This window comes from Syngnathus scovelli, chromosome 19 (assembly GCF_024217435.2).
Source record: "Syngnathus scovelli strain Florida chromosome 19, RoL_Ssco_1.2, whole genome shotgun sequence".
Classification (NCBI taxonomy): Eukaryota; Metazoa; Chordata; class Actinopteri; order Syngnathiformes; family Syngnathidae; genus Syngnathus; species Syngnathus scovelli.
Genome location: NC_090865.1, coordinates 7,963,332 through 8,032,902, shown reverse-complemented (window position 1 = coordinate 8,032,902; position 69,571 = coordinate 7,963,332). Strand labels below are relative to the sequence as shown.

Below are 69,571 nucleotides of genomic sequence, written 5' to 3'. Positions count from 1 at the left end.
TCAATGAAGTTACATTTTTATGTACATCCAGTGTTGTCTATTACAATAATAATCATAATAATAACAACAACAACAATAATAATGATAATAATATTAATAATAACAATATCAAAAACAGAAATAATAATACATTTCTTCTTATTTCAGGCATATTGACACAAACCACAAATTAAATCCATGGGGATTTGTCTATCATGGTGCAGTTGATGGCTACAGTCGCTGCATTACCTTTCTGAGATGTTGCACAGACAACCGAGCATCGACTGCCTTGCATCTTTTCCAGGGTGCTGTGAATGTATTTGGACTGCCACACCATGTCAGGGGTGATGCTGGTAGCGAGAACATTGATGTTGCACGGTTCATGATTGCAAATCGAGGAACAAACAGAGGAAGTTTCATAGTTGGACGTAGTGTGCATAATCAAAGGATCGAAAGACTGTGGGCAGAAGTAAACAGGGTTGTGTCAGCATACTATAAAGACCTTTTCCTCTTCATGGAATATGTCAGAGTTTTAGACAGCACTGACCCTCTTCACATTACAGCTCTTCAACATGTTTATCTTCCTAGAATAAACAGATCTGTGGATGAGTTTGTGATCCAGTGGAACAACCACAGCTTGAGGACAATGGCGAGTCGGTCCCCACTGCAGCTGTGGACAATGGGAATGCTCCAACTTCCTCAGGATCAAAGGCCACTCAATCGTGTGCCTGTGCAACCCCCTTATGATCACCAGTGGGATGTGGAGTTAAGGCCCATCAACCCCTTCACTGATGATGGAAATCATGGAATTGAACTTTTTGTCAGAGCATGTGACCTACTTGAGAGATAGTCTACTAGCATTAGTAATTCAGTTGTTCCACTACTGTGATATAATATATTGTCACAGACCTGGATATAAATAAGTAATTTGAGTTTTAATCGTTTAAGGGATAATGGACAAAAGGAGTGTACAGGTCAAAGGACCTAAGATTTTCTCATAACATACTATTCTTTCATATGATGTATCACCATATAGATATTCTTTCTCCAGGCTGTTAGGGCCCTGAACTCGCTACCCCCTTCTGCGTAGCATGCGGCACTGTTGCGCTATTTTCGGGAATGTCTGCTGTACGCGCACTTGCTCCTTTTTTTTTTTTTTTTGCTCCTCTTATTTATTTATTTGTTGTGTTATTTATTCATTATTTATTCAGCACGCTTTTGTTATACTTGTTTACTTGTTTGTCTGTTGTGAGCCATGTCTTGTCACCGTGGGATAGGGGGGAACGAAATTTTGGTTTCTTTGTGTGTCTTTGGCATGTGGAGAAATTGACAATAAAGCTGACTTTGACTTTGATACTGTAAGTTTCATATGATGTATCGCCATATAGATACTGTAAGTGCCATGCATTTTATATTCAATTGTGGATGAAGTATTCAGTTCTTTTCAAATAAAAGTATATACAGTAAGAGTTTGACTCTTTCAGTTGTACTGTTAAAAGCATAGGGTTCTCAAACTTTTCCACTTCCGGACCCCTAAACTGACACAAACTGAGATGTAGTGAAGTAGAATTATAAAGTATCATGCAATGCAAATGCTCAAGTAAAGGCCTGGCAAAGACCTGAAATCTTTATTTAAGAACAATTGGGTACATGTACTAGTTACTGCCCACGACATGACAAGTCAGGTATGTACATTTCCCAGTGATACTAAATTGACAATGAACCAGTCCACACAAAATAGGAACACAAAACCATCCATCAGAAGGCCTCACACATAAAATACAGGCATCTTGAAAGAGAGTTTTTTTTTCTAAAAGTAATTTTCTTTGGGCTGACTTTAACTTTTACAGTATACAGTCAGAGTTCTGACTTTTTTTGTAGAATGAATTTAAAAAAAAAAGTTCCCCATTAAAAAAAATATTCAGTGGCCCTAATACTCTTCCATATTTACAGTACTGGTAAAGGAAAGGTAAAAACTGCACTGTATGCATTATGAAAATAATTAACCATGGAATACTGTAAACAAAAATTAGTTCCATAGCAATAATCTCCGCCAGGCATAATCTCACATACATTTGTCTGTATGTCCGCAGTCCGCTGTGTGAGCAACGTGACAATGTGTCGCCGTCCATCAAATAGCCTGCGTTCAATACTAAATTAAATATTCAGCCTGCATGGTTGTGGGTGATTCTAATGATATCTATATGAACAGCTTCTCTTTTAGTTCATGCAACCCATGCAACCGCTGCAGCTTTCCATTCTCTAACCTCTACAAGTGCCGCGCCGGAGCGCAGTGCCATAACGCAGCAGTCCACAACCTTTTTTGCACCACGGACCGGTTTAATGTCAGACAATATTTTCACGGACCACGCTCAACGTGCGGTTTAAATTAACCCTACCTATTCTTACCTCTTCTGTCTTGGGCCCTTTCTAGTGAATGGGCGTAGATTGTACAGGGGGGCTGTTGTGGGGCACTGCTGTGAGGTCGATGGCAAACTGAGGTTGCGATGATTAACAGAAGCCTGGTCTGTTGTGCGCCCAGGTCTGCCCCGATTAAAAGCAGCCTGGACTTCTTCGTCCAAAGCATGATATTGCTGGGCATGTGTCTTCGGGGGATTTTGGGTGGTACAAGCACTCGCCAGTGCATTGACAATTTCATCATTGCTAAGAATAGCTGACACGATATTGCGAGCTGACTGGTTCATAATTGCGGCAGCAACAAAATGCATGTACAAGATGGCGGCAATGATGACGTCAGTCAAGTTTCATTCAATATATTCCGAAGTTCATTCAATATATTCCGAAGTTCATTCAATATATTCCGAAGTTCATTCAATATATTCCGAAGTTCATTCAATATATTCCGAAATTCATTCAATATATTCCGAAATTCATTCAATATATTCAAGGTTCATTCAATATATTCCGAAATTCATCCATCCATCCATCCATCTTCTTCCGCTTATCCGGGGTCGGGTCGCGGGGGCAGCAGCTTTAGGAGGGACTCCCAAACTTCCCTCTCCCCAGCCACTTCATCCAGCTCATCCCGGGGGATCCCAAGGCGTTCCCAGGCCAGCTGAGAGACATAGTCTCTCCAGCGCGTCCTGGGTCGTCCCCGGGGTCTCCTACCGGTGGGACATGCCCGGAACACCTCCCCAGGGAGGCGTCCAGGAGGCATCCTGATAAGATGACCGAGCCACCTCATCTGGCTCCTCTCAACGTGGAGGAGTAGCGACTCTACTCCGAGTCTCTCCCGGATGACCGAGCTTCTCACCCTATCTCTAAGGGAGAGCCCGGACATCCTGCGGAGAAAACTCATTTCGGCCGCTTGTATCCGAGATCTCGTTCTTTCGGTCACGACCCATAGCTCGTGACCATAGGTGAGGGTAGGAGCGTAAATCGACCGGTAAATTGAGAGCTTTGCCTTTTGGCTCAGCTCTCTCTTCACCACAACGGACCGGTACAGGGTCCGCATTACTGCCGACGCTGCACCGATCCGCCTGTCGATCTCACGCTCCATCCTCCCCTCACTCGTGAACAAGACTCCAAGATACTTGAACTCCTCCACTTGGGGCAGGATCTCATCCCCGATCCGGAGAGGGCATTCCACCCTTTTCCGATCGAGGACCATGGACTCGGATTTGGAGGTGCTGACCCTCATCCCGACCGCTTCACACTCGGCTGCGAACCGTTCCAGCGAGAGCTGGAGATCACGGCCTGAAGAAGCCAACAGCACCACGTCATCTGCAAAAAGCAGAGACGCGATGCTGAGGTCCCCAAACCGGACCCCCTCAACGCCTCGGCTGCGCCTAGAAATTCTGTCCATAAAAATTATGAACAGAATCGGTGACAAAGGGCAGCCTTGGCGGAGTCCAACCCTCACTGGGAACGAATCCGACTTACTGCCGGAAATGCGGACCAGACTCTGGCATCGGTGATACAGGGACCGAACCGCCCTTATCGGTTGGCTCGGCACCCCGTACTCCCAAAGCACCCTCCACAGAAGCTCCCGAGGGACACGGTCGAACGCCTTCTCCAAGTCCACAAAACACATGTGGACTGGTTGGGCGAACTCCCATGCACCCTCGAGGATCCTGCCGAGGGTGTAGAGCTGGTCCACTGTTCCACGGCCAGGACGAAAGCCACACTGCTCCTCCTGAATCCGAGGTTCGACCTCCCGACGGACCCTCCTCTCCAGCACCCCTGAATAGACCCTTACCAGGGAGGCTGAGGAGTGTGATTCCCCTGTAATTGGAACACACCCTCCGGTCCCCCTTCTTAAAGAGGGGAACCACCACCCCAGTCTGCCAATCCAGAGGCACTGTCCCCGATGTCCACGCAACGTTGTAGAGGCGTGTCAGCCATGACAGCCCCACAACATCCAGAGCCTTTAAGAACTCCGGGCGGATCTCATCCACCCCCGGGGCCTTGCCACCGAGGAGTTTTTTAACTACCTCAGTGACTTCGACCCCAGAGATTGGAGAATCCGCCTCAGAGTCTCCAGGCCCTGCTTCCTCAATGGAAGGCGTGTAGGTGGAATTGAGGAGGTCTTCGAAGTATTCTCCCCACCGACTCACGACGTCCCGAGTCGAGGTCAGCAGCACACCATCCCCACTGTAAACAGTGTTGACGTTGCACTGCTTCCCCCTCCTGAGACGCCGGATGGTGGACCAGAATTTCCTCGAAGCCGTCCGAAAGTCATTCTCCATGGCCTCACCGAACTCCTCCCACGCCCGGGTTTTTGCCTCAGCAACGGCCGAAGCCGCGTTCCGCTTGGCCATCCGGTACCTGTCAGCTGCCTCCGGAGTCCCGCAGGCCAAAACGGCCTGATAGGACTCCTTCTTCAGCTTGACGGCATCCCTTACCGCCGGTGTCCACCAGCGGGTTCGGGGATTGCCGCCACGACAGGCACCAACGACCTTACGGCCACAGCTCCGGTCGGCCGCCTCAACAATGGAGGCGCGGAACATGGTCCACTCAGACTCAATGTCCCCCGCCTCCCCCGGGACGTGGGAAAAGCTCTGCCGGAGGTGGGAGTTGAACCTCTTCCTGACAGGAGATTCTGCCAGACGTTCCCAGCAGACCCTCACAGAGCGTTTGGGTCTGCCAGGTCGGACCGGCATCTTCCCCCACCATCGGAGCCAACCCACCACCAGGTGCTGATCAGTTGACAGCTCCGCCCCTCTCTTCACCCGAGTGTCCAAAACATGCGGCCGCAAATCCGATGACACGACTACAAAGTCGATCATCGAACTGCGGCCTAGAGTGTCCTGGTGCCTAGTGCACACATGGACACCCTTATGTTTGAACATGGTGTTCATTATTGAAAATCCGTGTCGAGCACAGAAGTCCAACAATAGAACACCGCTCGGGTTCAGATCAGGGGGGCCGTTCCTCCCAATCACGCCCTTCCAGGTCTCACTGTCATTGCCCACGTGAGCATTGAAGTCACCCAGTAGAACGATGGAGTCCCCAGAAGGAGCGCTCTCCAGCACTTCCTCCAGGGACCCCAAGAAGGGTGGGTACTCTGAGCTGCCGTTTGGTGCATAGACACAAACAACAGTCAGGACCCGTCCCCCCACCCGAAGGCGGAGGGAGGCTACCCTCTCGTTCACCGGGGTGAACCCCAATGTGCAGGCGCCCAGCCGGGGGGCAATAAGTATACCCACACCTGCTCGACGCCTCCCTCCGTGGGCAACTCCAGAGTGGAAGAGAGTCCAGCCCCTCTCGAGAGGGCTTGAACCGGAACCCAAACTGTGCGTGGAGGCTAGTCCGACTATATCTAGTCGGAATCTTTCTGCCTCGCACACCAGCTCGGGCTCCTTTCCAGCCAGAGAGGTGACATTCCATGTCCCAAGACCCAGCTTCTGCAGCCGGGGATCAGACCGCCAAGGTCCCCCGGCTTTGGCTGCCGCCCAGCTCACATTGCACCCGACCCCTTCGGCCCCTCCCACAGGTGGTGAGCCCATGGGAAGGGGGACCCACGTTTCCATTTCGGGCTATGCCCGGCCGGGCCCCATGGGCGAAGGCCCGGCCACCAGACGCTCGCCTTCGAGCCCCACCTCCAGGCCTGGCTCCAGAAGGAGGCCCCGGTGACCCGCGTCCGGGCGAGGGAAAACAAAGTCCATTTATGTTTTTCATCACAAGGGGCTTAGGTGAGCCGTGCTTTGTCTGACCCCTCACCTAGGACCCGTTTGCCATGGGTGACCCTACCAGGGGCATGAAGCCCCCGACAACATGGCTCCTAGGATCATAGGGGCACGCAAACCCCTCCACCACGATAAGGTGACGACTGGGGTATATATATATATATATGTAAAAAAAATAATAAAAAATTATATATATATATATATATATATATATATATATATATATATATATATATATATATATATATAATTTTTTATTATTTTTTTTTACAGTAATGCTTGACTACTGTATTTTTCACTGTAATACTTATCCTACTGTGATTTTGTCATATTTACAAAGTTTAACTGTAACAATTACAGCAGGCTAATGTAAAAATCATACACAATAAGGTCACTGTGTTTAATACAGTAAGTAACTGTAGATTTCACAGCCATTTTTAACAGTCGACATTGACAAAATTACAGTAAGTGTACTTTTCTATTTACAGTACTATACTGGCTATTATGATTCTTTTACAGTAATGCTTCGACTACTGTGTTTTTCACTGTAATACTTATCCTACTGTGATTTTGTCATGTTTACGAGGTGTAACTGTAACAATTACAGCATTCTACTGTAATAATCATACACAGTAAGGTTACTGTGTTTAATACAGTAATTAACTGTAGATTTCAAAGCCATTTTTAACAGTGAACCCGCGGGCTCACAATGCGAGGCCAAGCGTGTGAACCAAAGGTTGGAGAGCCCACAGCTTTGAAATGCCGCCAGCTCGCCAGCGGTGACGGCCCACCTGCTTTTCACGCTCGAGGAAATCTGCACGGCAGAGGTTGAGCAAAACCTGAATTGAAAAATTTAACTATAAATTTTTGTATTGTTACGTAATTACGCAATGATTTATGATAAATAAGTGAAAGGCAGTAAAATGGCCGACTATATCTAAATGAACGTGTTTCCCTCCAATTGAGTAGATTGCCCTGCAGTATTTTTCATCGGGAGCGGCGAGGACTCCCCACTTCCGTCATGTGGGCCAACACTGACTCAGCGCTAGACGTGCCAAACTTGGCAAGCCAAAGCGGTTCGCAAATCTCCACGGCCCGGAAGGTTGCCAGGTCCCGCGCGCGCTTGCCAGGTCAGGCAGAAAGCGCGCGCGCGAGAGAGAGAGACGCGGCGCCGACAAAAGCGGAGCGCTCGGCCGGGGGATTAGCAAGACAGCCTTTCTCCAAGCCGCCCCCTAATACCTCGGCAATATGGTTGGACCCGTGCTGGCGTTTGCTGCCATTTGCTCGCTTCGCAGATGTCGCGGCATATTTGCGGTCCCGCCCGCACTAAAAAGACGCATTACAAGCACCTCGGGGAGCCGCCGCCGGTAATGATTGGAGATGCTTTCCGAGAGCGTTAAACATGCCGAGTTTTGGGGGAGAGTCCAGATTTACTTTTACGATGTCGCCGCTGAAATTAGGAGCCAGAACTAAATCTAAAATGTTGAATGTGCCATTAAGAATGCCATCCATCCATCCATCCATCCATCCATCCATCCATCCATCCATCCATCCATCCATCCATCCATCCATCCATCTTCTTCCGCTTATCCGGGGTCGGGTCGCGGGGGCAGCAGCTTTAGGAGGGACTCCCAGACTTCCCTCTCCCCAGCCACTTCATCCAGCTCATCCTGGGGGATCCCAAGGCGTTCCCAGGCCAGCTGAGAGACATAGTCTCTCCAGCGCGTCCTGGGTCGTCCCCGGGGTCTCCTACCGGTGGGACATGCCCGGAACACCTCCCCAGGGAGGCGTCCAGGAGGCATCCTGATAAGATGACCGAGCCACCTCATCTGGCTCCTCTCAACGTGGAGGAGTAGCGACTCTACTCCGAGTCTCTCCCGGATGACCGAGCTTCTCACCCTATCTCTAAGGGAGAGCCCGGACATCCTGCGGAGAAAACTCATTTCGGCCGCTTGTATCCGAGATCTCGTTCTTTCGGTCACGACCCATAGCTCGTGACCATAGGTGAGGGTAGGAGCGTAAATCGACCGGTAAATTGAGAGCTTTGCCTTTTGGCTCAGCTCTCTCTTCACCACAACGGACCGGTACAGGGTCCGCATTACTGTTGACGCTGCATCCGCCTGTCGATCTCACGCTCCATCCTCCCCTCACTCGTGAACAAGACTCCAAGATACTTGAACTCCTCCACTTGGGGCAGGATCTCATCCCTGATCCGGAGAGGGCATTCCACCCTTTTCCGATCGAGGACCATGGACTCGGATTTGGAGGTGCTGACCCTCATCCCGACCGCTTCACACTCGGCTGCGAACCGTTCCAGCGAGAGCTGGAGATCACGGCCTGAAGAAGCCAACAGCACCACGCCATCTGCAAAAAGCAGAGACGCGATGCTGAGGTCCCCAAACCGGACCCCCTCAACGCCTCGGCTGCGCCTAGAAATTCTGTCCATAAAAATTATGAACAGAATCGGTGACAAAGGGCAGCCTTGGCGGAGTCCAACCCTCACTGGGAACGAATCCGACTTACTGCCGGAAATGCGGACCAGACTCTGGCATCGGTGATACAGGGACCGAACCGCCCTTATCAGTTGGCTCGGCACCCCGTACTCCCGAAGCACCCTCCACAGAAGCTCCCGAGGGACACGGTCGAACGCCTTCTCCAAGTCCACAAAACACATGTGGACTGGTTGGGCGAACTCCCATGCACCCTCGAGGATCCTGCCGAGGGTGTAGAGCTGGTCCACTGTTCCACGGCCAGGACGAAAGCCACACTGCTCCTCCTGAATCCGAGGTTCGACCTCCCGACGGACCCTCCTCTCCAGCACCCCTGAATAGACCCTTACCAGGGAGGCTGAGGAGTGTGATTCCCCTGTAATTGGAACACACCCTCCGGTCCCCCTTCTTAAAGAGGGGAACCACCACCCCAGTCTGCCAATCCAGAGGCACTGTCCCCGATGTCCACGCAACGTTGTAGAGGCGTGTCAGCCATGACAGCCCCACAACATCCAGAGCCTTTAAGAACTCCGGGCGGATCTCATCCACCCCCGGGGCCTTGCCACCGAGGAGTTTTTTAACTACCTCAGTGACTTCGACCCCAGAGATTGGAGAATCCGCCTCAGAGTCTCCAGGCCCTGCTTCCTCAATGGAAGGCGTGTAGGTGGAACTGAGGAGGTCTTCGAAGTATTCTCCCCACCGACTCACGACGTCCCGAGTCGAGGTCAGCAGCACGCCATCCCCACTGTAAACAGTGTTGACGTTGCACTGCTTCCCCCTCCTGAGACGCCGGATGGTGGACCAGAATTTCCTCGAAGCCGTCCGAAAGTCATTCTCCATGGCCTCACCGAACTCCTCCCACGCCCGGGTTTTTGCCTCAGCAACCGCCGAAGCCGCGTTCCGCTTGGCCATCCGGTACCTGTCAGCTGCCTCCGGAGTCCCGCAGGCCAAAACGGCCCGATAGGACTCCTTCTTCAGCTTGACGGCATCCCTTACCGCCGGTGTCCACCAGCGGGTTCGGGGATTGCCGCCACGACAGGCACCAACGACCTTACGGCCACAGCTCCGGTCAGCCGCCTCAACAATGGAGGCGCGGAACATGGTCCACTCAGACTCAATGTCCCCCGCCTCCCCCGGGACGTAGGAAAAGCTCTGCCGGAGGTGGGAGTTGAAGCTCTTCCTGACAGGAGATTCTGCCAGACGTTCCCAGCAGACCCTCACAGAGCGTTTGGGTCTGCCAGGTCGGACCGGCATCTTCCCCCACCATCGGAGCCAACCCACCACCAGGTGGTGATCAGTTGACAGCTCCGCCCCTCTCTTCACCCGAGTGTCCAAAACATGCGGCCGCAAATCCGATGACACGACTACAAAATCGATCATCGAACTGCGGCCTAGGGTGTCCTGGTGCCAAGTGCACACATGGACACCCTTATGTTTGAACATGGTGTTCATTATTGAAAATCCGTGTCGAGCACAGAAGTCCAACAATAGAACACCGCTCGGGTTCAGATCAGGGGGGCCGTTCCTCCCAATCACGCCCTTCCAGGTCTCACTGTCATTGCCCACGTGAGCATTGAAGTCACCCAGTAGAACGATAGAGTCCCCAGAAGGAGCGCTCTCCAGCACTTCCTCCAGGGACCCCAAGAAGGGTGGGTACTCTGAGCTGCCGTTTGGTGCATAGACACAAACAACAGTCAGGACCCGTCCCCCCACCTGAAGGCGGAGGGAGGCTACCCTCTCGTTCACCGGGGTGAACCCCAATGTGCAGGCGCCCAGCCGGGGGGCAATAAGTATACCCACACCTGCTCGACGCCTCTCACCGTGGGCAACTCCAGAGTGGAAGAGAGTCCAGCCCCTCTCGAGAGGGCTTGTACCGGAACCCAAACTGTGCGTGGAGGCTAGTCCGACTATATCTAGTCGGAATCTTTCTGCCTCGCACACCAGCTCGGGCTCCTTTCCAGCCAGAGAGGTGACATTCCATGTCCCAAGAGCCAGCTTCTGCAGCCGGGGATCAGACCGCCAAGGTCCCTGCCTTTGGCTGCCGCCCAGCTCACATTGCACCCGACCCCTTCGGCCCCTCCCAGAGGTGGTGAGCCCATGGGAAGGGGGACCCACGTTTCCATTTTGGGCTATGCCCGGCCGGGCCCCATGGGCGAAGGCCCGGCCACCAGACGCTCGCCTTCGAGCCCCGCCTCCAGGCCTGGCTCCAGAGGGAGGCCCCGGTGACCCGCGTCCGGGCGAGGGAAAACAAAGTCCATTTATGTTTTTCATCATAAGGGGCTTGGGTGAGCCGTGCTTTGTCTGACCCCTCACCTAGGACCCGTTTGCCATGGGTGACCCTACCAGGGGCATGAAGCCCCCGACAACATGGCTCCTAGGATCATAGGAGCACGCAAACCCCTCCACCACGATAAGGTGACGACTCGCGGAGGGGGCCATTAAGAATGAATGGGGGGGAAAAAAAACGACCACATGAGTTAACATAACTATTTGAGATGACTTCTTTAAATAAACCATCTTGAACTTTCTATGCAAAAGTTATTATCTGAACCTCACCTGTACCTAGTCAGTTAGCCAATCAAACTCCATAAAGTCCCTGATGAAGGAGATCACATGGGGGTTCATGTATGAAGTCTTCCGGCTCATCTGCTCCTTGGCACTGCAGTTGGTGGAGTCAGGATTAGTTCTGACCAAAAACCTATGAAATGAGTATAGGAGTTAGAGGTTGAGACATTATATACATGTCAACGAGTAATCAATTAGCAAATCACAACTGTGATTGCGGGGGTATTAATTAAAAGAATCGATAAAAATAAATTGTTTCAATTAAATAAATAAAATATTGCAGTATTTTATACTTGCATTACATTTATTTTAATATTAAGGGGTGATAATACTGCCTGAATAACTTATAGAAGAGAGATATAGAAGATTCCAGTGGGAATAAAGTTAGGTATATAATTTCATCAGTTAATACCTCTGAATAAACTCCAATGTTGTGCAGGCTTCCACCTGATACTCTAGGTTGAAAACAGTAACAGGCGAAGAGAGTGGCCAAGGCAGTGGTGAAGTCAGCCAGGTGAGCAGCAGGTGGGATTATGACCCTCCCCTCGATCGACAGCATCCACTTTTTTGCAGTCAGGATTGTCTCTCCTTAAAGTCAGACATTACAAAAATCATATTTCACAGCAATCGATTTTATAAATGATCTGCTTCAGATGAATGACTGTAAAAACAGGGCAGGGAGTAGACATATCTTCCAAGCAGTACATATAACAGATAGAAGGAGCAGTTGGTGAAAGATGAACAAAAAGTGACACATATATAGCAAGGCTGGCGGCTCGGTGACGCACTGGGTAGCACGTCCGCCTCACAGTTAGGAGGGTGCGGGTTCGATTCCACCTCCGGCCCTCCCTGTGCGGAGTTTGCATGTTCTCCCCGAGCGTGGGTTTTCTCCGGGCACTCCGGTTTCCTCCCACATCCCAAAAACATGCTTGGTAGGCCGATTGATCACTCCAAATTGTCCCTAGGTGTGAGTGCGAGTGTGAATGGTTGTTTGTCTCTGTGTGCCCTGCGATTGGCTGGCAACCGGTTCAGGGTGTCCCCCGCCTACTGCCCGATGACGGCTGGGATAGGCTCCAGCACGCCCGCGACCCCCGTGGGGACTAAGCGGTTCAGAAAATGGATGGATGTATAGCAAGCAAGCTGAATTAGCAGCAATGACAAACGAGTTGGCTACTAGGGATGAGTGAGTACACCATTATCTGTATCTGTTCAATCAATTAGATTATCAACATCCGTACTCTGAATGGGGCTTAACCCGGAAGTGGGTGTGGTTCAACCCAGAAATAGGCTGATCCTGCCCCACAAATTGTCTTTTTCGCCGGAAATGTGTAAGAGTTGACCGAGCTGACATAAAGCTACAACCTTCAACAGTGGAAGCCAAGTCAACTCCATCAATTTGCTTTTCAAGTCCGGGTTGAGCTGTCCTCTTGTGAGAGCGGTGCATGTGAACTTGAAGGGCGCCACGTGTGTAAAAAGTGGCAAAGCATTCTGCTACCCCACATGGAAATCTGAAGTTAGCTACATTTCTGTGAATCCTCAAATGACGAACAAATGCAGGGATTGAAGCTGTGGTGAAATTACAGTACTTGCATGAGTAATTAATTTTGATGGCAAGCAAACTGATTACTTCTTGTGTATTACTATTTTATTTTATTACTTTTAGTGATAGTAGGCCTACTTACCGATTTTCTTGACGTCACGACGTGTGCTTGGTGGTGGAGCCGCCAGGAGGAAAACCAACACGGAGGCAGAAGGTGGAGAAAAAAAACAGGCGGGAAAATAATCTTCTCCCGCGCGCAGCAGAAAAATATAAAATAACGACACAGTAACGACCGTCGTACTGTCGCTAGTGCTTCAGTAAGTTTTAAAAAAAGAGAATCTGGTCAGTTAAAGAAAAACAGCGCTCTCTCGGAGTCGTTTTCGCTGCCAAACTGAAACAAATGAACATAGACGACGCAAACACATAGAAACACAACAAAAAACACAGCACAATAGTGTAAGAAATGTTGTTGTGGGAGCCAGAGGTGCAATCGCCGTGATCGCGATTTGTCCCGTTTACTTTGACGTGATTGGCCATTCGAAGCAAGACCGTTGAACTTTCTTGATCCTCATTGGATAAATCACGTCAGCCCATGTCAGCCCGTGTCCGCCAGTGAAAAAGAAAAGGGAAAGGGAAAAAACTTAATGTTGGGAATAAAAAAATGCCATGGTAAGTCATTATGAGTTAAAACTCATAATGATTATGTGATAATTATATGATAATCATTGATTTTATTATGAGATATTTTATATCTAATATGCATCTGTATACATATAAAATAACTTTTCCTCACCCCCCGTGGGTGGTCTCTTTTTCCCTTCAAGCTCGGGTCCTCTACCAGAGGCCTGGGAGCTTGAGGGTTCTACGCAGTATCTTTGCTGTTCCTAGTACTGCACTTTTCTGGACTGAGATGTCAGATGTTTTTCCTGGGATCTGTTTCAGCCACTCCTCCAGTTTGGGGGTTACTGCCCCTAGTGCTCCAATGACCACAGGTACCACTGAAGTCTTAACTCTCCAGGTCTTCTCCAGCTCTTCTCTGAGCCCTTGATATTTCTCAAGTTTCTCATGTTCCTTTTTCCTAATGTTACCATCATTTGGGATGGCTATGTCAACCACAACGGCTTTCCTCTGCTCTTTGTCCACCACCACAATATCCGGTTGGTTCGCCATTACCATTCTGTCTGTCTGGATCTGGAAGTCCCAGAGGATCTTGGCTTGGTCATTCTCTACCACCTTTGGAGGTGTTTCCCACTTGGATCTTGGGACTTCCAGTCCATACTCTGCACAGATGTTCCTGTACACTATTCCAGCTACTTGGTTATGGCGCTCCATGTATGCTTTACCTGCCAGCATCTTACACCCTGCAGTTATGTGCTGGATTGTCTCAGGACCTTCTTTGCACAATCTACACCTGGGGTCTTGTCTGGTGTGGTAGATTTGGGCCTCTATTGCTCTGGTGCTCAAGGCCTGTTCTTGTGCAGCCAGGATCAGTGCCTCTGTGCTGTCCTTCAGACCAGCTCTTTCTAGCCATTGGTAGGATTTCTGGATATCAGCTACTTCAGCTATGTTTCGGTGGTACATCCCATGTAGGGGCTTGTCCTCCCATGATGGTCCCTCCAGCACCTCATCTTCCTTTGATGCCCATTGTCTGAGACATTCACTGAGCACGTCATCCGTTGGGGCCTTATCCCTGATGTACTTATGGATCTTGGATGTTTCATCTTGGATCGTGGCTCTCACGCTCGCTAGTCCGGCCTCCTTCTTACGGCTATACATACATATATATGTATATATATATATATATATATATATATATATATATATATATATATATATATATATATATATATATATATATATATATATATATATATATACCGTAATTTCCGGACTATAAGCCGCACCGGACTATAAGCCGCACCAGCTAAAATTCAGGGATATTTTAGTTTTTTTCTTACATAAGCCGCACCGGACTATAAGCCGCACGTGCACATGAGTTTTTTACAAAGAAAGACAGTACACAGAAAGCCGTAAAAATCCATAAATACGCCGCGCCGCCATTTAAGCCTCAGGGTTCAAAGTAACCTTCTGAATGAAATGCATTAAAAGTTCACATTCATTACAACTTGTTTTTGGTGAGCAAAATGTCAGAAGAATTGAATTTAAATGCTGATTGATTGGGTTTTAATACAATGCAGATGGTCCAAACAGCGCCACTCTGAGTCACATGGCAGAGTAAGAGAAAGGGTTTAGAGCCCTTTGACGCAGGTAACCTAGTGTGCATTCCTACTAAAGCTCATAATAGTCACAAACAACACAGCCAGAATAAGCAGCAGCCATAGTAGTATTTTAAAATAGTATTTTTGTTGTTTTTTTCTTCAAGATACCGCACAACAGTGGTCCACAGCCTTTTTACGAGTGTATAAAAGTGATCAAGTCATCACAAAAATCATGAAAAAAATCTTATATAAGCCGCACCTGACTATAAGCCGCAGGGTTCAAAATTTTGGAAAAAAGCCGCGGCTTATAGTCCGGAAATTACGGTATATATATATATATATATATATATATATATATATATATATATACGTGTGTGTGTATATCTAATATATATATGTATGTATTAGATATAAAATATCTCATAATAAAATCAATGATTATCATATAATTATCACATAATCATTATGAATAAAGTACATAAGCAGACAAATATATTCACATATTAAATAAATAAAAGAAACATTTTAAGCATATAATTATACCTACACACCAAATCAATAAAGAAGACATAACTAGACATTTTTGATAAGTGGTGATGAGAAAGGTTTTTATAACTTTATGATCTGATATATTTCTGAGAACTTTGAAAAAACAAATGACTTTTGATATATTGCCTAAATAGCTTAATGACCCTTAAGGAACTGTGGAATGCATGCCTGATGTTTTTTCTCTGAATCATGGACACGGCCAGAGTCGTCTTGACCGTTCAGTACTTGATTGTATCTTATGTTTTGACTAATGCTAGACGGCAGTTTTTGATTACTACTGAACGCTCTGCACTGAGGGAAATAGTTTGCCTAACAAAGAAAAGATACGGTTGAATGAGGTACGACAGTGTATGTCCAAGATTGGAGAAGAATGTTCACAGGAAGGTCACGTGGAGATAAAACCAGCAGGTGCCAGAAGGAGCCACCCAAAGACTCGGCCAAAGATGACCGCCAAGGCCGAAAGACGGGACGGAAGACAACAGCCCCCCTCAAACACACATACCAACAGCCCCCCACCTACACACCGAATCGCCCATAACCAGCACCACTCCCATGGAAGCAGACTCTCCTTCGAACTTGCCCCACCCCGAAGACTCATCGCCCATCAATCCCGGCCCACAATGTGCTACTGAATATAAAACTGATCTAACAACCTTGGACTTTGCCTTTTCTGAATGGAGACTTTCCACTCTTGAAGGGCCCAGCGCTGTATTGTACTTTCCTGAAAACAGAGCTTTTTGAACAAGAATTGCGATTGAACTCAACCAATCTGTCTAAGTCTAATTTCTGCTTCAGTGTCTTTGCATTTTCCTAAATCTGAAGAAATCAAACGAGCACGCAGTGAGTAAATTGGATAACAGGTGTTTATATATATATGTATATATATATATATATATATATATATATATATATATATATATATATATATATATATATATATATATATATATATATAAAAATAGGAATTTTCAATGTTCATTCATCAATGACATTGACAATAAAAATACAGTAGTTTACTTTTCTATTTACAGTACTATATAAACTATTGTAATTTTTTTTACAGTAATGCTTCGACTACTGTGTTTTTCACTGTAATACTTATCCTACTGTGATTTTGTCATATTTACGAAGTTTAACTGTAACAATTACAGCAGGCTAATGTAAAAATCATACACAATAAGGTCACTGTGTTTAATACAGTAAGTAACTGTAGATTTCACAGCCATTTTTAAGTCGACATTGACAATAAAATTACAGTAAGTGTACTTTTCTATTTACAGTACTATACTGGCTATCGTAATTCTTTTACAGTAATGTTTCGACTACTGTGTTTTTCACTGTAATACTTATCCGACTGTGATTTTGTCATGTTTACGAGGTGTAAATGTAACAATTACAGCATTCTGCTGTAATAATCATACATAGTAAGGTTACTGTGTTTAATACAGTAAGTAACTGTAGATTTCACAGCCATTTTTAAGTCGACATTGACAATAAAATTACAGTAAGTGTACTTTTCTATTTACAGTACTATACTGGCTATCGTGATTCTTTTACAGTAATGCTTCGACTACTGTGTTTTTCACTGTAATACTTATCCTACTGTGATTTTGTCATGTTTACGAGGTGTAACTGTAACAATTACAGCATTCTACTGTAATAATCATACACAGTAAGGTTACTGTGTTTAATACAGTAAGTAACTGTAGCTTTCACAGCCATTTTTAACAGTGTTGGGCTTGATGGGAGAAGCAGCCCTTGGCTTAGGGGATGATTGATTTTGAAGGACGATATCAGATTGTGGAATTTTGTTCCTGACATGTGTGATGACAATGTCGTCTTGTCGGAGGCGTGTTTCACTCGACGTTTACATCTTAGCTTACCGACACAATGTTGCTTGCGGCCAAATCTGCTGACTATGTCAACAAAAGCGACTTAATTGCAGGCCATTTTGGTGCCATTTTTGGGCAGCTTCCAGTTGTTCTCAGCCAAGCGCTCCCTGGGAACGCATCCAAATGGAAGCAAGTCTACTAAACAGACTCACTTGTCAGCATTGTGAGAATTCTCCATGGAGCGCCCTGTGGAACGCTTTGCCGTGAGAGTGTCCCGGTTGTTTCCCTTGTTTGTTTTTGCTCGCGGGCTGCCAGTAGACGCGCCGCAGCTGTCACTCTTACAGTGAGAGCAAGACCTTGACTGTAAAATGCCCCTGACCCCAAAACAATGACAGTCTGTGACACAGCTGGTAAAGATCAAATGTTTGGCCCCGAGCACTCTTGACCTCCGGCCCCGCGACTGAAAGACTCTCCGTGCCCGCCGAGCACTCATCGGCGGCGCCGGAAAAGAAAAAGCAGTGTGTGTCGCGTACTTGAAAATGGACCGAGGGCTTCAGGCGGCTCATTGGCCAGCGCCCGACAGAAAGCAGATGGCGTCTGGCGGTGAAAGGTGGCAAGAGAGGCAGATGACATGCATGCCGAGAAGCCGGGCGGCCACTGCAAAGTGCTCTCGATAACGACGACTGCAGACGTGACATCACAGTGGACATGCACAACTGGACTCCATCGTTATGAACCCAACTGTTCCAAATGAAACCGAAATGAAACACCTCGGACTGGTTCGCCATGTTTTCTCTAGTTCTAGCCCCCCTCCCAGAAATATGGCTGGACCCTCAAGGACCCTCAAGATGCATACACCCAGGTAAACACTTCCTGGTTTTACGTTCTCTCTCATACCATCACAACTGTCTCTTTTCTCTGAATCTTGATCTCTTGTTAAAAAAAAATAAAAATAATCGTACAATTGTGACATTACAGCTGTCCTCACAATATTTTTCCTAACAATTTGATGATACCATTCTTGTGAGACTTCCGTTGACTTTTTCTATTTTTGGAAGGCGGCATCCTAAAAGATGACGGCGGCGGTGGCGGCAGCTGTTTATCCAGACGGCGTTGGCACGCTGTTATTTTTTGCACGCCGCCATACGGGATGCAGCGTGACCGCCACAATAAGCAAGCGCTAAGTAACAGTCGTCGGGCGTGTGGCGGCACGGCTGGCCAACTTCCACCAGGAGGGAAGGCGCACCCCCGTCGATTGAGACGTAATGGCTTCCGGCTTGGCAACCTAAGATGGCTTTTTTTTCTGGCCGTTTCTTCTTTTAGATGCCATTGTGTCGCGCTTTTGGCCACTTGCGTATTGAAACAGCGTTAGCGTTAATTCTAAATGTTCTTCATTATTCATATGAATATAGCTGTTCGCATTCAAAATTTGCGACTGTAAGAAGACGTGTTCGCCCTTCTAGCTGAGTGCAAGAAGATGGCCGCCATCACCTCCCTTGACTATTTTCTTTCTTTTGCATCTCCTGGCGTGCCATCTTCTTTTGTCTATTTGGTGCGGGAAGCAGAATGCTAATTCTGCATTGGTGAACATAAATTCATTCACATGTCGACCCGGCGGCTAATGAGCTCCTGCAGACGCTCCGGGTGGCAAACGGGGAGAAAAAAAAGCGAGAGTGGAGGATGAGGAGCGGGAAGGGCTGAAACAATCTCCTGACCTATGTCACCCCGCTAAGCTGTCACATCGATCACACACCGAGAATGAGAACGGTGGGTGGGGGGTAGGCGCACAGGTGAATGAGCACCTGCTTGCAGGCAACATTGAGCTTTTTGTTCAAAGGCGCCTCAATGGCACCACAGTCCATATTTATCAGTTCTGTACCACAAAATGCCACTGAGGTCCAAACCGCAAACTTAAAAGCAAAAAGAGGCAAAAGGAGAGAGATGGATTATTACAAGGTGGTGTGAGCATTTCAATGCTTACGAGTTTAATTCTATACTTTTTCTTTTGTGTCAGTTTTCCAGCAAACCAACTGTGAGGCACCAAATCAACAGCTTGAAGCAAGCAAGCTGAGAACATTTTCATGACAACTGCGTGAGTCTTCTTTAGTCTCCCATTTCTTGACTGCAAAAAAAACGTGAAAATGGCTACCAAGAAATATTTTTAAAATTTGATGAGGTCCATGAAATGTCTTTTGCTATGTTTAAAATTTGTTTTTTAAAACGTCTTATGTGCCAAGCCCTCTAAAAAGCTTTCTCATTGCCTTCATTATTTTAAACCCTCCAAAATAAATGTATGATCGCCAAACACTTCAAACTCACTTTTACTATTTATTCAATTATTCAATTCTACTTTGTTTTTTTATTACATTTTTGAAAATACACAAATACTACAGTACGTACAATAATTTGACGGTAAAACCATTTTATTTCTACGTATTCTCTTTTTATAAAAGATTTTCTGGATTGCAGAGACAGAGAAAATGACAGTGATTGAAGGAGGCTGGAATAACTTTTCAATTCCTTTCAATGGGGAAAATGGATTTGATTTACTCTCTATTGATCGGACCTATTTGCTGCGCTTTTGGGGGTTCGTTACCAAGCCGGCGACCCCTGAGGCTTGCCGCCACTAAAGCGCGCCGCCATCTTGGCTTAATACACTCAATAATCGTAATGGCGTGATCAGTGTGCCAGGCCCCCGTAAAATGGCTTCACAGCTGCCAGGTGGGTGGGCTCGGCCCAGGGTGGGCTGGGTGGGGGGCGCGCCGATGAATTAGACGACGTAACAGAAGAAAGTGTGGAAAGTAGAAAGGTGGAGGCTTTACGGCAAGGCAGATGGGACGATTGACGGTGTCAGAAGAAAAAAGGTGGGGGGAGTCTTAAAAGTGTAATAGCGGCGTCCCCCAAGGAGGAGATTAATGGTGCGCGCCTCTCGGGCACGCTGGCACCGCCTCGTAAAGCAGGGCCGCCGCGCATCTGGCACGAGCGGGAAGGGGCTGTCAGGTAGGCACACTTTGTTCTAACACGTGGACGGAATCTAGTGGCTATTTTTGACTTCCGACTTGCACTGACCACGCGCTTGTGGTTGAAATTCGGAAGCGGACGCCTTTGCAACGACACCTGACCAAAACGGCCACTTTAACCCTAAGTGGTAGACTTGCCGTCTTGCCATGCACTTGTAGCCAGAAGCGAAGCCAGCGGCCGCCATCTTGTACGCACGGATTAGCCCGCGCCATTCTCACATTGATTTCTGTCTCTCGGACCTAAACGCCACAGTTGGTGTGGCAGAAGAGCTCGAAATAGGATTTCCAATCTTCTCTTTTGATCCCAGAGTGCAGCTCTACAGCTACACTCGTTTAAGAGGCACCCTCCCTCCCCCGTTCCCGCTGCGTTCCGACACAGATGGCGTAATTAAGGGGAGGTGAGGCGGGGAGGGAAATTTATCTTTGATCAGCACCTTCCGCCTCCAGATTGTCATCCGCGTTGCATCCCAGCCGGGATGGATGGCGGCTGGGCAGGGTTGCGAGTGCGCTGTCTCCTTTTGTTGGCGTGTGCTCCTGCCACCTCCCGCTGGGTCGCGGCGAGCCGCAAAGATCTTTGCCAAGCTCTTCACAGGGAATCATGCATGCTCAAGCGCATCATGCAGCCGACGAGCGCCCGTTGACTGCAGCTCACTCAGTCTTTGTTCATTTTGGCAACCAAAAGCCCTTTGATCTTTTCACATTAGCGCCCTTTTGTATCTTTGGTTTTTTTTCCGTTGATGTTATCATCGTATTGCTGAAAGGATTTGCCGTGTTGCTCGCAGTTTGTTATTCGGTCATCAAAATCGATTCAATTTTGCGTCGAGGTCCTTGAGACCTTTTCATGCATTTTGACTTTGCAGAAATGTCCGACAAATTTCAGGTTGCTTTATGCAAGTGCTGACAGGAGCACATTTGTCCGACTTTCCAAATCTCCAAAATGATGATCAAACTTTGGAATTTAGCTAAGATGGCTTTTTAAAGCAGTCATCTGCAGCGGCATCCACCTTTGCGTCACTATTTGCATTCTCCTCTCCTTGTCCTTGCAGGAAGCGTCTCCTCCATATGCAGTGCAGCCACTTTGTTAGTATGCGGAGAATTTATCACTTCATTAAGATGCACGGAGGCACTAATGCTAAATGGCCCCCGCACAGCTCATCTGTGTCATGCATGGCTAAACTCTTCACAATTAGCAAAAATGCGACTTTGTTGCTGTGAAAAGATGAAAATAAAATCAATTTTGATGCTCATAAATACACTGTGCCATCTTTAACTCTCTCGTTTCATCCTGCTTCATATTTTGCCTTCATCCTGGCCGTTACCTAGCTAGCCGCATCAGCTTGTCTTCTCCTGTAGTACTATGCGAGCGCTAAATTGGCCCCCAGGTGTGTTAGCCTCAATGACGACACTATGCTAGCATGAAAAATGGCCAAGGTGTCTAAATGACTGGGAAGCCCCTGAAGAAATGTCAGTGACTTGCCCTTTAGACTGCGCGTTTTTCAAAGTGAGTGTGAAAATTCTGATCATTTACTCCTCATTTAAAACGTTGTTTAAAAAATAAACAATTAAACAAATACTAAACCAAAAGACTGTTCACAAAGTTTAGTCTCAATTGAACTTACCATGCTAATTCTAACGTTGGTTGTGATTTCAGTGTAGGTCGTAAAATTTAAAATAAAACATTCAGCAGGTGATGTTGAAGGATAAAAAACAGACTTGAAAAAGGCGACTAATTTCTTCAGTTTGCGAAAAAGCAAAGGAAAGCAAATAAAATTTTGCCTTCCTATCCGATAGTCGTTTGGCAGCATCCATAAAAAAAGATAGATGACGCCTGTTAGCTGAGGCTGAAGGCATTAGCATGAGGTGCTCTTTATGAATGTGTGCAACATGGGAATTGAGGAGAGAATATTCACGCATCCCGCCCTCCTCGCTGTCCACTGCCCCCCACTGCCGGCCGCATCCCTGCACTCTCTAAACAGCTGGAAGAAGGTCGCAGAGGGGGCAGGGAAGTTGTCGCTGCGAGTGGCGTCACGCTTGTGTGAAATTGCCAAGCCATCAGCTAGATGTCAGGGCATCTGGCAGCAGTAAAAAAACACATCTAGTTCATATTTTATCAAGTGCATGATGAATGTGTGTGTGAGTGAGATGAGGGGGAGGGGCCGTGCTGATGCGGATGTAGCCCCGCCCACCCCTCGATGGTAAAATGTTGCTGACGGTTATGAGGGGAAGACAACATTGTCCCATTTATTTTTAAAGCTTCATCAACCGTGGGATTTAAAAATCATTTCAATTGTTAGTTTCGTTGCTTTTGGATGCCGATGTAGAGTTGATGGCGGCTTTTGCTGGTGTGACGTCTTCTTGCACCTTTTGTCATGTCGGTCATCTGGCAGCTCCCGAACGGCACCTCCTATTAGGCCCTTAATTGAGCAAATCCAAATTCAACCCTGAATGACCGACCGCACGACGCGCGAGCGCTGAATGCGGCAATCAGACTGAAAAGTTTTTGTGATTGGAGTGCAGCTCCCAGCCGAGGCTTTGAAGCCGCCCGCTATCCCCCGGCAAAGAAGGAAACGTTAGGCGCTGCTGCTCTCCCTCTCAAGTGCCTCTATTCGTCATAATTATGTGCTTGTAAAGAAGAGGGGAGGGGGGAGAAAAAGACTGAAAAGGCTCTAATCAATCTGATTTAATTAAGTGCAGTCAGTCACATGAAACGGGCAGAATGGAATTAATAAGCACATTGTGGATTTGCATTTGAAGCCGTGTAATTATGCCAATCCCGAGTGACTCGCCTCGCATGCACACCTTTGCCACCACTGGGACAAAAGAGAATTCCTTTCGCAGTCGAGACGTGAGCCAAAGGACGAGATGGAAGCGACTATGGCGGTCGGTGTTGATGTTTGGCAAAGCCTCCGCTCTCCTTCCTGAAACCGAGCCTTAACCAAGTCGAGCTGCATTTCTGCCCCACAGTTGGTTGTATTGCAAGTATGGAAGGCCGCCTGACGCCTTTGTGGTGATGCTGCCCGTGCTCTGCCAGCGCGCGCAAGCACAGCGGCGGCGTAGCATATGGGTCAGATTTCATCGGCATCATTTCATTTCCCCCTTCATCAGCTCCATGCCAGATAGTCCCTTTTGCAAGCACTGGCCGGCCAGGAAATATGACAGATAAGAAGACTCGTGTAATAAGACCAACCCTTTTTTTTCGATAAACTGCAAAGCTTTGCAGTGGCACAGAAAGAAACAAATTAACTGCATTGATTAGCGGCGAGATGCTTGTCGGTGACGTCTGACGAGAGCGAGCGAGCGAGCGAGGCTAATGCACGAGCAGTCCAATATTTGAGCGCCGTTGCCCATCAAATGACACTTGAAAGCGTGAGTTCAGCCATAAAACAAATGTGCAACAGTAGTCACAAGATGGGGCCTTCCTATTGCTATACACACACAGGCGCATGCGCACACACACACAAGGGTGCTCACGACCTAATGGCTTTTCAAATGCTTTCAAACGGGAAGGTTTCTAGTGCCTCTCGGGCCCCTTGCTTACCCGGTGGGCCATTATTGCCCAAAGCGGCCGCGTCACTTGCGGTCCAAGGATGGCGGCTGCTGATGTAGCACAGCCCCCCCCTTAGGCCCCCTTGCATTAAAAGCCGTCACGGTAGCAAACATCCCAAAGATTAGCCGCGTATCAGAGGCTCCATTGGGCTTCGAAAAGGAAATCGGCACTTTGGATGTTATCCAAGTGGGATGCGCGTTAATTTAGCCAGCAGTTGTTTGTCTCCTGTGTAAGGACAGAGGACACATTTTGATGTCCCGCCCATAGAACAACATACTGCGGTCACTCAACGACAAAGTAAGGCTTCAAATCGGCTCTGTGATGATGGAGGGTGGTACCGTTGCTCAAGCAATGTCATACGACAGTATTAATATAACGCAGGTTCGCCTTTCATTTTGTTTTGCTCGTCATCGTGTCCTCCGCGCAATTGTTTTGTGACAGGTTAATTCTTCATGCCAGCAGAATTTTTTTTTTAATCCCTTACTGGCTTTCTTGCCAATTAACCTCACCAGGCCTTTCAATTACGACGGTCGTCTCTCTTTTGTGTTCCTGCTTGTTTTTCATCAATCATTTAAGTCAGGCTGAATGACTTGAGGACAATTGCAAAAAAAAAAAAAATTGTCATCACCTTGGCCGCAAATTGCCATCTCCAAAAGGATTTACTTACCCGCCTGCAAAATAATTTTCTCTTGTCAAGCCGTGTCACTTTGTGCTGCCGCTGCCGCTGCGCAGGAATTTGGCCTTCCAACACTGAATGTCATCCGTTGAAATAAATAACTCGGCATTTAGGCGGAAAGAAAACATAACTTGTTGTAAAATATCATGACTTGTTGGAATCATGCTGTCGGAATCTCAAGGTCCAAAGCAAACTTCTTATTGCTGGAGATGGGGGGGGGGGGGGGGGGGCTGTGATTAAAAGTTCAGCCAGCATTAGATTGAAGTCAATGCAACGTCACAAAACTTTGACTTTTCACGTTTTTTAATTAGAAGGAGCATACAAAAAAAATTACAGAATTTTCTGTAAATTAATTGGATAGTTTAAAAACGTAAAAACTGGAAAAAACACAAAAGAAAATAACTAAAAATAAATCAAGAACTTGCGCTGGCTCCGTTTCTCTCCGGACAATCGCAGTGAAACATCTTGACGGCCAGAGGCGCGAAGAGGATAGGCGCTGAGGAAACCTATAAGGGAAGAGCCGTGAGTTTGTGCGTGCGTGCCTGCGTGTGTGTGCATGTTTGTGTGTATTTGTGTGTGTGTCCTTGCGATAACGGTGCAGGGGCAGCAGGAAACACACACAGCGCCTGTTTCTTCTGCTGGGGGGGGGTTCCTGGAAGTCAAGTACCCGGTGTGATCGGATACATGCGCGCACACACATAGGCACAGGCACGTGCACAGGCACAGGATAGCTAGCTTTTGAAAGGGGCAAAACATGCTGCATGCGATACACAGACAAGCAGACTTCCTGCATTTTGCCACCTACCGGGCAGCCACCTGTGTCACAAAGCTGTCGGACCCCACGGGGAAGGAAAACAAATGCTCCACACACACACACACGCACACACACAATATGAAACGCTAGTCTCTAAAAAATGGACAATACGTCCAATTTGTATCTCATTTTACAAAGCACCTTAGCTAGCAGGTGCTAATGTACTTTCTCAGTGTTGGCCCCCAGAGGCTCCTGTAAGTAGCCTTTGACTGCCTCTGCGAGCCAGATGACTTCCAGATGGTGCGGCCAACGTGTTTGCCTGAGGTCACTCGCCCGCCGCATGGCGATACACGAACGCAAGTGTGCCTGTGCATGTATGTGTGCCTGTGCATGTATGTGCGCTCGCAACGGATGGACACACACCAGTCAAACAAGCCCTCAAGCTTGCGGCTTCTTCTTGTCCATGCCACAGCTTGGGCGTAATGAGTAATAATTCCCCACTTAGAGTTCCAATGTGATTCTTGAGCAGATGATCCGTGACGTCGCACTTGGGCTCAAATTTTTTTTATGTTATTCCAGGGGCGGGCAATCCCTGTTGCAACACACCTGATTCAAATGATCAGAGTTGTTAACCAGCTTCTGCGGACCTTGCTAATTATCTGACCATTTGATATAGGTGTGTTGCAACAGGGTGACATAGAAAACATGCAGGAGGACACCGGCCCTCCAGGACTGAGATTGCCCAACCTGCGTTATTCCCATTGCAAAGGTAGCTCCTTGTTGTCATTGTCGTCTTCTAAATCAGCAAATACTGGATGATACAGTTCCACTTCAGCCCTTACAAAGTGATTAAAAGGCACATTGATAAATTAATGCTTCAATGATTTCACCAAAAATGGTACTTGATGACAAATCAAGAAAAATATTTTTCAATTCAAAAAAATATGTAGAAAAAGCATGTGGATGTTTAGTTTTGAAAAATATCACATTTATCGTATATTATTATATCTTATATAATTTTTTGTTAATGTATATTTATTTACTTTATTGAAGAAGAAGCGCGGTCCAATGAGACAGCTCGTCGCTGCTCTTGGCCCCGCCCCCCTCTACCTGGCTTTGCGCACGCAGTCTGCAGGCGTCAGAGCGCCGCTGCTCCTCCACAAGCGCAGCGTCTGTGCGCCAAAATTGCCCAAAACACCACCAACGGTCCTCTGCACCCACTTCACCTTCTTCATCGACCTTTCCACGGATTTCACCAGCCTGCTGGCCTGCCGCCCTTCCCTTTCTTGCTAACTACCTCCGCCCCTCCCTCTTTCCCTCCATCCAGCATCCGGACATTTTTTGGGAAATACGCGCCGTGGGGAGACAGCCTCGTTCCGGACGCCGAGCTCCGGCGTGGCCGCGGTGGCTTTCCCGAGCACCGCCCCGCAAATCCCACCCCGACGTGCCGCATGGTGGGAATCTCTGACTCCTTTCAGTGTAAGTCAATTTTTATTTATTCACTATTGGATTCTTTTGTCTTCACTTGCCACAAAATGATGACAATTGGGTGTGCAAAAACGATTTGGGGAAGACGTGCAAGGATTTGATGTGTGCGTTTGCCAAGAAGTAGACAGCACCTGGCTTGCTTTTGCTGGTGCACATCAGCTCGGTGAAACGTATATTTGCTTGCATTTTGAAACTGATAATTCACGTAAATGCCATTTTTACAAGATGCTTTCTTGTGTGTCATTGCGTGGGCAGCCTCTCTCCGCTTCTGTCTCTGTGCTTGTGCGTGCGCGCCCGCGCGCGTGCATTTGTGTGTAACGCGTTCCTGGCCGTGTTTGGACTCCGGTGGGAAAATTGTTTGCACACATGCACATGGCGTTGGTGTGATGGTGCCTTGATGAACCAGACAGAAGAAGAATACTTTATGGGGCCGCTTTTATTTTATTTGCGCTATTGTTTGTATTTTTTTTTAATTATGCAAATTTATTCATTGGTGATACAGAGATTTTTTTATTTAGCAAGCCGGCCGTGTTTAGGAAGGGGGAATAACTGAAAGTAAACAAATAATGCACGTTGGTCATTGTGTGTATGTGTGTGTGTGTGTGGGGGGGGTGCGTGCGTGTGTGTAGGTGTGTGTGTGTGTTGCGTTCACACACATACACACAAAGTGACTGTGTATAAACAAGGCGGTGTTGGCTGCTCTGGCTCGCGGCGCTCTCGTGCCCTTGCAACATCCGCCAGTGGTGCTTCCAAGCGGCCATCTGCCTGGACGCCAGCCCACTGCACACCTGGCACACACCGCCACCCCACCCCATGCAAGCCCCCTCTCCCTTTTGGGCCACGAGGTCAACCGCATCAGGCTGCCTGCCGCACATGCATGCACGCACGTGGCCTTGCAATCATGTTGTGGCTTCAACTGATTCCTTTCTATTATTTCCTGGGGGAAGATTGGCATATTCCGCAGTTTGAATTGTCAAACATACTACAAAATGTGCTGGAAAGTCTCCAAATTGCTCCCCAAAGTACTAATGCACACCTCAAAAGGCATCACTTTTCAGGAGCATTTGATTTTTTTAGAGAAAAAAGAAAAAAAAATCAAATTTTATACAAATGAAATTCGAACATGCTAATTGTAAATAAAGTTAAAGTCCCAATGATCATCGTCACACACACATCTGGGTGTGGTGAAATTTGTCCTCTGCATTTAACCCATCCCCATGTGATTTTGATCCATCCCCTGGGGGAGAGGGGAGCAGTGAGCAGCAGCGGTGCCGCGCTCGGGAATCATTTAGATCACTAAATGATTCCCGAGCGCGGCACCCCAATTCCAACCCTTAATGTTGAGTGCCAAGCAGGGAGGCAATGGGTCCCATTTTTATAGTCTTTGGTATGACCCGGCCGGGGTTTGAACCCACAACCTTCCAGTCTCAGGGCGGACACTCTACTACTAGGCCACTGAGCTAGCAGTATTATTTAAATGTGCCCACAACAATGTGCTGACAAGTTTTTCCATCAGTATTTATTATATTTAAAACTGACCAAATTATGTTCTGTTAAAAATGTTGAATTTTATTTTTTGGGGGGCTGCGTGTTTGTGATTGATTTGATTTTTGTTGTACCTTGCGCACGTATGGATCGGCCGAGCTTCACTAAGTCTCACAGTGTGTGCTATTGACAGAATCAAGTGTGTGCGCGTGCGCGAGTGACGTTGTCGATCAATAGGCCCATCGATGGTTATCAGCGAGAGGGTGGTACTCGTCGCCACTTATTGAATTTCATCAGCCGTGAAAGATGGTGTTAAGGGACTGAACGTTCGTGTGTGCGCACAAGTTGTGTGTGTGTGTGTGTGTGTGTGTGTGTGTGTGTGTGTGTGTGTGCGTTTGTGCGTGTGTGTGTGCGTGCGCGTGTGTTTTATTGTGTGCCTACCTGACGAGAGTCTTAATGTCAAGAGAGAGCACTACGACACCATTTTATCTGTGGCTGTTGGGAATGTAGCTGCTCAGTGCTAACAGCTTAGTCGCAATTTCCTGTAACAAAAATCACGCCAGTTTATTCGGATCTTGCAAATCGTAAAGAGAGTCAAATCATCTCCCTCAGTCGCAACTTACATTTGCATTTGTGTGTTTGCTTTTCGTGGCCAACAGAGGGCAGTACAGTACGAATATCAGCCATGTCCAAAGTCCAGCCCGCGGGCCAAATACGGCCCGCGTCTAAATTTAAGCTGGCCCGAAGCATTGTGTCAAAAAAACAACTATAAATGGCCCGCTGGCACTGTCGCTGGGACCTGCATGCCCCAGAGCGAACCACAGAAATAAAATTCGTCCTAACAGGAACGCGCATATGAACAACCGCTCATGATCGGTTGCGAGCGTGTCCTCTGTCCGTCCCTTCCCGATCACCCGCACATAAGTATCCGTTTGCAAGATAATCAGTGACACAGACACTTCCTCATTCAAATGTCTAAACACCAAGGACTAAGGCAGGGGTGTCAAAACGTTTTGCAAGGAGGGCCAGATTTGATAAAGTGAAGGGGCCCGGGGGCCAATAGTTTTTTCAGACATTTTTTAACTACAAAAATTTCATGCAAATACACACTGTTATAAAACAAATTTCATTCTCCCAATTGTCTTTATTTTTTTAATGACAGAATAACCAAATATAAGCCGCTCAGGCAGATGTGAACAACTAAAAACACAAATTTTGCCTTTCATTCATATCTGAAGAGTCCGATAACATTGAACAAACTGTATGAAATACCTTAAATTTGCATGAGTTGAAAATTATTTTTGCCTCATTAACATTTTAAACAGGAGTTATAAGTAATGCAAAGTTGTCTGTTATAATTAAAACTTAAAACAAATGAATTTTGCGCTTGTCATTTACAATATCTTTCAGAAAGTAATAGTTTGTGTCACGTCTACAGGTTCATAACATCAACAGTATTAATATGGCCACTTCGCAATATTTAATATTAAGTAATATTTACTTTTGATTTACTTTTGACTCACAGCCCCGCGTGAAGAATCGCCGTTGTGATGCCAGTTCAGCTTGGAGCTGCTTCACTTTATGAGTGCGGTCACTCCCTGTTAGCTTGTCGTATGTGTTTGCATGTTTAGTCTGATAGTGTCTCTTTGGGTTGAAATCCTTAAACAAGGCAACCGTCTCTTTAGAAATTAGACAAACACAATTGCCTTGATTTTCAGTGAAGTATTGTAATTCCCATTTCTCTTGAAAGTGACGGCCCTCAAAGTGAAATTTCCTCGTTTTCTTTGCAGTCGCCAAAGCAGAAATGAGTGGAGTGGTGCTGCCACCTTTTGGTAATAGGAAGAATTACAGTTTCAAGTTTCATGATTTTTTTTTTTTAATTCATAAATAATACATTATAAGACCAAAGCTGCGGGCTGTATGAAATCTGACTGGCGGCCGGATTTGGCCCGCGGGCCGGACTTGGTTGGACTAAGGCGACGCTAAAATCAGAGACGCTGCAAGTAATGCGCAACAGGGAAAGGCAAAAAAATAAAAAATAAAACACGGACTACTGGTGACAGCTGTCTTCTTCTTACTAACTCTACACACTATTATGTGTCTGCGCTGTCCACTCACAGTGATTGCAAAGAACAAAAAGACTATGGATTATTATTTTGTGATTATGAAGTAATTTGTTGCCTATGAAGTTGAAATAAAAAAGATAAAATGGAAAATGATTTAATTTGGATCCAAAACCTGACATGATGCAACCTGGCCTGTTTACTGCAGTTACAGAAATATCACCCTTCTTATTAATACAACAATAACAATAATGAAACAAACTTAATACATCTATTAAAAAAATCGACAACAGATTTTCATTTGTAATATCAACTTATCTGCAGACAGCAAAGGTTATAGTTACATAATTACAAGTTCACTTACAATGGAAATGGTTCAAGGAATGTTGGTGCGAATGGTCGGCCCCCATACATTTTCATCAAACCAAATCTGGCCGCCTTGCCAAAAGTTTGGACACCCCTGGAAAAGAACAAAGATTTACCCATTACGCCCGTCTGTGTTTAGAACGACCTCAATGTTGATGCTAATTCTGTTTTCCTGTCTATGGCACTTGTTAGCATTAAGCTTGTTCTGGCTTCATTTCTTTGAAGTGTTTTTTTTTTTTGCTCTGCCGCGTGTTAAGTTTGCTGCTGCCGCCGACTGCTCGTCTTTCAAATTTGCTCTCGCAACTCAAGACAAAATCGCCTGACGATGGTTTGTGTTTTGGTTCGATTTGCCAGAATGCTCGAGAAATTATGCAACAGATTATTTTTTCCATCTTCCTCCGGGGAAAAGTGCCACTTGAATTTTGCAAGACCCAAAAGACATGCGCAGCTCCCTCGAGGCTTTCTATACTCTGCGATTGAGTCGCTAATTAACTGTACTTTCTCGGACGCGCGCACACACAGATGTCTGTCCTGTCTTTCTCTCGCGCTGTTTATTTTCCAGCCTCCATCTGGAGTCTGCTGATATTGTAATCGCCCAAATGCATATTGCCTTCCCCTCACGCACGCACAGTGTGCCCGTCGTGACGAGCCCCCTTTCTTATTCTTTTCTTATTCCAAAAAGATAAGCCTCTCTTCTGGATGTGATTGTGTCGGCGTGCAAATACGCAGGGCGAATCCTTAAAAAGGCGAGCCGCGGCGGCAAAGTGAAGACGTTGCCTGCTATCACCTCCGTTCTGCACTCAAAAAGATGGAGTGCGCCAATGTGTGTGTCTGCGGGATTTTGAGACCATTAAGAGCCCAATACACTCACATTTGTCAGAAGGACATTTAAATTTTTTTATACGAGCTGCTGCATTCGGTAGACTTACTTTGAACTCAGGAAAGCGAGTACCATAGGAAATTAAATACAGTATCAAAAATAATCAAATAAGATCGAGATGTCAATTTCACGTCAACACGCTGCCAGAACTGAATCCAGTTTTGCTTTTGATGCGTTTTACGAGTGTCTTGTTGACGCGGCCGACAAACTGCCCGCCGTTGTGAAAAAGTGCCATTTATTTTGTTTGCCGATACAGAAAGTGCTCGACAGTAAAAGCGGTGTCGACGCTCTGGGCAAGAAGAAGAAGACGACGGTCAATTTTCTTTCCATGCGGTCGATAACTAAAACACCTCATTTAGTTTAACTTGTTCTAAACTAGGCTCAATTACGCACGATGGCAATGTCGAGGAAAGCGGCGCAAAAATTGGACAAAATTCTTGACTCCCTCCACGTGATTATTATTTACTTCCCAATATTTGAAGGCAAGTGCAACTTTATCATGGTATTATTTTAAAAGCCCAGGATCATAGAGCGAGAGAGAACAACGTCTTGACCAAAGCAATCTCGCAGACACGCAATAAAAAATTGGGGGTAAACTCATCCCACCTTGTCAGTCCGAGGAATATTTTTGCAGATGTTGCGAGATTGTTTGGCTTTGCGCGGCGATGATTTCTTGGCCATCTGTTTCCTGCAACACCGTCCGTCACCTATGTGTCTTTATCAACATCTGCTTTTGGCTACAGCTCGCACCCCCTGCCGCCGCATGTGCTATTAGCATGTCATAGCATTGAGAAAGTTAAATACGTTTCGGTCTTTGACTCCTTTTTTGCCTTGTTTCCATAACTGCAAACGATTTAGTAGTTTCACGCGTCCCAGTGGTGTGTTAGCCGTTTGCAACCTGAAAACCCAATTTTCGGATGCCGTGTTTTTAAAACGTGTTTTGCTGGTGAGTGCATTTCCTCCATTTCAAAAATTAAAAAGAGTTCTGAGTGAAAGTGATGTATTCCCTTTTCTCTGCATATTTGGCTGAAATTCACACGTGACAGGTCTCCCGAAAAGGCCAGCGGTACCATGGCGGGCTCAGAGCATCGAGCAAGCGAGAAAGCAGGCCGGTCTTAGTGACCGCATGGAATGTTTCCACCAAAATAGCCTCCACAATCGCAACGTGGCTGACGGAGACTTGATGGAAAACAGCGGCCGACCGGCCGGGCAACAGGAACCGGGCTGGGCCAGCCAGACAATGGGCCTTCAGAATGAGAAGAACCCAGATAGCCCTGCCGCTCAGGAACCAGAAGAGGAACCTGCAATGACAGAGGATGGGAACGCCGGGCTGCTCAGGATATGAGCAGACGCACAGTGCTCAGGATGTTTGTTTTTGCTTTTTTTTTTTTTGTTGATTGGGGCCGCGGATGCAGGAGGCTTGACGGCACCGGGAAGTGCGACCCTGGCTCGTCCTGGCTGTCCTATCAGACTTCCTCTGAGGCCTGGTGGGAAGCCCATGTATGCCAAGTAAGAAGACTAATCCACTTGTGGACTCCTCTGCAGCTCTTTCCGGCAGAATTTACGGAAAAGCTGAGGCGAGCATGAAAAGAGCAACAGATTTGTCTCAAATGTTACGATGCGCCATGAATAGCTTAGCATCCGTCTGCAGAAGAGGAACAGTGTGAAGGTGGGCCCAGATGGTTGGGGACCTGCCGCACGCACCCCGAGTGTGCGAGGCTTCACGCATCTGCTCTCCTTGCGCCATTTCGGCTGTTTTGGTGCACCTCCCCAGAGATCGCCCCTCCCCCCCCCTCAGAAAATATGCGCCGTACACCTCGGAGTCGCTGTTTTGCTTTCAGCAGCACGACTCGCTACCATCTGCAGCAGTCGGGGGTCTGGCTGCCACTCTTCTCCTCTTCGCTCCTCGCTTTATTGATTATTGGCCACCCGGGGAGGCAGCCAGCCCGAGCTAACAGCTAGCGGCAGCCCCTCGCGCAGATCCTAAAAGCCTCGGATTGTGGAATGCAGAATTGGACACATAGAGAAGAAAAAGGTTTATGTGCCTTTTCCTTCCAAATGCTGCTCGTGTGTTAAGGCAATAAACAAGCCAATACGGATGAGCCCATGTTGTTGTTGTTGTGCAAACATGTCAAGCTGACATTAAACGTGCTGTCTGCATTGAGCACGCTTGTTTCTCAAAGCGAGTCTTTTTATTAGCAAGCGGAGTGTTTCTTGGATCCAAGCGTGGAGCTCCTCTGGCAATTTCACTGCCAAGAATCTCATTTTGTCATCCTCGCTTTTTTCTTTGTGTCTGCGTTATTGTTGTGATGACATTTGTGGCAGCTCGCCTCCATTACTGGCGGTGGAAGAGCGTGTCGGCCTCGTTGGCTCGCAATCATCTCCGCACGCTTTTTCTCTCGCAGAAATAAAGTGTTTTGTTGCCTTTTCTTGCGCCCTCGTGTGTGATGAGGACTAAACACGACGACATATGTTAATCAAACGTCTGGATGGCAGCAGACTGCTGCGAGGGTGGGGGCGCCAATGACACCACAGAAGAAGCAGAGGGGGTGACAGGAAGTGGTTGGGGACCAATATCGGCATCCATTAGTTGAACCTAGTGTGGCCTACACGATGCACATGACACGCTGGAAGTGCTCGGAAGAAGCAGTTATTGTATGTCACATGGAGTAGTGTTTCCATTGCGACCAGGGTTGTTTTCCTCCCAGTTTTGGTGTTACTGTGTCATCTGAAATGTTTTTGTGGTGAAATGGAGCAAGCGTATTTCTAGCAAAATGTTGTCGAGCGCCAGAAGGGCCTATCTTGCCAGCCGTGGTTTTAGAAAATCTTCCGCTTTTTCGAAAACAGCGCCTCTAGTGGCAAGCGGGGAAAGTTCGGGTATTGGCTGTTGTCAAGCAGCGTGGTACATGGGGGAAAAAATGACCATGACAAAATGGGGTCAAGCGTCGATAGAAACATGCTCCAATAGATGTGAAACCATTGCAAAGAGTAAAAGTGAGCAGTGTTTTTAATTTTTTTTCCTTCTTTTTCTTGTGTGACATGTGATTTGGTGGGGGCCCGTGGAAGCTGGAGCAAGGACAAGCCAACGCCAGCGGAGCGTGAAGTCGCTGGCGGTGCACAGATGGTGAGCTGTCAGCGCCCGCCCGCCCACGCATCTACGCGTGTGCACGTCTGCGCCCTCCGAGCCGCAGATGGCGCGGCCTCTGCGCTTTCGGCTGGAGGCAAATCATTGACTTTGAGCTTTAAACGTCAATGCAAACGGCTCCTTTCGTCGACTTGTCCACTCGGGCCGTTGCGGCTCCGACCGTACCGCAGCACATCTTTTTGCTCTGGGAGGGTGCGAGGGAGGTGTTTTGGCCGCCCATCTGTGCACGGCGAGCTTGCCACTGTTTCCACACACACACGCATGTACCCAGCGCAAGGGGCTCTGTGCCAGACAAGCTGTTCGCTGGCTGGTGCTGGCGCGGCGCCAGAGCGAGTGGTGGCATCCATCTGTAGCTCTGCGGCAGTCGGGCGGGACGCCGCAGCGGAGCCACAAAGCCACGCGCGTGCTTCTCCCAAACTTCTTTGGTCAGCAAAGTGGCCTGGCGTGACCCCGGCAGGTGGTGCTGGTCCGCAAAATGGGGGCAGGCCTTTGGTTGGCGTTAGGGGTGCGCGACCTCAAGGCCGGAGGATTTGACCCCGTTGCTACAACGTATTCTTGAGGCTCGTCTGTGCGTCTCATGCCAAGGAGCCGGGTTGACGTTGTTCACTCGAGAAGACAATTAGTGCAACGTGGGTCCGAGACGACAAGGCAACGTCTCATCGTCATCTCCTAACAGTTTTTAAACAAGGTTTTTTTGCTCCAGGGCGGTGACAGATGGCAATGACAGACATCACATTTTGGCAATTTATTGATTTAGACAAACACAGCAAAGGACACAACTGATGTTCGACACTACATATGTTTTGTTGGCCATTGCGCACATCTGTGTGTGTGTGTGTGTGTGCGCGCGTGTGTCTGTTTGCGCGTGCGTGTGTGTGATGCGTGCATGTCATGCGTGCGTGTGTGCGTGTGAGTGAAGGCTTTGGCAGCCATGTTTGTGTGTGTGTTAATATTTGTGTGATGGACCAGATGGTATTCAGACCTTCAGCGTGCCATTGATGAATCTCCTTCTGTCCTTTTGCTGGCTCGGCACAGTGTAAACACTGCAGCAGAATTCACATGATTCTGTGGTTTATTACGCGCTCTTGCCTTGTTGTTTGTTTTTTTTCCCCGCTTAACGTCAAAATGTAGATAACGCCCTCATATTGTGTTGCTTGTTGCTAACCCGCCACAGTGGTGTCATCCCTTAAAGGCCCAGAGACACCGGTATATGTATAAATCGGTTTTAGTTAGCTTATGGGCTTATAAATATAAATTGACGATCAAAACAACGAAAAGGAAGCTGTTGCTCTGAAAAATATAATTTAAATTTGCCGCGCAGACGAGTTTGACTGCACCGAGCCGCCAGCCGGAAGTGACGTCTCATGACGTCTCAAGTTGTATGCGTTTTATCTTCAGTGAATGTAAACAAAAAGAGAAGAGGGGCCAGCGCGGAGACCATCGGGCCAGGTTTGCGGCCAACCCAGCTCGCCTAGCCGTGCCTTCCATTCTTCTGGCGTACGTTCGTTCGCGGGACGACAAGATGGGTTACGTTCGCCTGATAGGATCCACGAACCGGACAGTGCGTGCCTGCTGTGTGCTCGTGTTCACAGTGGCCTGGTTGACTGTCATCTTTCCGGACTCTGCTGTGCATCGGGAGCGGCTAGCGTGCTATCACTCTTATTGTTCATCTTCTTGTTTTAATTTTCCTGTGTTGTTTACTTGTATGTGCATTGTGAACTCTGTCTTGTCACCCTGGGATAGTGAGAAACGTAATTTCGATCTCTTTGTGTGTCTTGACATGCGGAGGAATTGACAAGAAAGGAGACTTTGAGACTTTGACTTTGAAAAGTATGTCGAAGCGTGACGGGAGGGGCACAATTCAGAAAACGTGCTCAGCTCGTCGAGAAAATGCGATTTAAGCAATAAAATTAAAAATGCTTATAAAACCTAAACCAAACGTTACAGGTGGTCATGTCTTCATGTGCCGAGATCAACTCGGCACTCTAAAGCCCCCAAGAGCACTTTTTACTATGCCAACCTAACCAGAGTGACGGGAGGGGCACAATTCAGAAAATGTGCTCAGCTCAGCCCAAGTGAACTGCTAGATTCATCTCATTCTGCATCAAAAGAGGTTTCTGAATCGGATAAAATGATGCTAATATATCCGCTAGAAACGAAGCTGTCGCTATCATCTGCCATGTTGTTTGGGTTTGTTGACATCCAGATGTACAACTTGTGACGTCACAGTAATGGCGCCGCCAGTGTGGCTTCGTGTGGGACCCGATCGATAAACTGGCATTTCATTTTAGCTTTATTCTTAGTAATCGGTGTCCATTTTTAATTTCCAATGCGGCAAATGTGTTCACTTTATACATTCTATCAAATTCCGTTCTAATTGAAAAAAAAGGGATGTCTCTAGGCCTTTAGGACGTGTTAAAATGCCCTCAGAAGAAAATGAATAATTTTGACAAAAACCCAAAACATAGATGAGAAATTGCCAATAGATACAATAAATGAATTGCATGAATTTCAAGTTAGGTTGTTTGAAGTTGTTGTTCACTAACTAGCAGATGATGTCACAAGGTTTTATTGTTTGTTAGCAGATGAAAATAAATGATGTGGCAAGGCTATGTTGGGTGTGACACGTTCACGTGAGTTTGTGATGAAAGAGCTCATCATCCTGCCAAACGCTGTCGCCGTTGTCGCTGCTTGCAAAATTCCAGACCAACGCCAACAAAATGTTCGGTGCAAATGTGAAAAGGTTTTGGTGTGTTTTTCGGAGGTGCACCATTTTGCAATGTTGTGTTAGAGGCAGCCCTTTACATTTCTGCGTATTTGTTTGTTTGTTTGTTTGTTTGTCTTTCTGTCCGTCCGTCCGTCCGTCCGTTTGTTTTTTCCAAATTGCTGTTGCTGCTTTCAGAGTGATTGTCTTGTTGGCGGTGAGGCAGTTGGCACGCCCTCTTGCCCAGGCTCTTCATTGCAGCAGCGGCACTTTTGTTTGGTCGGCCGAGTGATGCAACCTGCGTGTAACCACGGCAACGCGCGTGGCGAGCCGCCTGGGCATAGAACCGCCTTTCTTTGGCCGGGGGAATGATTTGGTAAACACGGGTGATCATGTTCTAGCGCGGTGCATGCGAAGGGGCCGAGCGGCTGATGTAAGGCCACCAACATCCTGGTGGGGAGCGGCGGGTGCCTACGTGATGCGCTCAACCTTCGCTTTTTAATCAATGTCCTAATGGTGGACCTGAAAGAGACTCTGCTGGTTCTACTTCACTCAAAGGTCGCTGTAGTTTAGGGATTCTGTGGTGCGCACATCTATGTGAAAATGTAAAATTTGTGCAATGATCACATTATTCATTTATTTATTATTTGTTTGTTTATTTATGTATTTGTTTGTTTATTCATATATTCATATTCATTGCCTCACAGTACGTGCAACAAAAAGCATGGCTTGCATGTCCAGCAACAATTCAGTAAGTGCATTTAATGAAGAGCCGTAAGAGTCCCGCGGGATTGCACGGCAAACACTCGCGGCCTCCATCAATAATTTGAAGTGGCCGCTCTCGTCCATAATGGTGCGCCTTTCTTCCTCCGCGTCCATCAATTCCCCAGGCCACAGCACTTCGGAGAAGTCGTAAAGCTACTTGGGGAAAGTCAAAGCCTTTCCCATTAAGGCTGCCCGTGCTCGTCGATAGGCGGCCGGTTGGTCGGGGAGGGTCCCACGCCCCCTCTCACGCACGCAGATCGCCCGGCCCGGCCGCCCGTATTAAATGGACGAGAGACGCGCGTTCAGCGCACTCGTTAAGTCTTAACATGCCGAGCGTGCTGTCTGTATGCCGTGCCAGCTTTGTTTTCAAGGTTGTTTAAGGTGGACTTGTGAATTATGCATGGCACGCCTCCGTGCGGATGAGCTGTCAGGAATATTCATCTCGGCGTCAGCGATGAAAATCAAATGTAATTGTTTTGGGCGGAGTACGGCGGCCATACGACTTTAGAAGACGAGCCCAAGCTAGCAATGCGAGGCTAACCTTGACTCGCAAAGACACGCGACAATTGTAACATTTCAAAATGAATGGCAAAAATGACATTTTCCCATGTGTGTTTTTACCAATATTTCTTTGGGGTTCAAAGGCGCTTCTTTTGCTTGCTAATTGTCGTGAGCGACTGAGCGAGCACACTGTACGTGCACTTTATTTGTCTTGGCCTCACGCTGACGTGTTTTTATGCCCGAGTAAGAACTTTTGCCTCCTACGGCAGCTCAGTGATTAATCACTTTGGCTTCTCGTATGTTTTTCATCATTTTTCACGTTGCCGGCAGCCGGGCAAAACGAAAAGTACGAGTGAACTTTCCGAAGTCTGCGCTGTAAATCATCCGCACGCGTGCGTTCTGTCGGAATGGGCGCAATTAGATGACGACTAGCTGTCGGACGCGCGTCTTTTCAACGTCAAGCTAATGAATTCAAGTGTGAAAAATGGGCAGCAAGGCGCTTGCCAAAAGCGCCTCAGTTTTGCGCACTAAACGTTTTGGTCACGCTAACGGGCTTAAACACTTTGCACAAATATAAAGAGAAAGTATCAAAAGCTATTCAAGAAAAGCCCAGAAGGGAAAATATGGGCTTAAAAAAAACTTTTTCATCAAAACCACAACCAAACCGTCTTATCAATTGCCCCTCCGTGTAACAATTGTCAAATGGCAATAGCGGACGACATACCAGCGGGCACAGATGGCGCTGGAATGGGCGCAATTTCGCTCTTGCTCACATGACGACGCCGGCATGTGCAGCAGTGTCACCCCGCCGTCTGTGAAAAAGGCGCTCGCTACTCTGCCTTGGCCTTGATGCGCTTCCATCTTCCTACAGGTCGCCCTGGGAAGCGCTCCACCATGCCCGACTCACCTGCGGACGTCAAGACGCAGTCCAGGTTAACCCCACCCGCCATGCCTCCCCCGCCCAGCACGCAAGGACCTCCCCGAAACAGCTCCTACACCCCGACCACCCGTGAGTACATCCCACTTTTCCGCATGGATTAATTTTGTACCGCGGACCATGAATGTGTGTTGCCTTGCCTGTTGAGTGACGTCACCTTAAACTTGGGATGCCAATGAAGACTTTCAAACTGCCAAACGCCGGATGCAATTTGTTACACATTGGTCTGTGGTTATATTTCAACACTTATTAATCCACTTTTTTCGCAGTCTGCTGTTTTTGGGGTGACAACTTTGGGGCTAATTCTGGCAATGTCATGCCTACTCCAAGGTAGTCACAGGATAGTACTGACATTCCTGGAGCCAATGAAAACATTAACATGGCAACATGGCAACATGGCAACATGGCGGAGGGAGAGGGGAAATGGGGGGGGGGGGAGCGGGGGGGGGGGGGGTTCTTATTTAGGAACTTTCTTTCCTTCTTTCATTGATTTGCAGCTTGACTTGAACTGTTAGCAGATGTGTCGCATGTTTGGATGGCAGCTAGAGGAGGAGGCGTCATTTCATCTCACTAAACACACACACGCACACACACACAAAATCTTCTCCGTGGTATTTAAAAGAAGGGATGAGAATGCAATTTTTATGTAAAAAATTATTTTGAAATTCTAAATTTTAATGTCATATTTTTGTCGTAGTTAAGTTAGTTTGGTTCAGACGTTTATTATATTTTTATGCATGCCAAAATGTCTATTAATTACTATGTTTATGATAAACTAGTTTGGCTCTGTCAAGTGTCCAATTGTTGTTGGGTTTTTTCAAGGTTTCTCCCCTCCCCCGGTGACGAACGGCAGTAGTAGCCACTCGCCCACGGCGCTGAACGGGGCGCCATCGCCACCCAACGGGTACGGCAACGGGCCGGGCTCATCCTCGTTGTCGCTGGCCAATCAGCAGCTGCCACCAGCGTGCGGCGCCCGGCAGCTGAGCAAGCTCAAGCGCTTTCTCACCACGCTGCAGCAGTTCGGCAACGACATCTCGCCCGAGATTGGGGAACGCGTGCGCACACTCGTCCTCGGATTGGTGGTGAGTCGCGCCCGCTTCATGAGGCACTTTGCCACCCCACCCCTACTCTACCCCTGCCCTAACCCCAGCCTGACAGCCATGATTCCGATTTAAAACCCCATTGAGTGCGAGGAAGGGATCGAACGTCGGGATGCTATTTTTGGAAACTCCTGTTTGAGCCGTCCGCCCGCTTGGCTCGGCCGTCTCCCATCCTCCCTCCCTCCCTCTCTCCCTCCCTCCCTCCCTCCCTCCCTCCCTCCACCGCCGCTAATGAGGCGCTTTGGCGGCTCCGGGGAGGCGAGGCGAGGCGCAATCTGTGCCGACAGATGCGACAAAATTCAGTGGTGGGAAATGACGGCGCCAAAGGAGGAGGAGGCAATGCGAATCTGTGTTTTGTTCCGTTTTCTCTTTTTTTTCTTCTCGCCTCAGCGCGCGCTGTCAATCATCTTCTGGTCGTGTCACCGAGGGAGGCCCACATGAGCTCAGAAATTGGCTTTGTTTGTCGAGCAGAATGAACCATAAAGTTTGATCTGTGTTAGCAATTCCAACATCGGCGCATCCTCTTGCAGTAAATGCCTTGAGCGACCTCTGGCCGACTTTGAAGGGCTCGCTGTGGCTTCGAGTGCTCATTTCAAACTCCGAGTTGCCATCATTTGAAACCTTGTTCAAGACCCCGCTTTGAAATGCCGTCCCTGATTTCTAGCGTACTTTGAAACCCCGAGTGACGATTTTACAAAACTAATTGTGAGTACAAGTTGTGATTGTTTAATGAGGATCATAAACATCGACTTGTAAACAAAAGAAAGCGACTGATGTCAAACAAGCTCGCCGGTGTCTTGTTCTCTTGTGCTGCGACTCTAATTACTTGATTTATTTGTTTTTGTCAAAGAAAAGCAGATATTTGTTCCTCTCAACCCGTGCGCCCATGTGCTTCCTGTTAGCGCGCACATGCGCTCTCCCAGCGAGGACGATTCTCACTTAATGTCTTCCACATGGATGTGTGTGTGTGTGTGTGTGTGTGTGTGTGTGTGTGTGTGTGTGTGTGTGTGTGTGTGTGTGTGTGTGTGTGTGTGTGTGTGTGTGTGTGTGTGTGTGTGTGCGCGCGCGCGCGCGTGTGCGTGTGTGTGTGCGTGTGCATGTGTGCGTGTATACAGAATTCCACACTAACCATTGAGGAGTTCCACTGCAAATTGCATGAAGCCACCAACTTCCCCCTGCGACCTTTTGTCATCCCCTTCCTCAAGGTAACACCTTTGTCATCGTCTTAAGATGTACTTGAGCTTTGTTTTATTTATTTTTTTAGGTCATTCCTTTAATCCAAGTCTTTCTCAAGACTCGTTTTAGTAAGTTACGTTTCCGTCAACTCTAATAATTTGGTTGACGTCATTGGCAAGCAATCACGAAAATAGCTTTTGCTGCTTATTCTTTTTTTTTTTTCTCCTTCTTCTCCATCGCTAGTTTTCCTCCTCTCTTACTTCCCCCAAGTCTAAATTTAGTGTCTCCCCGCTGTGGGACCTTGAATGCCACTGAGCATATGGCAGGCGAGTGTGCCCGTGCGTGTGCTCGTGCATGTGCGTGTTTATAGGTGCGTGGAAGCCCAGCTGCAGCAATGGCTGTATTTCACCATGCATGCTAATGTTATCGCGCGCGGCAGGCTAAGCGAGCCTTTGCGTGGAACCCGAAGATTGCTCGGCACTTTACATTGGTGGGGGGAAACACCATTCGGCCCGCTGACAAAGTGGAAGCAGATGAGGACTGGTCAACATCTGTCAAGACTTAATTAGCGCTTAGCATGCACTTTGATGCCCCTTTTTAGATGGATCGAGAGATAAATACTTTATTGATCCCGAGTCAGGCGACCTGAGATGGCACTCTCGGAATGCTTCTTTTTGCCACTGCAGGCCAACCTGCCGCTCCTGCAGCGTGAGCTCTTGCACTGCGCCCGTCTGGCCAAGCAGAACCCGGCGCAGTACCTGGCACAGCACGAGCAGCTGCTGTTGGACACCAGCACCTCGTCGCCCGTCGACTCAGCAGACCTGTTGCTCGACGTCAATGACAACGGCAAGAGGCGCACACCTGACAGGTGGGCCTCCCTCCGTCCGCTCAAATAACACTCGATACCGCTCTCCTTCGTACAAATGAGACATTTCCGTCGTACAAATTAATGCGTGAAAACCTAAAATGCTGCACGTTGTATGTCAGTTGAGTCATGCATCGCAGGATCTCAACCATTATGCAGACATCTCTGTGGGCGCATTGTTGCTACGGAGAGGGGGAAGTGAGCATGGGGGGAAGGGGGTGGGGCAGAGAGGGAGGCTGGGGATGACAGAGGAGGGACGGAGGGGAAAGGAGCATATGGAGGGTTGTGGATGAGCATTAGGAGCCCATAAAAACAGCTCATTAACAAGTTCAATCTGTTCATGGGGGGGCGGGGGAGGGATTTAACTGTCAACACACACGCACTCACACACGCACAAGCACCTGGCTACATTCATCTACTGCAACAAAATCAGATGAAAGCGACTTGTGGGAATATACTGCACGTACACATGTGCATCTTTATACATGTTAGTAACACCAACAAACGGCATTTTGTTGTTAGTGGACTTGCGTGAGCATCATTAGCGAATTGAATTCACTGACACGCAACAAAATGTGACCATGCTTTACGACAAAGTAACACTACTGACACAATGCAGGTCATCTCTGAACGCAAAGCAAGCGTGTTTGAAGTACACAATGTGTTCATGTCCAGAAGCAAAGAGAACGGCTTCGAGCGCGACGGCGCCTTGCACGGTCCTGACGTACATTCGAGCAAGCGGCCGTGCACCGTCAGCCCCGGCCAGCGCTTCAGCCCGTCCAACGGCGTGGCGTACCCGCCCAACGGGCTGGGCCACCCGGGGGGCCCGCTGCCCCCGCCGCCGCACTACCGGCTGGATGACATGGCCGCCGCCCATCACCACTACCGCCACCCGCCCACCAGTCACAGGGAGATCCGCGAGAGGGCCCGAGCCATCGGTACGTGGGTCCGCTTCGTGTCACGTGTCCAATTGCTTTTCATGTGTGCTTTTCACTCACACACACACACACACACACACGCACACACACGCACACACACCCACACACACGCGCACACACACACACACACACACACACACACACACACACACACACTTCTGAAGACTGAGTAAGCTGCTGCAAAGGTCTTTGAAGCTGCAAAAAAAAAAAAAAAAAAAACAAGCCCGTCACTAATATGAATAACCCCTTTTCAACTTTTTGATTCTGCTGTAGCAGCAAGGAGAAGAGCCGGGCGCATTTCCCATCCACAGGTTCCAAGCGTTGCGCGGCGTTTGCATCACTTCTTGTCAGAGCCCAACGACTGAATCATGTTTTAATCACGGGCCGCCTGCCGGACCTTCAGCTTACCTTTGTGCGTGGGTCTCTTTGCAGGCATCCACGGTGCAGGGGGCCGTCAGGACGAGGTGATCGACCACCGGCTGACGGACAGGGAGTGGGCTGAGGAGTGGAAGCACCTTGACCATGTAAGAAAAGTAATAACATTTTTTTTTCTATTTTCTCACTGCATCCTCTGCTCATTATCGCAATAGCCAACCACTTTGTTTTGTCCCTTTTGCTCCGGATTTGCTGCAACAATTTTATATTCACTTTGAATTATTTCATCATCATCATTCATTGTCTCATGTCTTGATTTGAAAAACTAAAAATGAGTGGAACTCTTCAATAGGTTTAAAATATTTTAATGAATAGCTGAATTGGATATTGATATTGGCCATGTTGATGAAGGCAACCTTTTTTGCTGGCCACGTCAACCTGGCGTCTTGTGGTGTCCCGCAGCTGCTCAACTGCATCATGGACATGGTGGAGAAGACGCGGCGCTCACTGACGGTGCTGCGACGGTGCCAGGAGGCCGACCGCGAGGAGCTCAACTACTGGATCCGGCGCTACAGCGACGCCGAGGAGCTCAAGAAAAGCGCCGCCTCTGCCGCCGCTTCCAGTGGCCAGTCCAGGCAGCAGAGCCCTGTTGCGCAGGACAACACCACAACAGGTTGCTTAACAATTTTATTTGTCTTCAATATTTGAAAGTGGCATTCTATAAGGCGCACATCTTAGCCCCTTGTCATTTATTGCTATGCTATGTTGTCCAGTGCAATGCAGAGTAGACCTTCAATAAGCTTTACCAAATATGTACACTAACGTCATCTTTGTATGTGTGTGGCTTGGGAAGAGGCTCTCATGTCCTTGTGTTGTTTTCTGCGCTAGCTGACCAGATTGTTGTGTCTTCATGTGCACGTAGCAGGGAGTGGCTAATGACAGTACGTGTTTGTCAGACATTCACAGGGAGCTTCTGCATCGGCCTGTTTCTGGCTACGTCCCTGAGGAAATCTGGAAGAAAGCGGGTGAGCTACACACAAATGCACGCACACACACACGCAAACACTTTCGTATTGCCTCTCGGCGGGTGTGCCAGCCATCTTGCCTGGTAGAAAGCGCAGGTGATTCTAACTCAGAGTTGAGGGAGGAGGAGGAAATGTCTTTTTGAATCCCCCTATTCTTGTGATCATGTGAGATTGCTTGTTTTTTTATTTGCTTATAAAAATTTTACCCAATTTTTGTAATTTTGACCATTTTCCCTTGGTCTTTTTTTGCTTTAACATGCAACTATAATCATATTTTTTCTCCTACTTTATTCTTGTTAATTGATGATTTTTTTTTTCTTTTCACTTTTTATCTTGAAAAATTTCCCATTATACTGTGCAATTTTTTATGTTTACTTTTTTCTCCTTTGTCATATGACATTATTCCTCATACACTGACGCATTTGTATTTTATATTTTTCTACACGAAGGCAATTGTGGGAGTTGCCGATCACGACTGCGTCCGAGACGCAGACGAGCGCTTTTCCATTTGCTGAAAAGATGAACGCAAACGGTGTGGCCGAGTAATATGCATTTAAATTGAATCTGGTGTCACTTCCATCGGCGTAATCGCAATTGCACGCACGACAAACACTTCAGCCGCCAGCGCTGGCAGGGAAGAAAAGAGCCTCCATTTTGATGAGCCCTCGTTAGACACGCAAAACAAACGTGTTGGAATTGGAAAAACAAGTGTAAGGCCATTAAGTTAAGTGAGAGGAAGGTTTCCGCACAGAATTATGTCGTTATCTTCTTTTTTTCGTAAACCGCCGTTTCACGCCGGGCTTTTGGTTTTGCCCTACGGGGAGATTGCAAAATATATTTTGTTTTTGTTTGACAACAATGGCAAGCGAGTGAGTGAAGAGACGAAGGATCTGCTGGGAAAACGTTTACAGTTGGTGATAAATATTCAAGCGCCTTTCATTGCTCGCCGGCCAGCCGGGCCTCGGGGACGTCGCGATGGAAATGCATCATTTAAATAGAAATTGCCTCATTTGCATATGCAATTAGTTTAGTTGCGGGCTTGGTGGGAGCGACAGCAAGGCACAATTAGCACAATTAGTTGCATTCTTTGCTTTTGGCAAAACAAAATATTTTGGACGCAGAAATGGATGCATAAAGATCCAATGCGACACACTTAAAGGCAAAATTAATGATAGCTTTTTGTGTTGCTATTTCATCAAACATTGCTTTTCTCGTATGATACGTTTTTTCCCCTCGTACGTTAGGACTTTTTTCACATTTTCAAATTTTGTAATGTAACGGTTGCGGGTGCGTACGGACTGACTTTGTGTGTGTGTGTGTGTGTGTGTGTGTGTGTGTGTGTGTGTGTGTGTGTGTGTGTGTGTGTGTGTGTGTGTGTCTGCATACGTGTGTGCGTGCGCTCCTTCCAGAGGAGGCAGTGAACGAGGTGAAGCGTCAGGCGGTGTCGGAGCTGCAGAAGGCCGTGTCGGAGGCCGAGCGCAAGGCCCACGAGATGATCAGCGGCGAGCGCGCCAAGATGGAGCAGACGGTCGCCGAGGTCAAGCGACAGGCAGCCGAGGACGCGCTCTCTATCATCAACCAGCAGGAGGACTCCAGCGAGGTCAGAAAAAACGTTGCCACAAAAGTTGCGTAACAAAAATTAGGATGTAATTGGAGACAAAACTTTGAATAAACATGTCATATTATTTCACTGGAAAGTCAGCTAAGTGAGCTAACAAATGTCATATCAGTACAAATGCTACAGTTCCATGCATCTATTCTTTATCCTCTGTGAAGAACCATGTCTGTATAAAGCACCATTTTACATCATAACATGATGATGTTCTGAATGTTGCTATTTTGTTTGTGCAGAGCTGCTGGAACTGCGGGCGCAAAGCCAGCGAGACGTGCAGTGGCTGCAACACGGCTCGCTACTGCGGCTCCTTCTGCCAACACAAAGACTGGGAGAAGCACCACCACGTCTGCGGGCAAACCCTGCAAGCCCAGCCGCCGGCTCCGCAGCAGCAGCACGGGGGCGCTGCCGCCGCCCTCCCCACCCCCGAGACCCCCGCCCCCCTCAGCTCATCGGCCTGCACCCCCAGCAGCTGTGCCAGCAGTCCGGCCCCCATGCCACCCGCCGCCCCTCGCTCTGCCACCCCGAGCACGCCGTCGTCATCCTCCGCCCCGGACGGCCACTAGAGGGAGCCACGTACCTCGCAGTGTGATGTGGGTCATATTGACCCGCCTTGACTTTAACAGCAAAGATATTCTTTGCTGCCAGTGAATTAATGTAAATAGATGCTTGCTTTTGGCTCCTCGTCGTCTCGCTCGTTCTCGTCGCCGCTTTTCTTGTTGTGTTTTTCTTGTATAGTAGACGGAGCAGAGACAGCGAGCGGCGTTGTCCCGCCCCACTAAAAGTCGGATCTGAGTCAACCACCGACGATCCAACTTTCACATTGTTGCAAAGGCAAAGATTCTGTATTGTCTTGATGCATTTCCAGCCAAGGTGAAGCGTCTTTTGAAAAGGCACTTGTGGTCTTTCTCGCCGTCGTGCGTAGAGTTCACATTTGGAGTCTGTGGTTGTCTCAGATGGGCTGCTGGAGTTTTGATTCTCCATTCCTGATCGGATTACTCGTGCCCTCCCTGGATTATGAGTCTTTTTTCCCACCAATGAGCAAAGATGCGGAATATTCTACTTTCCCTTTTTTTTCTCACTTATAACACCTACAATGGAATACAGAGGAATTTGCAAGAACCTTCCAAAACGGTCCAAAATCCGAGTTGGCAAACGACGGAATACAAAATCACAAGAACGCAATAAAAGACATTTTGGATGCGACGAAGGAATGAAATGTTTGGAAACTCGTCACATTTCAAATTGGTGCTCTTTGCTTCCCCCTACGTTCGTATGAGTCTCGAGTCTTGGCCCAAAAGATTTGTACAATTTTGACAATAGACCACACGACGTCTTTACCCCGGTTGGCCGTCACCATGACGATGACACTTTCGTTTCTTGGCGTGCTTTCTTGTGACGCGTATGTACGAGCTGACTTTCCTCCTTCATGCGAATAATTGCTTGCGACATCTCAGAGCCAGATTTTTTTTTTTCTGTGAATTAGCGCAGGAATGCAAACTGTTATTATTTATATTTGTTTTTTGAAAACCGAAATGTATTTGCACTGTGGTGGGTGTTCCTTATAGAGCATGCTAAAAAAAAAATTCCTGTATGTTAGCATCAACGCGTTTTGACATTGCAGAACGTGAACAACTCCCCCCCCCTCCATTTTTCAATGTGATAGCTACGCTTGGCTCTTCTCACAATAGACAATGGCGCATGTTGGTCGATATTTTGGATTTTGTAGAAAAACGACAAAACTGGAGAACAACAAAAACAAGTCATTTTAACAAACTAATTTTCCAAATGGCATATACTCCGATTGAGAGCTTTACCACTGCAATACACCAGGTTACGCACCCGCCCACACACCCACGCGTGCACACATGCACGCACACACACGCACACGCACACACACACACATTAAAAACAGCCAAAGATTAACACCGAGCATCAAATCATTATTTTTCCTCCCCCAATGAAACTGGTGACGGGTTGCCAAGCGTCTTGAGTGACTTTTAACTGAATGATTTAAGCAATAATCATAAAAACTGCGGCAACTTCTTTTTTTTCTATTTGCAGGCATTTTCTCATTCCGCACCCAATATTTGCTTTAAGTGGCTTGATGGATTTCTTCCCGTCTTTGCTCTTTTTCATTTGACAATGCCAGTTAGCAGTTGCCAGTGCTTTGCCGCCAGTCGCCACCGTACCTGACACACACAAACGCTTGGTGCCGCACACAAATGCACACGTGCACACACAGCCCATGCATGCACGTGCAACAAAATGTGACCTCAGATGAACATTGTTCCAGTGCATTGCTAAAGGCTTAAAAGTGTCCAAAAAGGTGTCTGACACCTCCGAAGCTGTGAAAAATGATAACAGCCCAGCTGTTTTCAACATCTTTGTTTTTAGTAGCGACAAACGTGGGTTTAAAAAATATAAAAAAACACACAAAAAAATTGCGTAAATTCTTTTGATATTTTGCTGCCGCTGCAAGTTTCACTCTACCTCTTTTCCACTACTTCTGGTCTTTTATTTCAAAAACAAAGACAACAGGAAAAAAATAACTCAACCCAAAGAGGAAGCTCGTACAGCTGTGCAAAACCTTGCTCACAATGCAGACCTCGTCAAGTTGGGTTTTTATCCAACATTTTTGTCTACGTCCTGTAAAAAAATTATTATTGTTCTTTACTCCCGAAGAAACCTATTCATAATGTCGTGGTGTTACAAGACCAAAAAGACACACAAAAAATAGCTAAATTCCTTGGCAAAGACATTCCCAAAATCTGGGTTCTAGCTGGGTCAGAATTGCCAACCCTCTGGATTCTGAACTACCTGCTCTCCTGCCTGAGCCACAGCTGCCACATTCTCTGTCCTTCAAGACTCGCATTACTGCAATGTTCATTTTTCTTGGACGTATTTGTTTTTCTTCATGAGTGTCGTTCCTTAAAAGTCAATTGCATTCATCCGGACAGCTCCGGATTAATTTTTTGCAGATGAAGAGTTTCATTTTGATTTCATTTAAGAAATTGATTTAATGAAAAAAAAAAAAATGACAAAGAAAAAAAAATGTGGTTGTGCAATAGTGGAGACCACAGCTCGAGAAAGAGAGCTATCGCAGTCTACTATGTCAGAACTGTGCTTTTCTTGTCGACTTGGTTTTTGCGTTCTTTTTCTTGTTCTGATAATGATTGCATTTGGAGGCTGTAAACTAAATGGTCAATCTGTGAAACTTTGCAGTATCATGCTGGTATTGATGTTCTCTTTACGGTGTAATAAAATATCTTATTACCTGCTCTGTTGTTGTTGTGGCATGCAGCTTTTAAAACAAAACTTTAGGGATGTAAATGAAATTATTGTAGGTCATCCTAAAAAATTAAATTCCAACACTTGGGCAATTCAATAGAGCAACTCAAAAATTGAAAACATCTCAAACCAAACAAATTGTCTTATTTTCAAAAGGTTTTAGCAGCCATACCTGTGGTGTGGTTTTAAAAGAAGTGTACCGATCACTTTCAATTTTGTCTTTAAAAAACATATTTAGGTTAAAAATTTGGCAGAAATATTTTTTTTTAAGTCTAGAGAGACATACATACACTTTCTTGCCTGTTCTTATTCCAGCTTCATTTATTCCTACTTGAAAGCAACAAATGAAGCAGGAAAAAAACTAAATAACTGCGCCGCATTCCTCCGCTCAAAAGAAGAAGGGTTAGGGTCAGAAGTTACCAAATACCCACCTATAACTGGCCTTAAATTAACCTCTGGGGGGGGGGGGGGGGGGGTAACGCCTTACATCTAATAAACTAGCTTTGAATCTACTGCAGAAGGGGCAACAAAGCATTTGAATGACAAACATCCTACTTTCTAATAAACAATTAGCTTATAATAAATTCCTGCCCTTGTGCCATTATTGTTCTTCGCTTTGTTCGCCCCCACCCCATCCCTCGAGTCAGCGAAAGACTCACACTTCCCCCTAGCGGCTTTCTAATGGCCCTGCACCATCAATAATGCAGAAAGGCGCTTCACAGCTGACCGACGCTGGACTTTTTTTTTATGCTAGCAGGACTGCTGGGCATCAATCATCACTTTGACACGTCTGAGACTGAAACTGATGCTTGAGGAGAACATTTTAGCAGACAAGCCGTCTGGAAATTGATGCAAACAAAAAGTCACAATTATGCTGTCGCTCGCCGCTTCAATTCTAATCAATTAAGGCCTCGACCTTCTCTTTTTTCACTTTTCTTTTTTGTTTCTCCGCTCTGAGATTTCTCATGCAGTTCGCACAGGCTGTACGGCTCCCCTGCTGTTAACCAGTCAAAAGCCATTCGTTTCTGGCTTTGTAATTAAAGGCCTACGCTCATTCGACACGCGCTGCCAGCCCTTGCAACCGTGGAAGGGAAATTCATCCATCCATCCATCTTCTTCCGCTTATCCGGGATCGAGTGGCGGGGGCAGTAGCTTTAGGAGGGACTCCCAGACTTCCCTCTCCCCAGTCACTTCATCCAGCTCATCCCAGGGGATCCCAAGACGTTCCCAGGCCAGCTGAGAGACATAGGCTCTCCAGTGCATCCTGCGTCGTCCACGGGGTCTCCTACCGGTGGGACATACCCGGAACACCTCCCCGGGGAGGTGTCCAGGAGGCATCCTGATGAGATGCCCGAGCGACCTCATCTGGCTCCTCTCAATGTGGAGGAGCAGCGGCTCTACGCCAAGTCTCTCCCGGATGACCGAGCTTCTCACCCTATCTCTAAGGGAGAGCCCGGACACCCTGCGGAGGAAACTCATTTCGGCCGCTTGTATCCTAGATCTCGTTCTTTCGGTCACGACCCATAGCTCGTGACCATTGGTGAGGGTAGGAGCTTTGCCTTTTGGCTCAGCTCTCTCTTCACCATGACAAACCGGTACATAGTCCGCATTACTGCAGACGCTGCACCGATCCGCCTGTCGATCTTGCGCTCCATCCTGCCCTCACTCGTGAACAAGACCCCATGTTGGGTCTAAATACGATTGGACATTAAATCACTCACTGGAATGAAGAGGAGAAGACAACCAGAACAGGTTTACTCGCGAGGAGAACGATAGAGAAAGCCATCTCAGTTACAACCTCCATCAGTTCTGAGTCCTTACTCCACGTGCCCCTCTTTTTAATGTTATGGTTGCCCTGGTTACAGAGGCGTTACTACACTAAAGGGAGGGGGGATTGTGTCTGTAGCAACGCTGATTAGCAAAAGAATGTAGTGTGGTGTGAATTAGCACTTCGCTGTTGGCTCCTGACCCCCCGCAGAGGCCGTCCCCAGCTGTCTTCCCTCACAGTTGGCTGACTCGTTCTCGACTATGGTCAAATACCCTGAAGCACGTTGATTGCCGCTTTGCTGTGGAACAAATGCAACTAGACCTTTGCTAACTTTATCTACTTGGTAATTAACACATAATAATAATAAGTAACTTGTCCTAAACATTTCAACACACATTAAGCAAACGTGAGGTAACCGGTATGCAGTTCCTTAAACAAACATTGAGTAAATATGGGATAACTTTTATGCAACTACTTCTAACTGTATGTAACCCTTAACAAAGAAAAACAGGTCTGATAAACTACAAGCTATGAACCAAACCTACTGTCACGTCTCGCCCCCAACTGTACCGATCACGGTACAGACTTCCGGAGTCGCCGCCAATTGCCGTACGGACTTCCTGAGTTGCCGCCGATCGCGGCACAGACTTCCAAGTCGCCGCCCGAGTGCGGTTCGGTTCCCCAAATCGCCGCCCGAGCGCGATTCTGTTCCCCGAAGTCGCCGCCCGAGTGCGGTTCTGTCCCCGAAGTCGCCGCCCGAGTGCGGTTCTGTCCCCGCAGTTGCCGCCCGAGTGCGGTTCTGTCCCCGAAGTCGCCGCCCGAGTGCGGTGCGGTTCGGTTCCCCAAGTCGCCGCCCGAGTGCGGTGCGGTTCGGTTCCCCAAGTCGCCGCCCGAGTGCGGTGCGGTTCGGTTCCTCAAGTCGCCGCCCGAGTGCGGTGCGGTTCGGTTCCCCAAGTCGCCGCCCGAGTGCGGTGCGGTTCGGTTCCCCAAGTCGCCGCCCGAGTGCGGTGCGGTTCGGTTCCCCTATTTTTTTTTTTTTTTTTGGGACGTCGGGAGACGTCCCTTGTGGGGGGGGGGGGGGGGGTTCTGTCACGTCTCGCCCCCAACTGCCCCACTATGTGTCTGTTGTCTTGGTTTCTGTCTGTGTGCTCGCCCCTCCCCTCCTGTGTGCCCATGATCAGTGTGATTGTTCCCACCTGCCTCTCGTTACCTGTCGTGTATAAAAGTCCTGTCTGCCCCTCTCTCCCTGTCGGATCATTGGTTTTGGTTTTGGTTGCTGTCGTTCGGTGTTGTCGTACTGTCTTGATGGCGTCATGTCCTGCTGTCTTCTTGTTTCACGTCCCGGTCAGTCAAGTTATTGTTTGTTAAGTCATGTCAGTTTGCCTTTTGAGTTGCTTCAATAAACCCTGGTCCAAGCTGCACTTGGTCGTCCTGCTCCATGCTCCACCCGACCGTGGCACCTACATCTAAATAAAAGGAATGAAGTTCCTGTGAATCAAACAAAGAACATGTCACCTATGCAAATAAGCCCTGCTCATTGTTAGTGAAGGCCTCTTACGGGAACCAAAACACACAGACAACATAAGGACAGGAAGGATACAAATGGCTGACAGGGATCAAAAGACATCCCTATCACATAAAAGGAAGAACCTAGATAAAAGGAAAAGATAAACTCGCAAAGGCGAGGCCTCCAGGTCTGGCAGGCCAAAGCTTAACTTAAAATTATTCCAACACCCCAAGATACTTGAACTCCTCCACTTGGGGCAGGATCTCATCCCCGATCCGGAGAGGGCATTCCACCCTTTTCCGACCGAGGACCATGGACTCGGATTTGGAGGTGCTGACCGCTTCACACTCGGCTGCGAACAGCTCCAGTGAGAGCTGGAGATCACGACTTGAAGAAGCCAACAGCATCACGTTACCTGCAAAAAGCAGAGACGCAATGCTGAGGTCCCCAAACCGGACACCCTCAACGCCTCGGCTGCGCCTAGAAGTTCTGTCCATAAAAGTTATGAACAGAATCAGGGACAAAGGTCAGCCTTGGCGGAGTCCAACCCTCACTGGGAACGAATGCAACTTACTGCCGGAAATGCGGACCAAACTCTGACATCAGTGATAGAGGGACCGAACCGCCCTTATCAGTTGGCTCGGCACCCCGCACTCCCGAAGCACCGTCCACAGAACTTCCCGAGGGACACGGTGGAACACCTTTTACAAGTCCACAAAACACATGTGGACTGGTTGAGCAAACTCCCATGCCCCCTCGAGGATCCTGCCGAGGGTGTAGAGCTGGTCCACTGTTCCACGGCCAGGACGAAAGCCACACTGCTCCTCCTGAATCTGAGGTTCGACCTCCCGACGGACCCTCCTCTCCAGCACCCCTGAATAGACCTTACCAGGGAGGCTGAGGAGTGTGATTCCTCTGTAGTTGGAAAACACCCTCCGGTCCCCCTTCTTAAAGAGGAGAACCACCACCCCAGACTGCCTATCCCGAGGTACCATCTCTAATGTCCACGCGGTGTTGCAGAGGCGTGTTAGCCAGGACAGCCTCACAACATCCAGAGCCTTTAAAAAACTCCGGACGGATCTCATCCACTCCTGGGGCCTTGCACCCGAGGAGTTTTTTAACTACCTCAGTGACTTCAACCCCAGAGATTGGAGAGTCCACCTCAGAGTCTGCAGGCCCTGTTTCCACAATGGAAGGCGTGTCGGTGGAATTGAGGAGGTCTTCAAAGTATTCTCCCCACCAACTCATGACGTCCCGAGTCGAGATCAGTAGCACGCCATTGCCACTGTAAACAGTGTTGACGGTGCACTGCTTCCCCCTCCTGAGACGCCGGATGGTGGACCAGAATCTCCTCGAAGCCGTCCGGAAGTCATTCTCCATGGCCTCGCCAAACTCCTCCCACGCCCGGGTTTTTGCCTCAGCAACCGCCGAAGCCGCGTTCCGCTTGGCCATCCGGTACCTGTCGGTCCACTCGGACTCAATGTCCCCCGCCCCGTCCGGGACGTGGGAGTTGAAGCTCTTCCTGACAGGGGATTCTGCTAGACGTTCCCACCAGACCCTCACAGAGTGTTTGGGTCTGCCAGGTCGGACCGGCATCTTCCCCCACCATCAGAGACAACCCACCACCAGGTGGTGATCACTTGACAACTTCACCCCTCTCTTCACCCGAGTGTCATGCGGCCGCAAATCCGATGACATGTCTACAAAGTCGATCATCGAACTGCGGCCTAGGGTGTCCTGGTGCCAAGTGCACACATGGACACCCTTATGTTTGAACATGGTGTTCATTATTGACAATCCGTGTCGAGCACAGAAGTCCAATAATAGAACACCACTCAGGTTCAGATCGGGGGGGGGGGCGTTCCTTCCAGTCACGCCGTTCCAGGTCTCACTGTCATTGCCCACGTGAGCATTGAAGTCACCCAGTAGAACGATAGAGTCCCCGGAAGGAGCGCTCTCCAGCACTTGTTCTAAGGACCCCAAAAAGGGTGGGTACTTTGAGTTGCTGTTTGGTGCATCGGCAGAAACAACAGTCAGGACCCCGTCCCCCCACCCGAAGGCGGAGGGAGGCTACCCTCTTGTTCACCGGAGTAAACCCCAATGTGCAGGCGCCCAGCCAGGGGGCAATAAGTATGCCCACACTTGCTCGACGCCTCTCACCGTGGGCAACTCCAGAGTGGAAGACAGTCCAGGACCTCTCGAGAGGGCTTTTAACCAGAGCCCAAACTATGTGTGGAGGCAAGTCCGACTATGTCTAGTTGGAACTTTTCTGCCTCACACACCAGCCGGGGATCGGACCGCCAAGGTCCCTGCCTTTGGCCGCTGCCCAGCTCCCACAGGTGGTGAGCCCATGAGAAAGTGCACACGCAGCGGCCACTCTCTGTCCCGTCGGTACGGTGATTTGTTCGTCTAATGAGTGCTCGTCCGACAGTCTTGTGTGTTCGTCTCGTCCGTGCTACAAGTACAGCAGGCAGGTTCTGCTTGACATCGGCAGAAGTGGGTTTTGCGGCGTTCTGGACTTTGAAGCGTCGACATTAAAGGCGCTCGGACTGCTACGTCCTGAAACGTCGCCGACCTCACCCGCTATTCCTCCCCCGGTTGGGAGCCGTCGGAAACGGTGTGCGAGGAGGCAGAAGAGGGGCAAGCGCGGAGGCGTCCGGGCCAGGCTGGCGGCCAACCCAGCGCGACCGGCGGTGCCCTCCATTCTTCTGGCGAATGTTCGATCGCTGGACAACAAAATGGATTACGTTCGCCTGCTGAGGTCTACGAACCGGACGGTGCGGAACTGCTGTGTGCTCGTGTTCACCGAGACCTGGTTGAGTGACAACATTCCGGACTCTGCAGTGCATCTGGAGCGGCTAGCGTGCTATCGGGCGGACCGTGCCATTGTACGAGGGGGAAAGTCGCGTGGAGGTGGAATATGCGTCTACATCCGAGAAGAATGGTGCCGGGACTCTGTGGTGGTATGTAAGCACTGCTCGCCGCTTGTGGAGTTTGTGATCATTAAGTGCCGTCCTTTTTATCTGCCGAGGGAATTTACCGCGATTCTGCTAGTCGCGGTATACATCCCGCCTTCCAACATCGAAGGAGACAGGATCGCGGCGCTTGGTGAACTGTACCAGGCTGTCAGTGAACAGCAAACAGCGCACCCTGACGGTTTCACCATCTTCGCTGGAGACTTCAATCATGCCAACCTGAAGTCTGTTTTCCCGAGGCTTCACCAGCATGTTCCTTTTCCGACACGTGGCGACAGCTTCCTGGACCTAGTCTACTCGGCGCAAAAGGGAGCTTTCAAAGCCACCCCCCTCCCCCATCTGGGGCTTTCTGACCATCTCACCGTTTTGCTTTTGCCCGCATACAGACAATTGGTAAAGGCATCCAGGCCGGTTCGGAGGCAGGTTCGAGTGTGGCCTGAGGGTGCCTCAGATGCACTTCGTGACTGCTTCGACACCACTGACTGGGACTTGTTTAAGCAGGCAGCCACCTACAACGATTGGACGGACATAGAGGAGTATACTGACTCTGTTACCTCTTACATCACGAAGTGCATCGATGATGTGACTTGCTCGAAATCCGTCGTCACTCGCGCGAACTGGAAGCCGTGGCTGACGGGGGCTGTCCTCAGACTGTTGAGGGCCAGAGACAAGGCTTTCAGAGCGGGGGATGAGGCTGGCTTGAGGACAGCGAGGGCCGACCTGTCCCGAGGCATCAAAGAAGCGAAGAAGGCGTTCTCGTGCAAGGTCTCCACCCACTTCAAGGACAGCAAGGACGCACGTAGCCTTTGGCGGGGCATTCAGACCATCACGGACTACAAGCCCGCGCCGAGGAGCTGTGAGGGCGACGTCCGTCTGCTGAACGATCTGAACCGCTTCTTTGCTCGCTTCGACGCCCAGAACAGCACTTGCCCGCTGAAGACCACTCCCCCCCCACACGAGCAGCCCCTGCGCCTCTCTGCCGACGGTGTGAGGAGGGCGCTTGCCGCTATTGACACCCGTAAGGCGGCGGGCCCTGACAACATCCCGGGTCGAGCGCTGAAGGACTGCGCTGGGGAGCTGTCGGGTGTCTTCACGGACATCTTTAACGTTTCCCTGCAGCAGGCCATCGTCCCCTCGTGTTTCAAGGCTGCCACCATCGTTCCTGTGCCGAAGAAACCTGCACCGTCCTGCTTCAATGACTACCGCCCTGTGGCACTGACGCCCATCATCATGAAGTGCTTTGAGCGGCTGGTCATGGAGCACATCAAGTCCGTTCTCCCCCCCCACCATTGACCCTTTCCAGTTTGCGTACCGTGCCAAGCGGTCCTTTGAGGATGCCATCTGCTCTGCCCTCCACTCGGCCCTCACCCATCTGGAGAGAAAGGACTCATATGTGAGGTTGCTGTTTGTGGACTTCAGCTCTGCCTTCAACACCATTGTGCCGCAGCGACTCATCTGCAAACTCGACGAGCTGGGCCTCAGTACCTCCCTCTGCAACTGGATACTGGACTTCCTCTGTCAGAGGCCTCAGGTGGTGCGTGTTGGCGACAAAATCTCTGCCAGCATCACGCTGAGCACGGGGGCCCCCCAGGGCTGTGTGCTCAGTCCATTACTCTTCACCCTGCTGACGCATGACTGCACTGCGACCTACAGCGACAACCGCATAGTGAAGTTTGCTGACGACACGACTCTGGTGGGTCTCATCACGAAGGGCGACGAGACTCGGTACAGGTCGGAAGTTGACCTTCTGACCACGTGGTGCAGGGACAACAACCTCCTGCTGAACGTTAATAAGACCAAGGAAATCATTGTTGACTTCCGGAAGGGTCACACAACACACCTGCCGCTGATCATCGACGGTGCTGTGGTGGAGAGGGTGAGCTGCACCAAGTTCCTGGGGGTGCACATCAGTGAGGACCTCTCCTGGTCCGCAAACACCTCGTCACTGGCAAAGAAAGCTCAGCGCCGCCTGTACTTCCTGCGGAAGCTCAGGCGTGCATGTGCTCCTCAGGCAGTCCTGTCTACATTCTACCGTGGCATTATTGAGAGCGTCATCACCAGTTGCATCGCTGTCTGGGGTGGTAACTGCACTGAACAGAACTTGAAGGCCCTGCAGCGCATAGTGAATACGGCTGGTAAGATTATTGGTGCTTCGCTCCCCTCCCTGAAGGACATTTACACCTCCCATCTCGCCCGCAAGGCAACCTCGATTGCCAGAGATGTGAGTCACCCGGCTCACTCTTTGTTTGACCTTCTGCCCTCTGGGAAGAGGTACAGGAGCCTGCGCTCCCGCACCACCAGACTTGCCAACAGCTTCTTTCCCCAGGCTGTTAGGGCCTTGAACTCGCTACCCCCTTCTGCGTAGCGTGTGACACTGTTGCGCTATTTTCGGGAATGTCTGATGTACGCGCACTTGCTCCTTTTTTTTTCTGCTCCTCTTATTTATTTATTTATTGTTGTGTTATTTATTCATTATTTATTCAGCACGCTTTTGTTATACTTGTTTACTTGTTTGTCTGTTTGTTGTGAGCCATGTCTTGTCACCGTGGGATAGGGGGGAACGAAATTTCGGTTTCTTTGTGTGTCTTTGGCATGTGGAGAAATTGACAATAAAGCTGACTTTGACTTCATTCATCCAGAAATTAATTGGCACATGTACTTTCTGTTCATTTTATTTCCAATTTTGTAACGCAAATCTGAGCGCACTGGCACTCCATTTTTGGTGCACTCTGAATTTCAAAATCGAACGCACTGAATGCCCGAACGGTCACATGCAATGAACGTGAGCGGAACACGCTCGTCCTCTCTAGAAAAGTAGTGCACGGGCCGAACGCGATGCCCGAGTTTGAAGACGGGGCGAAATAGCACTCCTCAAGCCTTACTTTGAAATCTAATCAGAGAAAAATGCAGTCTCTCTAAATCTCTTGTACGTTGACATCGCCACCAATTCATTACAATTACGATGAGTTAGAGGAGATTTTGTGCACATTGCAAGTTTTGTTTTCAGATAAAAATCAAGTGCAGTGCTTTTTTTTATTTGTGTTTCTGAATCAAAAATAGGATGAAAAGAAGGGGCATAGATCCACAGGTCACAGTTGGAAAACGACTCATCTGTATTTGTTTAGGATTCCCAGAAGTTGTCCATGACAGCATTTCACGTACTGTGCAGGAGAGGGCGACCGAGTTGTCTCTCAGCTGTGGTCAGCCGGCTCCTTGAGCCGCTCCACGGAATTGTAGTGCTCTCCCAGCTCGTATGCGTGACGCATGTAGCTGCAAAGTCACACACACACAAACAAACAGATGAGCTACCAAAACTTAACAAAAAATATCATTTTCATTGGAAGAACTCACATCAAGGTGATGGCGTCGCCGGTGTGCTCCTCGCCGATGGTGATGGGCGACGAATCAGCCTGGATGACTTCGATGGGACATTGCAGGACTTTGCTCAGTGCTTGGAGCTCCTCGCAGACAAAGAGGGAATATTAATTGACCAACGGTCTTTTGGCACAAGTGAAAGACCATTTACTGTTTATCATATAAAATACAAATACATATTTAAAAAACTTCAACAATGCAAAATGTAAATCACTCAAAGCATGTATAAATCACACTAAAATATACTTATATTATATTTATAGAAAAAAAAATTGTACCTACAGTATTAAGAATTGACAAAATTGAGTACAGCAAATATGAATCCTAGTGAGCCTTTTGCCTGCCTGTTTGACAATAATTTAAAAACTGACAAATTTAATTTGACATTACAAAAAAGTTTAAGACTCACTTCCAGTTGTCCGCCCCATGCCACTGTGTGCTCCACATCATGACAGTATTTCTCAAAGTCCTCTGGAAGACAATTGGCACATTCTCATTCCTTACCAAAGTAACTGATGACTTGCGTCATATGTTGCACTTTTTGATACCTGCTGTGTACATGTCGCCCGTGTCAGGGTTGCTGAGAAAAGGCAGAAAGTCGTCGGCGTGGCTCCGCATGTGTGCCGCCGTCTGACACCGCAGATCCTTCACGCTCAACTTGAACATGGACAGAATGCAACAATCTCAAAATAATACCTCAACCGCGGCTGGGTGAGGCCAGAACATCATCACTGCCATATTGTGTTTAATACTAAGCATGGTATACATTACAAACAGAGTGGCACAGTGTAAAGTTATACCTTATGTCGCCGCACCAGCTGGTCTTGTATGGCGCGATACATGCAGTGGCCATCAGAGGAGATCTCCTTGATCTGAAGACCTCGCGCGGCCAGCTTTTCCGCTAGCTTGACACCCTCCATGTGGCGCTCGCCCTTCAGGTTTTGCACCTCGGCCTCGGCAATCCTGCTCTCACGCTCGCGCTCCTGGGCAGCCTTCTTGTCCTGGAAGCAGAGCTCAGTAAGAGACGCTGGAGTGCTAGTTGTCGTACACGCCTCCATTTGGAGCTCACCCTTCTCTTCTGGGCTTTGGTGATGCGAGGCTGCACCTCAACCGTCAGCGCCTCCACTCCATTCACTGCCTCTTGGACCTGGTTAGAACATTCGCAGTGTATAAAAAATGACTTACATGACTTGTATGCATCTTGTACCTTTGTGCTAGATGTAGACATGACTTGCCGCAGCTCCTCGTTGTGCTTCTGATCCAACTCGGCCTCCATCGTGCCGATCTCCTCCGTCATCTGCTTCCGCCTCTTCTTATCATTTTTGGGAATACCATTTTTCATGCTCTGGATTTTGGCTGCCAAAAAATACAAAAGGTTGAGTCAATTGCCTGAAAAGTGGGCATTGAAAATACACAGGTCTAAGCATTACAGCGCAACAGCCTGCATTTATATAAGTAATAATGCTACTTTCTGGACACTCAAGGAGGTATTAATTTTAACATTATGCACAATTTTAAAATCATGTAATGACATGCTTAAAAATTATGTATGGTGCAGTATCGTCATATGGGCACTATAAAAATAGTCAGTGTGAAATGAAAACGTTAGGCTTAAAACATTAACATACAAGAATGCAATTATTTACCTTGCAGGTCCTTCTTCTCCCTGCGTTGCCGCTTCAATAGCCTCTCCTCCGGCGTTTCGACATCTTCCTCGTCCATGATTAAATATTCCGGGTTTTTTCGTGTGCTATGGGGAATTGTTCATAATATTACATGTAATATGTTTCGAAGGTTGAAATCAGACAGATCACAATACAGTTAAAATGTTTAATGAGACGATAAACAGAATGTGTTGTGTCGGGGAAGGCTTACTTCCGGAGTTTTTTCTTTGTTTGTCGCAACCGTCATGACAACTCGTCACAGCGCTCTTCTGGCTGGATGCGGTAGCACAGGCGCCAACTAGGATTTGCATTCTTGTAAGTGACAAATCTGACAGTTTTAGATGACATTTTCCTCCGAATAATAGGGGGGTTAACTTACTTAACCTAAAAATCCTCAAGAAATGAGTTCTCGTGACCCCAACCATTTTTGACTGCACTTTCCACATTAAATTCCAAGTTCGGCCTTCATTCTTCAGAATTTTTTGAGTAAAACAAATGATTTTCATTCTTTAAAAAGAAAACACTTTTTCCAAATACAGAATTTTTTAATAACTATATCATGTTTTTCTTATCTTTGATTTATTGACAGAAGTTACAATTACTGTCAAAAAGTACAATAAAGTTGGTGGTGAAAAAACTGTAACCCATTTAAAAATACGAATTGTCAGCCACATAGCATAACTGTTTGAGTCATATTTCAATGTTTTGGATTAAGAACGCACATTATTTTTTGTAATAGACGTCGACCAGATGTATGAAGCAAAAAGAAAATGACCCAATAAAAAATAGCGGTGTGTGGTGTAAAAAAAAAAAATCCATTAATTTTTTCCGCCCTTCAAAATAGTCGTGTAAAACGTAGCTCAAGTCTACTTTTGGGCCTGCTTGACCTTGAGGCGTTCAAGTCCAAAGTAATCGAGGCGAACGCTCTTATCGGTTGCCTGGCGTCCCCACGGCGCCCCCCATAGGCAGAAAATAGAAGCGCGCTCTCGACATGGAAAAGAATGACGAGCGCCATGTCTGATCCTCCGCTGGCGGACTAGGGCGGACGGCGGCGAGAGAGGCGCTCAGTCCCCGGTGGACGACCACCGGCACCGGGGGAGGAGGGGGTGGACGAGGCGGGCGGGGGCGTCGCTTCCCCTCCGTCGGGATCAGCACCATGGCCGACAACGCAGGGATTCAGCAGGGCTCGCCGGCCATCGGCGCCGCGGGCTCGACTCCCGCCGCTCCGGGCCCGGGGGGCGCCGAGGGCTCCGGGGCCGCCGGAAGCTCCGCGCGGATCAGCGTCAAGAAGACGCAGCTCAGCACGTCGCCTCGCCACAAGAAGCTTGAGAAGCTCGGAATCTATTCGTCCTGCAAGGTGGGGTCCGTATTTTCGTCATCCTCCCCCTCCAAGGAGTCCTGTTCGCTTTTCTTGCATTTTCTTTCTTTCCACAACATGTACCACGCTAGTTGCAAATCGATACAAGCCATTAGCAGCATGCAGGTTTAATAGAAAAACAAAGCAAGATTTGTGATGATTTCGACCAGAGTTCCCAAAGCGGGCCTTCCATCTGCAGGCTTGGTTTTACACGGGGGGCGGGCCGCGAGTTTAAACATTGGTAAAAAACGGCTTGGGGAGGCTTCATATCAAAGCGCATTCTAGGCGCTCCGCTATCGTTTGCACATTAAGTGGCGTTTAGGAGTGGCGACTGGCGATTATGGTTTTTTACAGACGCGGCCTTTGTTTTGACAGGCTGACAGCTGCAGGATGGCGGTGTGTGTGTGTGTGTGTGTGTGGGGGGGGGGGGTTGTTTCCACGAGCATGCGCACTAGCACCTTACGTCAGACACTTGACAGGACGGACACGTTTGAAAGGAGCGCGACAAAAACCGCATCAGACTGAGCCGTTGCTTTCATATTATTAGACAAACGGAAAGGGCAATTAATAACTTACAAAAGAGCTTTTAGGTAAGCTTACGACTTTGAAATATGCAACATTTGCTCAAGTGAAAAAAAAACAGCCCCTGTTGTTTCAAGAAAAAAAAAGAAACATGAACAATATGTATTTATTCAACAAAGATTCTGTCCAATCTAATGGATTATGGCAGTACTGGTGGAGATTTTGGGGATTTTTTATTTACACATTCTCTGCCCCGTCTTGCGTCAGGAATAAAATGAATGTTTATTAGCGTTTGGAAAGCTAAAATCCAAGTTTGTGCCATTTGTGTGCATGCAGGCAGAGGGTGCGTGCAAGTGCAATGGCTGGAAGAGTCAGAACCCGCCAGTCACGCCGCCGCGCTACGAGCAGCATCCCGCCGCCGGCAACCTGCACCAGCCCTGCCGCAGCTGTTCGCACGCTTTGGGTGCGTGCCTTTGTCAAGTGGCCCAACACGCCCTCGCCCGTCATGTGACCCTTTGTTTTTTTTCTTTCCCCCCAGGGGATCACGTGAGCCACCTAGAGCACGTCCCTGAGGACGAGATTAATCGTCTGCTGGGTTTGGTGCTGGACGTGGAGTACTTGTACACGTGCGTGCACAAGGAGGAGGACGCTGACACCAAGCAGGTCTACTTCTCCCTCTTCAAAGTAAGCTTCCGCAACGCGATGGCACTCAAGCGCCTCAGAATTTACTTTAATTTTCCGAGGGAAGGTTTTTGTATTTGAGCTAAAGGCATCTTGCCATCGTGCGTGTTTCTCTGTCAGCTCCTGAGGAAATGCATCCTTCAAATGGGCAAGCCCATGCTGGAAGCGCAGGAGACTCCGCCTTTCGAGAGACCCAGCATCGAGCAGGTAGCCGAACCCGCGCCGGCGAACGGCCCGCTTCTATTTCTAACGTCTGCTGTGCTCGGGCTGCAGGGCGTCAACAATTTTGTCCAGTACAAATTCAGCCACCTGCCGTCCAAAGAGCATCAGACCATCATGGAGCTGGCCAAGATGTTCCTCAAGCAGATCAACTGCTGGCAGCTGGAGACGCCGTCGCAGAGGCGCCAGAGACTCTCCAACGACGACGCAGCCGGATACAAGGCCAATTACACCAGGTGGCCACGCTCACTCGCGTCTACGGACCGAGTCACGTTGCTCGCCGCACCGTTCAGGCTTTCCACGTAGATGAGCACATTTCGCATCCTGGGGCAAAAAGTGACAAAAATACGTCTGAGCGGCATCAGATATTGCCGTAGCTGAGCGTAGAAGCTACAAAAGAAAATGGAACAGTGATGTGACAACGACAACACTGCCACTTACAAACGGCAAGCGACATACTCGCTGGTGATCCACCTGCGAGTCACCGGCCGAGTCGCTCGCTCACTCACAAACACTCGGCTGGTTTGTTTGTCGCAGGTGGCTGTGCTACAGCAACGTGCCTCGCTTCTGCGACAGCCTGCCGCGCCACGAGACTACACAGATCTTCGGCCGCACGCTGCTGCGCTCCGTCTTCACCGTCATGCGCAAGCAGCTGCTGGAGCAGGCCAGGCAGGAGAAGGACAAGCTGCCACCTGAGAAGAGGACGCTCATCCTCACGCACTTTCCCAAGTCAGAGCGGCATAAGTCAAAGCGTCGGCCGGGCCTGTCGTTGGTTGGCTAGCGGCAGCTGGCTGCGTTTTCAGGTTCCTGTCCATGCTGGAGGAGGAAGTCTATAGCCACAGCTCCCCGATCTGGAACCAAGACTTCTCGTCAGGCGCCCCCGGGGCTCAAATTGCTGTCCATACCAGTAAGCCGCACAGAATACGGCTCTCCGTGTGCTAGTAACAACAAAAAGACATTTTTTAAAGCAGTGTCAAAACTTATTGTTATCTTAGCCACAAATTGGCTCACGTTCACTAATCCACCTGTACCCTCTCTTTAGTTGTCAGTGCGCCCCCGGTGGCCAGGCCCTTGTACTACAGCATCAGCCCCACGTCGTGCGTGGACCTTTCGAGCCGCGCCAGTAGTCCTGCCAGGAAAACACAGACAGTTCTGGAGCCAAGTCCCGGTACAATAACATCTTGAGTCCTCCTTGCCCGCCGTGCTTTCACATTGCACGTTCTTTCATAGCAGCTGGTGAGAAGCGCAATCTCTCGGAACCCCTCCCCCAAGAGGAGAACAAGAGGCTCAGAGTGGTGGGAGACATCCCCATGGAGCTCATCAACGAGGTGATGGCCACCATCGTGGACCCCACCGTCCCAGAGGTCAGCACCAGGGCGCCGGTACCAAATGGAAATATAAAGGGTTTGCTTTTCCCGGCGGCACTGGTCCTTTTGTTTGCTTCCCTCCACACTCAGCAGACGGGACTGCTGTCAGCCCACTCAGCGCGCGACGAAGCGGCCCGCTTGGAGGAGCGGCGAGGCGTGATCGAGTTCCACGTCATCGGCAACTCGCTGCACCAGAAGCCCAACAAGAGGATTCTCATGTGGCTGGTGGGCCTGCAGAACGTCTTCTCGCACCAGCTGCCACGCATGCCCAAGGAGTACATCACGCGCCTCGTCTTTGACCCGTGAGTGGCTGCCCGGCCCGAAGCGGCCTTCCCAGCCCCAAGCATCATCAGTCGCTGGCCTTTTGCTTTCTTTGGACAGGAAGCACAAGACGCTGGCGCTGATCAAGGACGGCCGCGTGATCGGTGGAATCTGCTTTCGGATGTTTCCATCCCAAGGCTTCACCGAAATTGTTTTCTGCGCCGTCAGCTCCAACGAGCAGGTCAAGGTACGACGGATTCTGAGCGCACGCGACTGGCAAATGGCCTCCGCGAATACAAGTGCGCGGTGGTTGTTTCGTCAGGGATACGGCACCCACCTGATGAACCACCTGAAGGAGTATCACATCAAGCACCGCATCCTCAACTTCCTCACCTACGCCGACGAGTACGCCATTGGATACTTCAAGAAGCAGGTTGTCCGGCGACCGGTGCCGGCCGCGCCTCTTAACCAGGCTCGCTGACGCATTGCCCTGCTCGCCCTGCCCCTCCCTCCCAGGGCTTCTCCAAGGACATAAAGGTGCCTAAGGCCAAGTACATGGGCTACATCAAGGACTACGAGGGAGCCACGCTCATGGGCTGCGAGCTCAACCCCAGCATTCCCTACACTGAGTTCTCCGTCATCATCAAGAAGCAAAAAGAGGCGAGTGTGTGCCCGCGAGTCTCAAAGCCAGGCTACGGCTTTCAAATTAAGCTTTAAAATCAGCTCTGAAGTTCGGCTTTGGCTTTCAAAGTCGTGCGTGCAAATGTGACTTGGTGTTCCTCGTTTCCCGCCGTTCCAGATCATCAGGAAGCTGATCGAGAGGAAACAGGTCCAGATCCGCAAGGTCTACCCGGGCCTTTCCTGCTTCAAGGACGGCGTCAGGCAGATTCCCATCGAAAGCATCCCCGGCATCCGTGCGTCCGCTTCCGTGTCTTGACGCTCGCCGTCCCTCTTTTGACCTCTCGTGTGTCTCTGTTGCGCAGGTGAAACTGGTTGGAAGCCGCCGGCCAGAGGGTGAGTGACGCGAGCGCCACGCGCGCTGTGAGCGCCACGCTAGCTGGGCTAACAATTTCCGCCTCTGCCGTAGGAAGGACGTGAAGGACGCCGAGCAGCTGTACGGCGCGCTCAAGAACATCCTGCAGCACGTCAAGGTGACTCAGTCGCACACACGCCGTACATGTAGCGCATGCTCAGCTCTCACAGTCGCAGTCTACGCCGCCTTGCAGAGTCACCAGAATGCTTGGCCCTTCATGGAGCCAGTCAAGAAGACGGAGGCGCCGGGCTACTACCAAGTCATCCGCTTCCCTATGGGTGAGTCCGAGATACGTCTGCGCTAGCGACACAAATGAAGAGCAAGACGTTTCAAAAATGTTCTGGTAAACCCGTCGCAGACCTGAAGACCATGAGCGAGCGGCTTAAGAGTCGCTACTACACCACGCGCAAGCTCTTCATGGCCGACATGCAGCGCGTCTTCACTAACTGCCGCGAGTACAACCCGCCCGAGAGCGAGTACTACAAGTGCGCCAACCTCCTAGAGAAGTTCTTCTACACCAAGATCAAGGAGGCTGGCCTCATCGACAAGTAGGCAGTCCTGCCAAAACACGTCGGCGAGCGGGCAGGCGGTTAGGCTCTTCCCCTTTCATGGAGGGCCGCCGTGCGACTATCACAAACTGCACTTTTTCTTCCATTAGCTCGAGCGTTATGCTTTCTCGACAGTTTGACTGCTGTTTAAGCAATTCAAGTAAGTCTTAATTTATTTTGTTTTTGTGCTGCAGCTAGAGATTGACAACTTTATACTTTGTGCAATACTGTGTTGTTTCTCTGTTTTGTATTAAGGAAGGCAAAAGGCATTTTTCTAAGAGGCGCTCTTTGTACAGTTTGGTTTTAATGACGGCAGTATTAGTTGCTTTTTTTTTTAGACGGAATTAAATGAAACGGCTTCTTGAAAAGATCGCGTCGTGTTTATTGAGTACCTTTCACACGATCTCTTTACAATTTGAAAGGACTACCAAAATAGTGAAAATTGAAATTTGGGATAATTACAAAAGCAGTCCTTTTTTTTTGCCACATCTTTTTTCATGCTTATTGTGCGTGTGTGTGCGTGTGTGTGTGTGTGTGCGTGTGTGCGTGTGTGCGTGTGTGTGTGGGTAAATTATTAAATCGTTTTTTTTCCTCACTCACAAAATCACCTGTCCTAACTCATTATAGGTAGGAGGTGGCTGCAGAGGAGGAGACCTGACTGGCACTGGCCCTATCTGGCTTCACATATAGAACAGAAATAATTCATAGGCCAGCCCACAAATAATAATGATAATAATACAATCAATATAGGGAATTAACTAGGTTCCAAATCATTTGGGTCACTTGACACTGTAGTTATTGGTCGGTCATTCAGGATGGCTTCTACCTCACATAGTGCTGTTGACAGAGTTTCATCGCCCAGTGTTTGTTGTTTTAGAACAGATGTGAGGGTCCTTGTGACTAGTCTAATCAGTCTCTCCCAGACTCCGCCGTGGTGGGCTCCAAAAGGGGGGTTAAAAGTCCATTTTATTCCTTCTGTTAGAAAGTTGTTTTGCATTTTCTGATGATCTAGTTCTTTCAGAACTTCTTGTGGTTCTCTTTGGGCCCCACCAATATTTGTCCCACAGTCAGTTCTGATACTCATAATGGCTCCTCTTCTGCAGATGATTCTGCGTATCGCATTTATGCATGAGTCCGTGGTTAGGAAATTTGCCATTTCCAAGTGGATTGCTCGACTCACCAGGCAGGTGAAGATGACCCCCCACCGTTTCACTTGAGCCCGGCCCCTCTTCACTTCGATGGGACCAAAGTAGTCAATGCCAACATGACTAAACAGTGGTAGGTCTGGTTGTAATCGATCAGCAGGAAGATCTGCCATTTTTTGTTCTCCAGGCCGTGCCTGCATCCATCTGCAAAATACACAGTTCCTGATTATTTTCCTTGCTGAGGCATTTGCATGAGGCAGCCAAAAACGTTGCCTTAGCCTGGACAGCATATGGCTTCTTTCTGAGTGTCCAACTTGTTGATGGATATGCTGTAGGATGAGGTCAGACAGGTGAGTACCTTTAGGGAGAATAATTTGGGTTTTTCTGGTGTATGGGCATTGCACTTTTGTTTATTCTACCCCCTACTCTCAGGATACCATTATCAAGAATCGGATCCAACTTGTAGATGGAGCTTCTTGAATTGAGGGTTTTGCCATTTTCCAGGTAAGTGAATTCATGGTTGAAGTAATGTTTCTGTTCAAAACAAATGATAACTCTCTCCGCCTCTTGCATATCCTCTACTGATAGACTTTGACTTTGTTGTTCCATGCTTGTCTTTGAGTTTTTGCTTTGTCTCTGAAGACACGTGTCTGATCCTTTTTTAGCCGATTTAGTAGTTGAAGCATTCTTTTCACCTTTAATATCTAGGCCACAGATTTCTGAAGTTGGTTCCATGATGAGTGATATTCGATTAGTGTGGATATTGGATGTTCATTTTTGATCCACGTACTTTTGACTGAGATCCTGAAGGAATGAGGTCGAAATACAAAAAGTCCTGCCTCGCTACAAAAACAGATATGCTCAAACCTCATTGAATAAAGTACATAAGCAGACAAGTATATTCACATATTAAATAAATAAAAGAAACATTTGAAGCATATAATTATACCTACACACCAAATCAATAAAGAAGACATAACTAGACATTTTTGATAAGTGGTGATGAGAAAGGTTTTTATAACTTTATGATCTGATATATATATTTCTGAGGACTTTGAAATAACAAATGACTTTTGATATATTACCTAAATAGCTTAATGACCCTTAAGGAACT

At 48.3% G+C, this 69,571-nt stretch overlaps 4 protein-coding genes and 1 long non-coding RNA gene across 14 annotated transcripts in view; 3 read left to right on the top strand and 2 right to left on the bottom strand.

The window, feature by feature from the left end:
- The window catches only part of triqk (triple QxxK/R motif containing), a 14,907-nt gene extending 12,149 nt beyond the window's left edge, over positions 1-2,758 (top strand). Inside the window, exon 6 of the transcript XR_011085868.1 lies at positions 1-2,758. This exon is cut by the window's left edge and continues 561 nt beyond it. The gene's annotated coding sequence lies outside the window, so the exon portion shown is untranslated.
- A 22,092-nt stretch (positions 2,759-24,850) lies between these two features.
- LOC125986932 (uncharacterized) lies at positions 24,851-25,873 on the bottom strand. Its single transcript, XR_007487816.1, has 2 exons — positions 25,743-25,873; positions 24,851-25,071 (listed from the first exon to the last, which is right to left on the bottom strand). It is a non-coding gene; the product is annotated as an uncharacterized lncRNA (long non-coding RNA).
- Positions 25,874-25,948: 75 nt separating this feature from the next.
- On the top strand, positions 25,949-50,025 carry runx1t1 (RUNX1 partner transcriptional co-repressor 1). 6 transcript variants are annotated; one of them, XM_049750837.2, is made up of 12 exons: positions 25,949-26,088; positions 26,647-26,798; positions 39,588-39,725; positions 40,476-40,735; positions 41,869-41,958; positions 42,616-42,797; positions 43,470-43,732; positions 44,165-44,265; positions 44,570-44,780; positions 45,064-45,132; positions 46,542-46,732; positions 46,984-50,025. In XM_049750837.2, the coding sequence occupies exons 2-12, from the start codon at positions 26,771-26,773 to the stop codon at positions 47,308-47,310; spliced, it is 1,860 nt and encodes a 619-aa protein (XP_049606794.1). In that variant the 5' UTR covers positions 25,949-26,088; positions 26,647-26,770; the 3' UTR covers positions 47,311-50,025. The 6 variants fall into 6 exon arrangements, with proteins under 6 accessions (XP_049606794.1, XP_049606795.1, XP_049606799.1 ...); XM_049750842.2 differs by lacking the exon at positions 25,949-26,088 and adding an exon at positions 34,668-34,725 and having other exon boundaries at positions 26,430-26,798; XM_049750838.2 differs by lacking the exon at positions 25,949-26,088 and having other exon boundaries at positions 26,428-26,798; positions 43,473-43,732.
- Positions 50,026-58,941: 8,916 nt separating this feature from the next.
- Positions 58,942-61,568, bottom strand: otud6b (OTU deubiquitinase 6B). 3 transcript variants are annotated; one of them, XM_049750871.2, is made up of 8 exons: positions 61,307-61,567; positions 60,868-61,016; positions 60,730-60,807; positions 60,461-60,661; positions 60,209-60,317; positions 60,070-60,131; positions 59,637-59,746; positions 58,942-59,555 (listed from the first exon to the last, which is right to left on the bottom strand). In XM_049750871.2, exons 1-8 carry the CDS (start codon positions 61,380-61,382, stop codon positions 59,477-59,479), a joined length of 864 nt encoding a protein of 287 aa, XP_049606828.1. In that variant the 5' UTR covers positions 61,383-61,567; the 3' UTR covers positions 58,942-59,476. The 3 variants fall into 3 exon arrangements, with proteins under 3 accessions (XP_049606828.1, XP_049606829.1, XP_049606826.1); XM_049750872.2 differs by having other exon boundaries at positions 59,637-59,743; XM_049750869.2 differs by having other exon boundaries at positions 59,637-59,743; positions 60,730-61,016; positions 61,307-61,568.
- Positions 61,569-62,299: 731 nt separating this feature from the next.
- On the top strand, positions 62,300-67,682 carry kat2b (K(lysine) acetyltransferase 2B). Of its 3 annotated transcripts, none has more exons than XM_049750820.2 (18): positions 62,300-62,681; positions 63,540-63,666; positions 63,742-63,887; positions 64,005-64,091; positions 64,158-64,339; positions 64,641-64,832; positions 64,907-65,010; positions 65,146-65,271; positions 65,334-65,467; positions 65,561-65,772; positions 65,852-65,978; positions 66,054-66,164; positions 66,248-66,391; positions 66,531-66,645; positions 66,715-66,745; positions 66,819-66,882; positions 66,958-67,042; positions 67,123-67,682. In XM_049750820.2, the coding sequence occupies exons 1-18, from the start codon at positions 62,481-62,483 to the stop codon at positions 67,314-67,316; spliced, it is 2,382 nt and encodes a 793-aa protein (XP_049606777.1). In that variant the 5' UTR covers positions 62,300-62,480; the 3' UTR covers positions 67,317-67,682. The 3 variants fall into 3 exon arrangements, with proteins under 3 accessions (XP_049606777.1, XP_049606779.1, XP_049606778.1); XM_049750822.2 differs by having other exon boundaries at positions 62,301-62,681; positions 65,337-65,467; positions 65,564-65,772; XM_049750821.2 differs by having other exon boundaries at positions 62,301-62,681; positions 65,564-65,772.
- The last annotated feature ends 1,889 nt before the right edge of the window (positions 67,683-69,571 follow it).

What these genes read in the sequence shown, in the direction of transcription:
- runx1t1 (XM_049750837.2), top strand. Translation starts at nt 26,771, where the DNA reads ATGGTGGGAATCTCTGACTCCTTTCAGT. An exon ending in AATCTCTGACTCCTTTCAGT is followed by an intron (nt 26,799 to 39,587) that starts GTAAGTCAATTT and finishes ATCTTCCTACAG; the next exon opens with GTCGCCCTGGGAAGCGCTCC. An exon ending in CACTCGTCCTCGGATTGGTG is followed by an intron (nt 40,736 to 41,868) that starts GTGAGTCGCGCC and finishes GCGTGTATACAG; the next exon opens with AATTCCACACTAACCATTGA.
- otud6b (XM_049750869.2), bottom strand. Translation starts at nt 61,382, where the DNA reads ATGGACGAGGAAGATGTCGAAACGCCGGAGGAGAGGCTATTGAAGCGG. An exon ending in GGGCGACATGTACACAGCAG is followed by an intron (nt 60,132 to 60,208) that starts GTATCAAAAAGT and finishes ATTGTCTTCCAG; the next exon opens with AGGACTTTGAGAAATACTGT. An exon ending in CATGGGGCGGACAACTGGAA is followed by an intron (nt 59,744 to 60,069) that starts GTGAGTCTTAAA and finishes GTCTGCGAGGAG; the next exon opens with CTCCAAGCACTGAGCAAAGT.
- kat2b (XM_049750820.2), top strand. Translation starts at nt 62,481, where the DNA reads ATGGCCGACAACGCAGGGATTCAGCAGGGCTCGCCGGCCATCGGCGCC. An exon ending in GAATCTATTCGTCCTGCAAG is followed by an intron (nt 62,682 to 63,539) that starts GTGGGGTCCGTA and finishes GTGTGCATGCAG; the next exon opens with GCAGAGGGTGCGTGCAAGTG. An exon ending in GCTCCAACGAGCAGGTCAAG is followed by an intron (nt 65,979 to 66,053) that starts GTACGACGGATT and finishes TTGTTTCGTCAG; the next exon opens with GGATACGGCACCCACCTGAT.